General features: G+C 45.5%; 3 protein-coding genes, 1 long non-coding RNA gene and 1 pseudogene across 6 annotated transcripts in view; 4 read left to right on the top strand and 1 right to left on the bottom strand.

Annotated features, from left to right (window-relative positions):
* Positions 1–10,305, bottom strand: part of aldh3b1 (aldehyde dehydrogenase 3 family, member B1) — an 83,835-nt gene extending 73,530 nt beyond the window's left edge. For 2 of the 3 annotated variants that reach the window (XM_088317584.1, XM_088317586.1), the window contains exon 1: positions 8,683–10,305. In XM_088317584.1, the coding sequence (XP_088173710.1) occupies positions 8,683–9,037 (355 nt within the window). In that variant the 5' untranslated portion in view covers positions 9,038–10,305. The remainder of the gene's footprint in view (positions 1–8,682) is intronic. The other variant, XM_088317585.1, reaches the window with a different exon arrangement.
* Positions 10,306–28,162: 17,857 nt separating this feature from the next.
* Positions 28,163–61,404, top strand: LOC148323086 (uncharacterized). The gene is made up of 6 exons (XM_088316065.1): positions 28,163–30,249; positions 30,295–30,728; positions 59,921–60,037; positions 60,593–60,650; positions 61,237–61,297; positions 61,368–61,404. The coding sequence occupies exons 1-6, from the start codon at positions 28,968–28,970 to the stop codon at positions 61,402–61,404; spliced, it is 1,989 nt and encodes a 662-aa protein (XP_088172191.1). The 5' UTR covers positions 28,163–28,967.
* A 952-nt stretch (positions 61,405–62,356) lies between these two features.
* LOC148323085 (general transcription factor II-I repeat domain-containing protein 2-like) lies at positions 62,357–63,795 on the top strand. The gene is made up of 2 exons (XM_088316064.1): positions 62,357–62,767; positions 62,830–63,795. Exons 1-2 carry the CDS (start codon positions 62,357–62,359, stop codon positions 63,793–63,795), a joined length of 1,377 nt encoding a protein of 458 aa, XP_088172190.1.
* A 324-nt stretch (positions 63,796–64,119) lies between these two features.
* On the top strand, positions 64,120–64,986 carry LOC148323084 (uncharacterized; annotated as a pseudogene).
* Positions 64,987–65,643: 657 nt separating this feature from the next.
* LOC148323083 (uncharacterized) lies at positions 65,644–70,545 on the top strand. Its single transcript, XR_015846584.1, has 3 exons — positions 65,644–65,699; positions 67,295–67,366; positions 70,468–70,545. It is a non-coding gene; the product is annotated as an uncharacterized LOC148323083 (long non-coding RNA).
* Positions 70,546–72,089: the final 1,544 nt, after the last annotated feature.

Raw genomic sequence — 72,089 nt, 5'->3', positions numbered from 1 at the left:
CGTTTCAGGCAACCACCGGGAGTCCATCCAGCTATTCCTCATCCACTCACCCCAGGTTCCCTTGGTGCTGGGGTTCCCATGGCTCCAGACCCACAACCCGACCATTGACTGGAGGAGATGTTCCCTCACTGGATGGAGCGAATTCTGCCACTCACACTGTCTGCGCTCCGCAGATCCGGCTTCTTCATCTCCTTCTCCCGCTCCTCCTCCGCCCGATGTTTCCTCCGTGCCCTCCGAGTACCACGACCTCGCCCAAGTATTCAGCAAGGACCTCGCCCGCACTCTCCCTCCCCATCGGCCCTACGACTGCGCCATCGACCTTCTCCCTGGGGCTCCTCTTCCCAACAGCCGCCTGTATAACATCTCCAGGCCGGAAAAGGAGGCGATGGAGACTTACATCCGCGACTCCCTGGCCGCCGGGCTCATTCGGCCCTCCTCATCTCCCCTGGGAGCGGGTTTTTTCTTTGTGAAGAAGGACTCCTCGCTCCGTCCTTGCATCGACTTCAAGCCCCTAAACCAAATCACCATTAAGAACAAATCCTCGCTTCCCCTCATTGACCCCTCCTTCGAGCCCTTATGCGAAGCCCAGATTTTCTCCAAACTGGACCTCCGTAATGCCTACCACCTGGTACGTTTCCGTGAGGGCGGTGAGTGGAAGACGTCGTTCAACACTCCCCTGGGTCACTTTGAGTACCTCGTGATGCCTTTCGGTCTCACCAACGCACCAGCAGTCTTCCAAGCCCTGATGACAGACATTTTTCGCGACATGCTGAATCGCTTTGTATTTATTTACCTGGATGACATCCTCATCTTCTCCCGCTCTCTCCCAGATCACCGCCGACACGTCCGTTTGGTACTCCAGCGCCTCCTGGAGAACCGCCTGTTCGTCAAACCCGAGAAGTGCGAGTTCCATGTCCCTTCGGTGCCCTTCCTGGGCTACATCATCGCCCGGGGGCAACTCCAGCCAGACCCCGCCAAAATCCAGGCCGTGGTGGAGTGGCCCACGCCCGCGATCCGCAAGGAGCTACAGCGCTTCTTGGGGTTCGCCAATTTCTACCGCCACTTTATCCGGAACTACAGCAAGGTGGCCAGTCCTCTCACCGCGCTCACCTCCACGTCCACCCCTTTCCAGTGGACTCCGGCGGCATCCCACGCCTTTTCCCATCTCAAGGAGGCCTTTACCAGTGCCCCGGTGCTCAAACACCCCGACCCCTCGCAACAATTCATCATCGAGGTGGACGCTTCCGACACCGGAGCAGGAGCCGTTCTCTCCCAACGGGATCCCGTAACCCAGAAGGTTCACCCCTGTGCTTTTTTTTTCCAGACGCCTGTCTGCGGCTGAGAGGAACTATGATGTCGGAAATCGTGAACTGCTGGCGGTGGTGTGGGCCCTCCAAGAGTGGCAACATTGGCTCGAGGGTACCACGATCCCTTTCCTGGTGGGGACTGATCATAAGAACCTGGCCTACCTGCAGTCCGCCAAGAGGTTAAATCCTCGCCAGGCTCGCTGGAACCTCTTCCTGAGCCGCTTCAATTTCACCCTCTCCTTCCGACCAGGCTCCAACAACGGTAAGGCTGATGCCCTCTCCCGCTTGTTTTCGCCTCCCGCCAGTCCAGACACACCTGAACCCATCCTACCCTCCTCCTGCCTCCTGGGAGCGGCCACCTGGGAGATCGAGCAGATCGTCAGAGAGGCCCAGCAGAAACAACCGGACCCCCGGCCAGAGCCCTCCGACCGCCTGTACGTACCCGATGCCGCGCGGTCTCAGGTTCTCCAATGGGGGCACTCGTCCTCGCTCACCTGCCATCCGGCCGTTACGCGCACCCTCCGTTTCCTCCAACAGCACTTCTGGTGGCCCCGCATGGCCAAGGACACCCGCGAATTTGTGTTGGCTTGCTCAGTCTGTGCGCGAGGTAAGGCCTCTCACTCGGTCCCGGACGGTCTCCTCCGTCCCCTGCCCATCCCGAGTCGCCCATGGTCCCACATCGCCCTGGATTTCATCACCGGTCTTCCTCCCTCCAACGGGCACACCGTTATCTTAACCATCATCGACCGTTTCTCCAAGTGCGTGCACTACATCCCCCTTCCCAAGTTGCCCACCGCCTTGGAGACGGCAAAACTCCTCTCACAGCACGTCTTCCGACTCCATGGAATTCCGGTGGACATCGTTTCCGACCGAGGCCCCCAGTTCTCATCACAGGTCTGGAGGGAGTTCTGCAAGGCGGTGGGAGCCACGGCCAGTCTCTCCTCCGGCTACCACCCGCAGACCAACGGGCAGACCGAGCGGGCCAACCAAGACCTGGAAGCGGCGCTGCGGTGCGTGGTGGCCCGTAACCCGGTCTCATGGAGCGAGGCCCTGCCCTGGATCGAGTACGCCCACAACTCCCTCTCCTGCGCCGCTACAGGTATGTCACCCTTCATGGCCTGTTTCGGTTATCAACCCCCTCTGTTCAGTGACCAGGAGCACGCCGTGGCTGTCCCCTCCGTCGAGGAGCATCTCCGTCGGGTCAGAGGAGTCTGGGCCGAGGTGAAAGCCTCTCTCACTCGCACGGCGCAGAGGAACAAGCGCTTGGCCGACCGCCATCGGTCCCCGGCTCCGGACTACAGGCCCGGCCAAATGGTTTGGCTCTCGTCCCGCGACCTTTCACTACAGACGGATTCACGTAAGCTGTCTCCCCGGTTCATCGGCCCCTTCCCAATCACGAAAATAATTAAGCCGTGCTCCGTCAGGCTCAAGCTCCCCGACTCCCTTAAGATTCATCCCACTTTTCACGTCTCCCTTGTCAAGCCTGTTTCCTCCAGCCCTCTGAGCCCTCCGACCGTCTCCCCTCCACCCCCCCTGATCATCGACGACCACCCGGCATTCACGGTGTCCAAAGTGTTGGACGTGCGGCGCCGGGGTAGAGGGTTCCAGTATCTGGTGGACTGGGAAGGTTATGGCCCAGAGGAGCGCTCGTGGATTCCTCGCAAGCTCTTCTTAAACGATTCCCCGATCAGGGAGTTCTACGCCCTACACCCGGACAAGCCGGGTAGGACGCCAGGAGGCGTCCGTTGAGGGGGGGGTACTGTGGCGGTTCGGGTTTGGGGGGGCCTGGCGAGTGTGATTGCTTTCAGGTTCTCGGCAGTTTCCAGCCAGGCACACCTCCAGATTGAGTGGGCGTCGGCTCCTGCGCACCTGCTGCTCATCAGCGGCAATCACCACCGGCATAAAACCCAGCCTCGCCAGGAGCCAGACGCCGGATTATCCCGTCACCTTACGTGGTACTGGCTCATGTCCCGACACGCTGCCTGCTCGCCTGATCTTGTTGCTTCCCGCGCCTGTCTGACTTCCGTGTCCTCTTGTTCCCCCTCCAGCTGTCCTGTGCCCGTCCGAACCCGAGCTTCCCGCGCCCATCTCCGAGTTCCTGACCGGCGTTCATCTCGCCTGCGCTTCCCTCGCCACGCCGCTCACCTGCCTCTTCCGCGCCGCTCCCGCTGCTTCTCCACCAGCCCGCCACCCACTTCCAGCGCTCGCCGCCTCGACGCCCGCCAGCCAATCCTCGCTCCCGCAGCCGCGCCCGACCCGCCGCGTCGCTCCACCTCTCGCTCCCCAGCCCCGGTTTCGGATCGGGCTGCTTTCCTGCCTCCTCTTTCAATAAACCCAGTTCACACCACCCCAGTCGCTCTTGGGTCCTCTTTTCCCCACTCTCGGTTCTCCGAACCGCGACAGTCTGCTGCTAATGTTATACATCAATGGCTACATTACGCCGCCACCTCTGTGTGATCTATATCTTTGCTGCTGTAACACTGCAAATTTCCCCATTGTGGGACTATTAAAGGACATTTTTATCTTTTTATCTTTATCTTTTCTGTCATGCTGTTTTGTTATTTTATAGAAGAAAAACATTTTTTACATGTTTGAGCAGTCACAAAAGAAAAAGTAGCAGTGTATGTCAAGGTTGTGCTTAAAATGATTGTTTTCACAAAAAGCTCCTTTTCTCTGTTTTTTGTCTGAAATGGGAATTTTGACGAAATTTAGCTATTTTCTAACGCTGTCAGCGAAAAATGGATGAAAGACGAGAGTCTAATCTTTCTTTTGGTACGTGGCATGTTTTTATAGCATTAGAGCACAATATTCTGTGGGCCTGGAAAAATCAATCAAAATCCAGAAAATTGAGGATTGAGGGGAGTTGCTCTCGTGAAAAAGGCTGGGATTTAATGAGTTAAGAAGTTCTCCCAAGTATTGGCAAATCGGTTTTGGCCATTTTCAACAGCAGTCTTTCTTGTGGTGCAGTCCCCCAACATTTTAAACATGCTGTGGTGCAACCCATGCTTAAGAAATTTGGCCTTGATCACGGTGTGCTATCTGATTTTATACCCAATTACAGATTGCCTTTTATTTCTAAAATTCTGGAAAATGTGGTGCACATGCAGTAAAGATCTTTCTCGGATGAACAAAATGTCATGGAGGTTTTCCAGTCAGGTTTCAAGAAAATGCATAGCACAGAGTCAGCCCTGCTCGTGTTGGATATAACTGTTTGACGCGGTGGACCAGTTTACTTCTAGCTCGTTTACAGCACAAGGTGGGCATTACTGGTTGCACTCTTGAGTCGTTCAAGTCCTACTTGACTGGCAGGACCGTTTGTGTTTGCCTAGGTTGCTCTGAGTCCCGCACTGCCTTTCTGTCGTATGGTGTGCCACAAGGTTCAGTTTTAGGGCCCTTGCGGTTTTCGTTACACTTACTACCCTTAGGTTCCGTCTTACGAAAAAAAAAAAATATCCGGATGTCAATTAATTTCTTGAATTTCAACAAAAAGAAGACAGAAGTTATGGCGTTTGTACCAGTGGCCGTTCTAATTTAAACCCTGTTGATCTTGTCCCCCTGGCATCTTATCAAAAGCCAACAGTCTCAAACTTGTGTTTTAAACTGGACGGTGATTTTAAATTAGATTGGCAAATCAGTGCTTTTGCTCAATCAAGCTTTTTCACCATAGGCAGCTTGCTAAAGTGAAGCTCTTTCTTTCCCAGCAGCACTAAGAAACAGTAATCCATGCCTTGGTTACATCTAGGCTAGATTTCTGAAATGCACTTTACTCTGGAGTCAGCCAGTCTTTCCTCAAGCCCCTCCAATTGGTGCAAAATGCTGCTGTTCGTCTTTTAACTGGAGCTCGGTAGACAGATCACATAACCCCAATCTTGGCATATTTTCGCTGGCTCCCAGTGCACTTGAGAGTTTGCTTTAAGATATTTCTGTTCGTCTTCAAGTCACACATTATGCAAAGGACTTTGTTACAGCTCCAGCTGTTGTGAAATACGCGATATAAATAACGTTGTATTGTATTGAATTGTATCCGTCCCAGTACCTTGCCTGACACTATGGGCTTGCGACCTTGACGATGGAGACGCACCAAACTTTGCATCACCACCGTCACAGGAACAAGAGCCAAAATGAGGGGCACAAAGACTCTTAAGGTGACTGTAGAAAGTGGACCACAAATTTTGGTTGGCTCAAATCCAGGATGCCTGCATCATAGGACTAGATTTGATATCGAAATGAAGAGCAGTGGTGGATGTCGCTGGAGCTGCGCTGCAACTGGGCTCAGTGGTGGATCCCCTGCACCCAGCTGTTGAAAAAGGATTGCAATCTACAACTGTGTTGCTGTCACCAGAAGGGTGTGCCGTCTCAAAGATCACGATGCAAGATACACACCCACCATCCAATGGGACCAGACAAGCCATCGAGGAACTGTACCAACAAAGCTGTGAAGGGTTAGACACGGATTAGAGCTGCCGGTAGCAAGAAGTTCACTGACATCTTTGCAGTAAAAGACAAGGATTGTACACATACCAGCGTGGTCCAGCATGAAATGTACATGGGAGATCCAACCCCCATTCGCCTCCGCCATCAGCGTTTTCCCTCTGCTAAACATGCCACTTCAGAGAAACAAATCTAAGAGATGCTGGAAGCAGGAGTGATAGAACCTCCGTCCAGTCCCTGGGCAGCTCCAGGGGTTCGAGTCAAGAAAAAGGATGGCACCTGGTGGTTCCGCGTGGACTATCGAAGGCTGAACGAAGTCACATGCAAGGACTCTTACCCTACGGCACGGATCGACGACGCCCTTGACAGCATTGCCGGGTCTAGCTGGTTCAGTTCCCTCGACTTTCTGAGTGGGTTTTGGCAAGTGGAGCTGGCCCCAGAGGCGCGAACAAAGACTGCATTCTCCCTGGGTCAAGGATTTTGGCAGTTCAGAGTATTGTCATTCAGACTATGCAATGCTCCAGCCACCTTTAAACACCTGATGGAGAGAATCCTTGCTAAAATCCCACGCAGCCCTTGTGTCGTCTACCTGGATGAGCTGTTGGTCCATGCGACAACCTTCTCGGTTGAGGTGGACCACCTGCAGGAGATGTTCAGCACCATCCGTCAAGCTGGGATTTGTTTCCACCCCAAGAAGTGCCGCCTGTTCAGGCAAGAGACGGCATTCTTGGGGCATGTCATCAGCGCACCAGGAGTGGCCACTGAACCAGCAAAGACAGCAGCTGTGAAAGACTGGCCGGTGCCGGAAAACATCAGCGAGCTGCGCAGCTTCTTGGGTCTGGCGTCATACTACCGCTGATCTATCTGAAACTGGTCAAATATTCCAGTGGAATGAGGACTATGAACGTTCCTTTGCCGAACTCAAGACAGCATTAATCGGGGCACCGGTGTTGGTCTACTCTGACCTCCAACAACCATTAATCATGGACACAGATGCCAGCAATGTGGGCTTGAGGGCTGTGTTGTTACAAGAAGGAGAGCATGGTGAGCAAGTTGTGGCCAACAACAGCTGGGCTCTTTGCCGCCCTGAATGCAACTACTGTGTTACACGAAGAGAATTGCTGGCAGTTGTTTTGGCACTTCGTCAGTTCCGACTAGGGATGTAAAGATTCATTGAAAATCAATTTAATATCGATATAATCGGCTCAAAATATGCATTGATATAAAAAATAATTTAAAAAAAATCGATTCGCTGTTGTCTCATGTCTGCTGTAAAAAAACTGCACACCAACACTACTTGATAAAGATAAAGATAAAGATGTCCTTTAATAGTCCCTCAATGGGGAAATTTGCAGTATTACAGCAGCAAAGATATAGATCACACAGAGGCGACAGCATAATGTAGCCGTTAATGTATAACATTAGCAGCAGACATTCATAAAAAACATGAAAATATACACAGTATATACATATATACACAGATCCCCATGTATATACACACTTGCATCCCACATCATATACAAGTGTAAGGAAACACTCCTAATGTCTGTCCATGGTACAGAGGGGAAATAAATAAAAACGCTGCAATGATAAAAAAATACTGAATGATAGTAAATCCAGCAATTATAAAAATACTGCAGTGATAAAAGTACTGCAATGATAGAAAGTACTGCAATGATAAAAGTATTGTAATGGTAAAAGTACTGCAATGTTAAAAAAAATACTGCAATGATAGAAAATACTGCAATGATAGAAGTACTGAAATAGTAGAAGTACTGCAATTATAGAAAATACTGCAATGATAAAAGTACTGTAATAGTAAAAGTACTGCAACGATAGAAAAATACTGCAATGATAAAAGTACTGTAATAGTAGAAGTACTGCAATGATAGAAAATACTGCAATGATAAAAGTACTGTAGTGGTAAAAGTACTGCAATGATAGAAAATACTGCAGTGATAAAAGTACTGTAATGATAAGAATACTGTAATGGTTAACGAAATACAACATTGGTCAATATTTAAGTACAGCTTTGGAAAAAGCACAGCAGTCGTGTGTAAGGCATTCTAGGACTGCACAATTGCACTAATGGCCGCCCGTTTGTAGGCCTGACCAAATGTTCTTGTTAAAAAGTCTGACAGCAGCCGGCAGGAAGAGCGGCAAAATCTCTCTTTCGTACAGCGAGGGTGTAACAGTCTATCACTGAAGGAGCTGTGGAGTGTTCTAAGAGTGTCATTTAGTGGGTGGGCTGGGTTGTCCAGGATTGATTACAGTTTTGTCGTCATCCTCCTGCCCCCCACTGAGTCCACAGAGTCCAGGGAGCAGCCCAGGACAGAGCTGGCCCTCCTCACTAGTTTGTCCAATCTCTTTTTGTCCCGGCCCGAGATGCCTCCTGCCCAGGAGACCACTCCATAGAAAATGACCGGTGAAACCACCGAGTCATAGAAGTTCCTGAGGAGTGTCCCCCGAACGCCAGAGGACCTCAGCCTCCTGAGTAGGAAGAGTCTGCTCTGACCCTTCCTATAGAGAGCGTCTGTGTTGTCGCTCCTGTCCAGTTTATTGTTCAGATGAACACCCAGGTACTTGTAATTTGAGACCCTCTCAACGTCTGTTCCCTGGATATTCACTGGTGCAGATGGAGAGTTCCGACGCTTGCAGAAATCCACCACCAGCTCTTTGGATTTCCCAGCGTTGATTTGGAGGCGGTTCTGCTGACACCAGTCCACAAAACCCTGAGTAACCCCTCTGTACTCGCGATCGTCTCCGTCAGTGATGAGGCCGACAACCGCAGGGTCATCAGAGAACTTCTGCAGGTGACAGGTGGAGGAATTGTATTTGTAGTCCGAGGTGTAGAGGGTGAACAGGAAGGGAGCCAGAACAGTTCCCTGCGGCGCTCCCGCTGCAGAGGAGGACGTCAGGCACACAGTCCTGTGTTCTCACGTACTGTGGCTGGTTTGTGAGGTAGTCGTGGATCCATGTGATGAGGTGGTGGGCCACTCCCGCCTGCGCCAGCTTGTCTCCCAATTGGGTGGCCTGAATGGTGTTGAAAGTGGGTCCATCGAAGAGCTCACCAGGGTGCGCAGATGGACGAGGACCAGTCTCTCCAGGGTCTTCATCAGATGAGACGTCAGCGCCACTGGTCTGAAGTTGTCCATCCATCTTCTGTACCGCTTCTCCTCACTAGGGTCGCCGGGGGTGCTGGAGCCTATCCCAGCTATCTTCGGGCAGTTGGCGGGGGACACCCTGAACTGGTTGCCAGCCAATTGCAGGGCACACAGAGACGAACAACGGCCTGCCATGCATGTTTTTGGAATGTGGGAGGAAACCGGAGCCAGGATCGAACTCACGCCCGATGCTGTCTCTCACTGTGAGGCCATGGTGCTAACCAGTCGGCCACCGTGCCACACTCTATATTCCCTTTTTATTTATTTCCGCAAAATTCTACTGGGTACACATGAGCCTACAGGAGTGGCCTAACTCGAGCAACGCAGAGTATAAAGCTGAAGCTACTTCCTGTCGCTCGCGCTCTTTTTGTGCTCTTTTTCGTGCTCTCTTTTGTGCTTTTTTGGCCTCCTCTTTGTGGCCTCCTTTGTACCATGTGGTCTGTTTCTCTCCTGACCACGTGCATGGAATGCCAGGGACTTTTGTTCCGGTATGTGCTGTTTTTCAAGTATCTTTCCACTATGATCAGAGTTAAGTGCTCATGGGTCTCGGCACGTCGTTGTGGATGAAGAGACATCCGTTGCACCTTAAGGCATCCTTACCGAGCCCAACAAAATTGTTAGCCACAGCAAGCATTCAAAACGCTGTCCAGTGCTCCTCCGCAGGAGGGCCTGAGATGTCAAGCAGCTTAGTGTACCGCGCCCACACGTCTGATGCCAGATCATTTTTTCATTATTCCATTTTTTTCCTTTTTACCTACATATTGGGAAAAAACGGGTTAATAATTGCTAAGCATTGTTTTTCCCGAGTTTTATGATATGCATCACGCTCGTGATTTCTCTCACTCTCGCTCTCTCTCTCTCTCTCTTATTTTACCCTTATTTTTTAGGCACATACCACATTTTGAATGTACAGATGATATTATGCATACTAGTAAAGCAAAACAAAACGTTTTGTATTCAGGTGAGATAAAAACAAAATAAAAATCAATTCAAGTGATGATTTTAGTTTATTTTAGCACGGTGTATTTCCTCAATTTTATTCATATGATTTCAGTCCCTTCTATATTAAAAAAATGTATTGTATCGGTGCTCAAGAAACGTGACGACAAGTATTTCTTTGAGTATTTATAGGTAGTTCCATAATGATAATTTTTGGTTCCATTCGAAATGCACGTAATATTTAGACGCTTGCGGTAAACATCAATACGTTTTTCGTTAGTGGATCGCAAATCCGCAATGAGATGAGCGTGCTAACAATTTTAAAAAATACATAAATAAAATATCGAATCGAAATCGGGAACTGAAAATCAAAAATCGAATCGGGGCTTGAGTTAATCGTTACATCCCGAGTTCCAACACTAGTTTTATGGGCAAAGATTCCTCCTGCGCACCGGCCATGTCTCGCTCACCTGGATTCTCAAATTCCGAGAAACTGAAGGGAAGCTGGCTTGATGGATGGAGACTCGCAGCTGCCCTTTGAGAACCCACGCGCAGCCACAAAGTGTCAGCAGCAGGTCCAGATATGGCGGAAGTCAACCTGGAGGAATTAAAACAGGCTCAAGAGGGGGACTTCCGGTTTGACGGCATGCGGGAGTAGTCGCTCGCTCTGGCGCTCCTGACCTTTATAATTACTACCTTAGAAAATTACTCACTAACTGCAACCATAGTGACGTTTAGTTTCAGTTGTTCATTTCTCCTCAAATATTGATACACTTACCGAAATGGCTAGTAGATCCACGAGGAACCAGGAACAAAGGAAAGTGGAGATCGACGCCGCCAACGAGCCGATCATGGCTATGCTAAAGACTATCCTTGAAGAGCACAGAACATCGCTCTCCGATGAATTAAGAGTGTCAACTGAACGTTTGGAAAACTAAAGACTATCCTTGAAGAGCACAGAACATCGCTCTCCGATGAATTAAGAGTGTCAACTGAACGTTTGGAAAACAAGTTGGACAACATTCAAACCTCTATTTCCAACCATGAGCAGTGGATCGAGTCCCTGGAAACTTCGGCCATAGCAGCAGGTGAAGAAATGCTAAGTTTGGCTGCTACGCTAGCAACAGTGATGGAGGACAATGTCAAATTGAGAGCTAAGCCAATCGAACTGGAAAGTCGGAGTCGACGCAATAATGTTCGTCAGTTAGGCGTACCGGAAAACGTCGAAGGGCCTAGGTCGACTTCATTCTTCTCTCAACTACTTGTAGACGTTTTTGGAATGGACACTCTGAGAACGGCCCCAGAGCTCGACCGGGCGCATCGTACGCTAACGGCCAAACCTGGCCCCAACTCGAGACCCCGGGCGGTTGTTGTTTGCTTCCATAACTACCAAACCCGTGAACTTGTGATACGCAAAGCTCGAGAGATGCGAGGAAAACTTAAATATAAGGGTACCCTCATCCACATCGTTGAAGATTATTCCCCGGAAGTATTGGAGCAATGTTCTGCCTATCGTGGAGTCATGAAGGAATTATATGATCTGGGACTCAAACCACAGCTTTGCTATCCAGCCAAGCTGCACATCATGTCTGACGACGGCATCCGGAGATGTTTGGCATCTCCAACTGACGCTAAGAACTACATCACTTCACATCGTGTCCAGATTTAAAGCTCCAACTAGAACTAAAGCACTCAGGCACATATTCTATGGTCAACTACGGAGAATCTTGGTAGATTGGCATTGCCAATTTTGTATTATTATTATTATTATTAATATTATTATTATTATTATTTTGCATCCTCTCTTTCTCTTTGAATTTTTTTTCTTCCTTTTCTTCATATTTTTTTTCTATTAACCAGTCTTCTTTTTATTTATTTTTTTTTTCATTTATTGCTTTTTAAAAAATATATATTTATATTAACATGTATTATTATTATTCATATTATTTACTCATTATTATTATTATTATTTTTGTTTGTTGTTTTTTTAATATATATTAATTTTTTTTATTTATTTATTTTTTTGTTTTGTTTTGTTTTGTTTCTCTCATACAATTAGTATCTGATCGGATCAAAATGCTGCATTTGTGACCTAGCCGTCTAACATCCGCATATTATTCCGTATCGGTTGTAGTTAGTGAACTCTTCTTGCCGTAACAGGAAAGCCATTCATTTTTTTATCAAGATATCTTTGCAGGGAAAAGTTTGTACCCTGCTGTGCAATGGACACTCAAATTGTGTTGACTTTTTTGGGTTCTGCCCTGGCCAGTTATTTGTTCAGTATACGTGTGTGTATGTGTGTATACCCTGTTTTCCCATGCCCACCCATTTTTATTTATTTACTTATTTACTTACGATTTGTTCCCTTTCTATTCCCCGCCTTTTTATTTATTTATTTTTTTATATATACAGCTGCCTGTCCCAATGACCAATTTGCTTACACCCAACATCAACCTTGTACAATATCCATCTTATTTATGAATTATGAACAATACGGACAGTGGTCTTAGATTTGTTTCATGGAACGTTAGGGGTGTGGGGAATGCAATCAAAGCCAATAAAATCATGACCCACCTCCAGCGTCTTAAAGGAGATATATTTTTCCTTCAGGAGATACAACTTAGAAGCAGGGAGATAATGCGACTTAAGAGGAAGTGGGTTGGCAACATATATCATTCTAAATTTAATGCCAAAGCTAGAGGAATGGCCATACTTATGCACAATAATATTTGTTTGAACATCATAGAACTGTTACTGACACGGATGGCCATTTTGTACTTGTTTCAGGTAATTTACAGGGCTCCTTAGTGATATTGGCTTGTGTTTATGCGCCAAATTGGGATGATGATTCATTTTTTGCGAAACTATTTGCTTCTTTACCAAATGTCGATAACTACTATCTTATTATTGGAGGTGATTTTAATTTGATTCAGGACGTTTTGTTAGATAGATCTTCATCTACGGCCTCCTCTTTAAGCAAATCGGCTAAATCGTTGGATTTCTTTAAGGCTCAATTGGGCATCGTGGACCCATGGCGCCATGCTAATAACCCTGTAACCAAAATATTCTCATTCTTCTCGCATCCACATCATACATTTACGCGTATAGATTTTTTTCTCATTGAAAACAGATTACTCCCTAAAATAGTGTCATGTGACTACCACACCATAGCCATATCAGATCATTCGCCAGTTTCCCTTGATCTGAAACTAGGCACAAGTTCTCGACCTCTGAAATGTTGGTAATTTAATTCTAGCCTTTGTATAAATGACCAGTATACGACCTTCTTGAGATCGTTCGAAAGTGGAATGACTCCCCTGATATATCTAGAGGTATATTATGGGAAACCTCAAAGGCATATATGAGGGGCCATCTTATAAATTTTGCTTCTAAATTAAAGAAAGAAGAGCTGTCTCACACGACGAGTTTACTAATCAAGATTAACGACCTGGACAACCGATTTGCATTAAACCCCGATCCAAACCATTTCTCAGAGCGTTTGAAACTTCAATCTAGTCTAGATCTTACGACCACTACAGCAGCTATGGCCCAGATAATTAAAACAAAGCAAAGATCTTTTGAATCTGGTGATGAAGCTGGGAAATTTTTATCTCATCAAGCCCGTGTGAGGGAAACCTCGAGATTAATTCCGATGGTGAGATCTGCCAGTGGAGAAACTGTACTAGACTCGGATGGAATAAATGACGTATTTACTAATTTTTTTTCTGATCTATATGCTTTGAGGTCACCACCTGCTGCGCATGATATGCTTCAAAGTTTACGATTCCCGCAGGTGGAGGGGTCGTTGGTAAAGGGTCTGGGGGATCCTGTCACTGTGGTTGAGGTATGTGAAGCTATTAAATCTGTTCAGACTGGTAAATCGCCAGGCCCAGATGGTTTCTCAGCTGAGTACTATAAGGCCAACACAGATCTTTTAGCCCCGAAGGAAATGTATAATGAAGCTTTTTCAATCAACCAACTACCCAAGACTCTGTCAGGAGCCACAATCTCTCTGATCCTGAAAGCAGACAAGGACCCTTTGTCCTGTAGTAGCTATAGACCTATCTCGCTTCTAAACGTGGATTTTAAAATTCTTTCTAAGATTCTTGCACTTCAACTGCATTGTGTATTGCCCCAAATCATTTCTTTGGATCAAACTGGCTTCATGGCCAGACGAAACTCGTACCATAACTCCAGACGTCTCTTAAATGTTATTCACACTTCAGGCAGCTCAGTACCAGAGATCGTTGTGTCTCTAGATGCAGAGAAAGCATTTGACCGTGTCGAATGGTGTTTCCTATATGAAGTTATGAATAAATTTGGCTTGGGCGAAGGCTTTATTCGTTGGGTGAGGCTACTATATTCCTCCCCATCTCCTTCAGTTCGTACAAACCATACTTTATCTTCGCCCTTCCTACTGGGAAGAGGTACCAGGCAAGGTTGCCCTCTCTCTCCTCTTCTGTTTGCCATTGCTATTGAGCCTCTGGCCATATGGCTGCGCTCAGAAGAAAGAATTCAAGGTATCACGAGGATGGGTATGATGCATAAGGTCTCCCTATATGCAGATGATTTGCTTTTGTATATCTCAAATCCTCATGCTTCACTACCAGTGCTTTTTGAGATACTAGACCGTTATGGCGCTCTTTCTGGTTATAAACTTAACTATCAAAAAAGTGAGCTACTCCCTCTCAATTCTTTGGCTAAGGAACTCTCTCGTTCAGTAGTCCCCTTCAGATGGGTAGAAACCGGATTTCGATATCTTGGAGTTTTTGTTTCCCTTTCTATCCCTGAAATGATGAAACAGAACTTCCTATCTTTATTGGAATGTACTGGGAAAGATTTTGACCGATGGTCTCTACTACCATTGTCGTTAGTAGGACGTGTCAATTTAATCAAGACATCCGTTCTTCCTAAATTCTTGTACCTTTTTCAGCATATTCCCATTCTTTTTAGCAAATCCTTTTCTGATAGGTTGGATAAATCAATTTCACAATTTCTATGAAATGGGAAACCTGCCAGAATCCGTAAATCTATACTTCAATCTCCAAGGAACAACGGTGGTCTTTCCCTTCCCAATTTTAGACAGTATTATTGGGCGGCCAATATACAGAAAGTTTTGTATTGGGCACATGATGAAGATGATTCTACACCTGTCTGGGTAAGAATTGAGAAGTTGTCAAGCCGCTATTCTCTACTGTCAATACGTGACTCATCACTCCCTGTCATGACCCGTGTCGGGCAGGTCAGTGTTTTGTTATTGTTTTCGTCACCTTCCTGCCATGTTTATGTTTGTCAGCTGAGTAGGGGCGTTTTCCCTCAGCACTCCGTCTCCACCAGCCACGCACCTGTTCCCCATTAGCCGCGCACACCTGACTCCCATCTGCTCCCCTAATGATGGACTATTTAAGCACCCCTTGCCGACAGCTCAGCGTCGGAACATTTCTCCTGCTACTCCCTTTACGGACTGTCACGGCCACTTTCATTCTCGCTCTCGCTCTCGCTCTCGCCCTCGCCCTCGCTCTCGCTCATGCCCATGCCCATGCCCATGCCCATGCCCACGCCCATGCCCATGCTCATGCCCACGCTCATGCCCACGATCCCTAGTGTTTGTCACGGTCCTCGTTATTTGTCATTTTTGTTCTGTTTAGTCACGTCTAATTTGTCTCTGTTGTTTTGCACCCTGCCACGTTTGTTTGTCCACGCCACGTTGTTTGTCCTCGTCTGATTAATTTAATAAATTCCCTTTAGTTTACCCTTTGCCCTGCTTCCTCGCATTCTGGGTCCATCTCCTCCTCGCCCACCGGCGAGCAAACCTGACACTCCCTTTGTCTTTATCCCACATTGGGGACAATCCAATAGTCAAGGAATCTATAGCTATTTGGAGACAGTTGAGAAAACCCTTTGGACTGCTTAGTCCATCTGTATTCATGCCTCTGTTGAGGAATTGTAATTTCTTACCTTCAAACACCGATGGGGCTCTCAGAAGTTGGCATGATAAAGGGCTTCAGAAGATTAAGGATTTATATGAGAGTAATGTCTTTTCGTCCTTCGCCAATCTCTCATCTAAATTTAACCTGCCAAATTCAAACTTTTTTCGTTACCTACAGGCTGAAAATTTTGCTAAAAAACAGTTTCCTCTCTTTCCCAACAGACCTCCTGAAACTCATTTGGATACTCTACTTGGAATGATACCTCAACAGAGGAGATGCATTTCGACTTTATATAAAATACTTGATAGCATACTTTTGAAGTCGCTTCATGCGATTAAAAGGAGTTGGGAGGATGAGCTCCAAATGACACTATCTGAGCAACAATGGGACATAGCTTTGAAATTGACTCACTCTTCCTCAATCTGTGCCCATCATTCCTTGATCCAGTGTAAAATATTTTATAAAATACATTATACCAATGCGAAATTATCTAAAATGTATCCAACGGTTAAAGACGCCTGCAATCGATGTGGACAATCACAGGGGAAATCATGTCCATATGTTTTGGGGTTGCCCTGAATTAAATTTGTTTTGGAGGGGGACTTTTTGATACACTCATCCAAGCATATGGTCAAACCATCCCCCCTAACCCACTCTCAGCTATCTTTGGTGTGCCTCCTGATATAAATTTAACCGGCCCGCTCAAACAGGCCTTGACTTTCACTACTGTGTTGGCTCGTAGGCTCATTTTACTACAGTGGCAGCTTCCTCGCCCCCCATCTCATAACTTGGGGTTAAAAGAAGTTCTTTTCAACTTGAGACTAGAAAAACTAAGATTCTCTCTAAAAGGCTCAATCAATAAAACCTTTTCTGTTAATGGTTGATACTATCACATTGTTTCCTGAGGTGGAACAGGAATAGGCTGTGACAAATGTTTATTTTGATTCGATAATTATTATTATTTATTATTTTTTTTTAATCTTTTCCTTTTTTTTTTTACTTATGTATTTTTTCCCCCAATTTTTTTTTTTTTAATCCCTTCCCAAATGTGTGTATGTGTGTTCTTAAATGTTTTGATGTTTTTGTGTGCGGTGACTACTTCACTGCAATGTCTGATGTCTGGGCTCGGAGGAAGGTGGGTTGAGGAGGGAAAAAGGATACTAGGGTATATGATACATGATTGTATAGTAATCCAGTTGACTTGCCTACTTGGTTATGTCCTTGTCAAAAACCAATAAAAATATTTAAAATAAAACAGGCTCAAGAGGCGAATCCTCAGCAATGTTCGAGGATGGCTGACAGCTGGCCAACAACCAGCGTGGGCAACCATCTCCATGCTTGACCAAGAGACTAAGGCACTCCACTCACAGTGGACCAGCCTTGTCATCCAAACCAACTCATTGATTGCGGAAACCGCTATGTCCTAGTGGCAATGGACTATTTTACCAAGTGGCCTGAAGCCTGAACAAAGCACGACCACCACCTGTTCAACCAAATGTTCTGCAGGCGTAACTTTGACGCTAAGGTCTTTGGCGAGGTCTGCAAGAGATTTGGGATCAGGAAGCATCACACCGCTGCACCCTCAGAGTGATGTCTAGGTAGAACGGTTCAACCGCATCCTGGCCACGCAGCTCGCCATCTTAACCAGTCGTCAACAACGTGAGTGGGACCTGCATTTGACCCTTGTCCTGGGGGCATACAGTACGGTGGTCCAAGAATCCACAAAATGCACCCCGGCAGCTTTCTTGTTTGGATGAGAGCTTCGTACCCCCGTTTGTATTCCCAGCAGTACTCCCTTTGCGGCACTTGGAGTGGGACTTGTGTGTGTGTGTGTGTGTGTGTGTGTATATATGTGTTTTCTTTTGGTTTTATTTATTTGATCCTTGTTTTGATTGTTTGTACCGTGACCAGGCATGATGTGGCGGCAGTTGACTTGCTAGAATCGGTCTTGTATGGAATGAATTGTAAGCTTGTACGTTTCCTTGCGTCGTGAATAAAGCTTTAGTGTTTCCTGACTGACTCGTGAGCGCCATAATTCAAATAAAGGTCATAGTGCTGTGGCGCAAGATAGCATGGTGCCTAGTATTCAAGCAGCGGTGAAATAAATTACCGTATTTTCGCAACCATAGGGCACACAGAGTAAGTGCCCAGTCCCATTTACTATTTCTGTATTTAACACATTCACTAGCTGAGAAAGGCCAAACTATGTTAGTCACATGATATTAGCAGACTCACAGGTGCCAAAGCAGCTTTCTTGACAACACAGCCAATCATTGGTTAGAAACATTGATTAACAGGGTGAGATTATCAATGTCAGGGAAGGATGTCACTACTTACCACACACCTTACAGTCCCAGTTTTAAATCAAAACCAAAACTATCACCAAATATCAACGGAAAAGCATACAAGCAAACAAAGAAATACAATTAACACAAAACATGCATCTCTCATGCCATTCATAACGCAAAAAGAAATAAAAATAACACAATAAGAGTACTGCAAAGCATTCTGGGAGTCTTTCAGCCTTAGCCAATCAGATGGCTGGATAGAGAGATTTTGTGAGTGGTGTGCTTTGGGTCTTGTGGGTTTTTTTAGTTTTTTTTTTAGAGACTGTTGTCTAAACTTGTGATGGTTTCTTGCTTGCAATAACATTAATGATAAGACAGACTACAACATTGTGAACAGCTGCCCATTTGTCGCAGGTACATACTGGTCTGTTCTAACTGACTGTCTCAAACCATCACCAACAGCAGTGTTCGCAGAATTTATTTGTCACAGTCAATTCTGTTTCGCATTGTAGTCTTAGACTTTACTAGTGGCCAGGTGCAAACATGCACTCTGAGAGGCTCCAAGGTCGTCTGGTGTGTTGCTCAAGAAAATCGCACGTGTACAGATCGATGGATCTCTGTCTACACACAAGGCGCTCCGCAGTACAGGGCGCTCTGTCTTTTTTGGAGAACATATGGGATTTTAAAGTGCGCCTTATGCTCGTGAAAATATGGTACTACCGGAACTAGGCACAACAGCGCAACATTGTTTTATTTTATTATTTTGTTTTTTTTTAAATCAGTACACCGCTGGTTTGTGTGACCTCCTTCGTGAACATGGGGCACAAACCGCAGCAGTGACTTGAAATTGCGTTGTCTGAGATCGCGATTTCGGACACATAACGATATATCGTTAAACGCCTAATATACAGCGGTTACAGGGCATGGTAGTCTGGATGTTAATTAAAAAAGGAAAAAAAAGAAAAAGAAAATCAAAATTTAGGGTTCTTACCAGTTTCACTATCCACAGCATGCTGTTCTGTCTGTAAATTGTTAACTTGGAGGTACATCCGGTCATACTTTGAGATGACACCTTTTAAGATTAGTTCAGAATTGTGTTCATGATGATGTTAAAATAAGTGATTGCTTTGCTATGAGTTCACAAACACTCCCATGTAATTTATTTGGCTAATTCCTGATTTTCTGCCTGTTGCACGTCACTGATTTACGTTTTTTTCAGAACCAGGCTTTGAACACCTCTCAGAACCCATCTTTGATTCCTAACTATGGCAACTATACTAAAACAAAACCGGTGGAAATGCCTTTGCATCTGTGCTACGCATTCGTAAATCCCTCATGAAGTATATCTGAATGCCATATGAAATCCTTTCATATCATCTTGTCCCAGTAGAAAAATGTTTTAAACGTTTAGTTTCTATGTAACTAACCACAGTAGGCTACTATCTACCCACCCAACAACCATATATATTTTTTTAATAAATATCCAGCAAAATTAAGCAAAACACTTCTCAATAAAGCATGAAAAATACAAAACCGAGCAAACAACATTCTGGTGCATGTACAATCAAAAAATACACCTTCTAAGTGTCATGTAATGGTGCTAAATTTGTGTTTGTGACTGTTTCGCAACTTTACGATAACCCAGTGTCACAATTCGGCCAGTTCGATGACTAGTTTGTGCCGTAAAGGAATGTGATACATGACCGCACATGCTTTCACCAGCGCGCTTACAATGAGAAGGCGTACACTTTCATTAGGGGGCCTTGTACAAACTCTCCCAACATTGTGATTCCAGTGCGACCCGAGAGGAGAACATGACAGGATCGTTGTGGGAATATTGGACAAAGAAGTTTCACGTGAACTGCAGCTGACGAACGACGTAACGCTGGCGCTGACTATTGAGACGGTCAGGCAGTGTGAAGAGGGGACGTCCCAAATTAGCATGCAAGGAGAAACAGCTGGGATGGTACATGAAGTGACCAACACGTTCAACAAGCGCACCAAGCAACACGTTAAGCGAAGAGAGAGAGCAAAGAGAAAGGGCTGTAATGGACAATGTGGAAAAGCTAAGCATAAAAAGAATGAAATTTGTCCTGCTAAGAAATTCATATGCAATAAAGTGGGACATTGGAGCAGAGTGTTTAGGAATAAAAAAGTGTTGAGAGAGGTCACAGAGCAAGCAGAGCAACAGCAACCATATTTCCGTGGGTCAGTGAGAAAAGCAAATGGGTCGTTCACAGCAATGGGCCGTGAAGTTGTTGCTGGGTTCTACACCAGTAGAATTTCAAATTTACACAGGGGCAGATGTGAACGTCATCTGAGAACAGACCTATCACTCGCTCATCCCCAAAACCCAACTGCAGCCTGCTGACATACCACTTGATAGCCCAGGTGGTGAACTGCAGTGTTTAGGTCGAATTCAAAGCACAGTTACCTATTAAGGCAAAACCTACCCTCTCGCAGTTTGTTACCCGTGGTCGCTCGGTGAATAACCTCCTAAGCCGGCCAATGTCTGTGAAAATAAACCTGGTGAGTAGAGTAGATGAGAGGGTGACCAACAGAGGCCACATACAAGCATACGGTGAACATGGGACTTTGACTCATTCACTACCAGCCCAGGTAAAATGAATGTACTTTTTGACGTCAAAATCCGTCATTGGCAATGAATGAATTAAAGACTGAACCAATGAGAATACAATTAAAAGGCAATGCTCGGCCATATGCTGTACACAGAGTGCGACATGTTCCTCTCCCAATGCTGCAAAAGTTGAAAGAAGAGTTACAGATGATGGAGCATAATAGAGAGGGTTACACTGCCTACTGACTGGTGTGCACCAATGGTGCCAGTCCTAAAGAAAAGCACAGGAAAGGCCCACATCTGTGTCGACCTCAAAAGTCTCAATGAGGCTGTTAGAAGAGAACAATACATTTTGCCCACAGCTGATGACATCATAGCGAAAGTAAGCGGAGCTACAGTCTTTTCTTCCTTGGATGCAGCCAGCGGGTTCTTCCAGATATCTCTCCATCCAGACTGCTGTAGGCTCACAACATTCATTACTCCCTTTGGCCATTTTAACTTTAAACGGCTCCTGTTTGGAATCACAAGTGCACCAGAGATCTTCCAGAGGAAGATGATGGAGAGTCTAGGGTTAGGGTTAGGTCAACCTTGAAGGGGTTGAGGTCTTTATGGATGAAATCCTGGTGTACGGGGCTAGTGAGAAGGAGCATGACAACAACTTAAAGAAGGTAATGCAACGCATAGAGACTGCTGGCCTGAAGCGCAACAAAGATAAATGTTCAATTAAACAGGGCCAGCTTTGACACCTCATCCACAGGTCTGGCATCCGCCCAGACCCAGAGAATGTGGAGGCTATACGGCAGTTGTCACCACCAGTTTATTTGAAAGAGCTGAAGAGGATACTGGGAATGGTCAATTACCTAGGAAGATACATTCCAAACCTCTCAACAGTGGGTCAGCCAATGCATGAGCTCCTGAGGAATGATCCTGTATGGACATGAAGTCACGCTCAACAAGCAGCTTTTGAGAACATTAAGGACTTGCTACCCGGTGCTTGCCTACTACGATGTGGGGCAGCCAACTGCTGTGACGGCTGATGCAAGCAGTTATGGACTGGGGTGTGTGTTACTGCAACTCTATTTATTATTTAGTTATAGTTATTAGAGATAACACAAAAGAGGGGAGATATCATGTAATGTTGCTAAATTTGTGCTTGCGACTGTTTTGCAACTTTACGGTAACCCAGTGTCAAAATTGTCTCGCGGGGGTCTCGCAAGGTTGTTCATGCGAGAGAGGGGGAGTTGTTCGGCTGATATCGCCATTAAAAGAGGTGTTATAAGACAAGAGCCTCTTTGTCATCATTTACACTACGGTCCCTTAATCTTTATTAGAAAAAAAACACAATTAATTTGCTCTAAATATCTCAGAAATCGTTAAAAGGGTAGACATTTTTTAATCTTTAATTACCAAAATCAGCATCCAATTATACTTCCCATTAAACATGAGAATTAAAGAATAAGCACACATGCAAAATACACCAAACTGCCATTCTAACTACAACAACAACAAAAAGGGAGGTACAGTGAAACCCCGGTTATCGCGGTTAATGGGGACCGAGACCACCCGCGAAAACTGAAAATCCGCGAAGTAGCGGCGCCCCTTCAAAAATGCTTAAAAAAACCTATACAGGTATACAGTATACCCCCCTGTATACAGTACACCATATAGAATACGGGTGAAGAGATAGAGAGAGTGAAATTCATGTTGTAACAAAAAAAAACAAATTATTATTAAAACTTATTATTTTTTTTATTCCCCAGCCATTATTTTTGTATTTATTCAATTACTTTTTTTTGTATTTATTTAATTACTTCGACTTTTACCTGCTGGTACGCCATCCGGTGTGCCGTGTGAAATGAAAGGTGGCATTCTTCATTTATTTATTTATTCATTTATTCATTCATAACTGACAGCCTCGCGCTCCGCCCGTGCTCGGGCGGAAGAGGTGCTCCTCTTCGGCTTAATTGTCACGCACGCCGGACCTGCTCCCCCGAAGCGTGTCTCCGTTCGGTTGAACTCGGTTTAATTTCGCCCCGCTCGTGCCCGGGCGGAAGGCGCTCCTCTTCGGCTTAACTGCCACGCACGCCGGCCGGCCTCCTCCGGAGCTCTCGCACGGTCCCGAACGGAGCGAAATGTCGGCCCGCTCGTGCCCTGGGCGGAAGGTGCTCCTCTTCGGCTTAACTGCCACGCACGCCGGCCGGCCTCCTCCGGAGCTCTCGTACGGTCCCGAACGGAGCAAAATGTCGCCCCGCTCGTGCCCGGGCGGAAGGTGCTCCTCTTCGGCTTAACTGCCACGCACGCCGGCCGGAGCTCTCGTACGGTCTCGAACGGAGCGAAATGTCGCCCCGCTCGTGCCCGGGGGGAAGGTGCTCCTATTCGGCTTAATTGTGACGCATGCCCGCCCTCCTCCCCCGTAGCTTCCATTCGGTTAAACATAGGGGCCGCTTGGAACCGCCCGTGCCCGGGGAAGGTGCTCCTATTCTGCTAAACTGTGACGCGAGCATGCCCTCCTCCTCCGGAGCTTCCATTCGGTTAAACTTAGGGGCCGCTTGGCACCGCCCGTGCCCGGGGAAGGTGCTCCTCTCTGGGCTTAACTGCCACGCATGCCGGCCGGAGCTCTGGTACGGTCCGAACCGCGCGAAACGTCGCCCCCGATCGTGCCCGGGGGAACGTGCTCTTCTTCGTCCACTCTCCTCTTCGCCCACGCTCTTCTTCGGCGCACGCCGGCCGTCTAACCGCTCCAGCGCCCCGTCGTGCCGCTCGGCGAAACTACAATGCCCCCGCGGAGCGGAGCGAATGGAGAGCCCCGATCGTGCCCGGGCAAAAAAGTTTTCAATTTTTGAATATTTTTTAGACCCGCGAAGCACTGAACCCGCGAAAGGTGAACCGCGAAGTAGCGGGGTTTCACTGTATATTCGAAAAATAAAACCATCATACTATTATTTTAGGACCTGTTTTGTTTAAGTCTCTTCAATGTCCTTCTAATGTAAACCCAAAATAATGTATGACACTTTATCTGCATCTATGAATTCCTTGTTTTGCAATATTCAAATATCAAAGTGTTGTTTATTTTGTTTCACTGTTCCATATATGATGTCTCTGTACTCCAAACTTGACTTGTACTCCAGATGTGACTTTGGGTTCCTTCTCAGATAACCAATTCTGAAACTGCTCCCAAAACTCATAGTTTTTATAAGATAAAAAATTAATTAACATAGTCTCAATGACAGTTACAGAAAAGCTCCACATTAAACATCTGAATGAGGATCGATATTATTAAATTATTATAAAATATTAATTGTGTTTCTCTAGGTCTTTCGTCCTTATTCAAACTACTTTTTTTTTATTGTGCTCATTTAATAGAACGTAAAAAAATTCTAATGAATTAGATGGGAGGGCACCTCACATCGACATTCACTTCCCCTGGGATTGACACCATCTCTTTCTGGTACAGCAAGTAATCATGGTCAAGTAAGATGATTACATGTGGAAAGCGCTTCGTTACAGCGCCAGCTGTTGTGAAATGCGCTATATAATTTGTACTATATTGTATTGCATAAGACAATAAGAATGTATTGTGCAGGCATTTTTATGATATTTAGTTTTAGTTGCCGTAGTTAGCGATTACGATTAGGTGGCCTTTTGCGCATGCGCGACTCACATCACGCAGGTGTCACAGATCGCGTATTAAAAGTGCTTCCGTCTTAGATGCTCGTTTGTCATTGTTGTTTTGCTAGTGTAGGCTTAAGAAAGGTTCGTGTGCTCTGATTTTTTTTTTTTTTTTTTTTTTCTTTATTGCAAACTGCAGAAAATACAACAATTAGACAAATGTAAAAGTCATTATAGTAAATCGAACAATTGAACAAGAAAACGATCATGAATATAGTGGAAAAGAATAATATAACTATTAAGTAAAAATACAGATAGATTAATGGAGAAATAGAAACAAATAAAATAAATAAAGATATTTGGGAACAACTTGCTTGGGGCAGAAAAAATAGGACTATATAAACACCTTCAAGTTTTTGCAGATCTCTATTGTTTTATGAGCCTTTTGTTTAAAAGAATATTTGATGGAATGGATGTACTGTTGAAAATCGTTGTAAAAAACAATAAAGCATGGTTTCTTTCCACGAAATTTACAGGAGTGAATATGGTATTTTACCATTATAATCAAAAGATTTATCAAATAAAATACATTTCTTTTGTCCATGTTATCCTCAAAGAAACCAAACAACACATTTTTCCAAGCAATTCTTATATCACTTTCAATATTATTATGTATAAAATCACATAATTTCTGCCATAACAAATGAACATAAGGGCAATACCAAAATAAGTGAGTAACAGATTCAGGGCACTTGTTACAAAAACTACAGTCCGTGTTAATACCGATCTTAAATAGTTTGTTTATATACATTTTGGATGGGTAGAATTTATGTATCAATTTAAAAGGTATTTCTTTAATTTTGTTTGTGATTAGATATTTGCTTGATTGGAGCCAGACTTTTTTCCACGGTATATCATTAACAAACATATTCCAGTGTGGAATAACATAGGGTAATGTTGTAATGTCTTTCTGGAGCATGTTCCTTATGAGACTATTGTTATTAATGGAGCCGCTAAGTAAACACACCTTCCCCGCGGTTATGGTAGTTGGGGAGAGATAATCGGTTTTGTAAAAATCCAAACGCTGCTGACCTTTGAAAAGCAGTTCGTGTGCTCTGATCTGTTTGTTCGATAGGTTTGTGGTGACGTCAGAGGTATGTCACGAGAAAGTAGTGTACCGTGTTAGACTGTTGTCGACTGAATAAACGGGCGGCGCTCCCAAATCGGTTCAAAGTTATTATAATTTTTGGTGTGATCTTAGAAAGCCCCTAAACTCGGACGTTACACTTTGACGGCATGACACTTAGCAGTGACGCATAGCAACTTCACTGTCTGGCAGATGAATATAGAGAGATATGGATGGTGTATAAACAGATGTTTATAATCTTGTCAATTATGTTTTGCCTCTTTTTCCATGGGGGTCGCCAATGTCTAGTGACATAGAAGTCAGTTCTGTGAATTCGGGGTCCTTTTTTTCAGGAATCGCAACTCGGACCTCTCAGTCAAAGGGGCGTTCTCCTGCGCTTTTACTACTCGGAAGTCGGACTTAGAATGTAGCAACAGTGAAGTTAGTTTGTGTCATATTTGGATCAGGTTCCAATGAACAGACAGCCTTGTAAATATGGGATATATCACCAACCTGTTTTGGGGACTTGTACGCTTGTATAGTTCTTGGCATTCGCCGTTTGTGAAACACAAAACTGTATTGATTGTAATTTCCGGGTGTTGTAGTTACACACATGACCATAATGTAGGTGGGGCTATTTTTTTCGGCTCCTTGAAAAACTACGGAGCCCCAGACATGACATAAAAAAATGTTCGTGTGCACAAACTATTAATTTGTGCGCACAAACTACTTATTTATGCACACCAATGACTACTTTGTGCGCTCAAACTACTTATTCGTGCACACTAATTACTACTTGGTGTGCACAAACTACTTATTCGTGTGCACAAACTACTTATCCGTGCACACTAAATAGTACTTCGTATACATGAACAATTACTTTGTGCACACGAAGTGGTTACAGCAGAGGTGTCAAAGTAATTTTTGTGAACGGGCCACATCGTGGTTCTGGTTTCCCTCAGAAAGCCGTTATGACTGCGAACTCATATAAATCACCATACATTATCACTTACACACAACACATTGATACAAAGCTAGTTTTGAAATCAGAAGCCAGTAATAAATGGCAATATCTCATATCTCAATGTTGTTAAAAGTGAAGAAAATGTGCTAGAAGCAGCAAGTTGAAGCACATGATAAAATGAGGTCGCGGGCCACATCTGGCCCCCGGGCCTTGAGTTTGACACACGTGGGTTACAGCGTGCACATAAAGTAGCACTGATTTCTTACTGGACAAGAGGGTAAACAAATCGAACGCACGACACAGACTCGCCTAAAGAAGCCCAACGAAGACACCTGCGATAACTTCATGGTACATGGTACACAGAATAAGTCACCTGATGGTTGGGGTTGACTTTTTTGTGATTAGGGGGGGGGGGGTACTTATTCTGGCAAGTGCTGCCAGAATCTGTATTCCCTGGTAATTTTGCTTAGGAAAAAGGGATAATGCTCAGATTTGCGACACTTACTCAAAGTGATCTCAGTAATACACAGTCCTTTTATTGTTGGGGTTCATCTGTTTGATCACCTGTGAGGTTACTGCCTGCCATAATATCCATATTATTTTGCGTTGAGTAGGTGTTTGATGCTTTGAATGAGTATGATGTTTTCAGATGTCCTACTGTGTAAGTGGTCATTGAATGCACCTCGAGTCCAACGCAGAACGCGAGTGACTTTAAAATGAAATTCGATCTAGTCTCTGTCCATTGTGTAGCGTTCCTTGACCTTTCAACTTTGAAAGAAGGTGCGTTCGATTTTGTTATTCAACTGACCCGGAAGAAGCCACGGCTACTTCGTGCGCACGCTGTAACTATACTTCATGCGCACGAACAATTACTTCGTGTGCACGTTCTTACTATTTTGTGCACACAATGTATTAGTCCATGCGCACGAAGTAGTAGTTAGTGCCCACAATATAGTTACAGGGTGTGCACAAATTAGTTTTTTGTTTTTGCTAAGTCATGTCTGGGGCTCCTTGAAAAACAAGTCCTGCAGCTAAACCTAGGTCGGCAGATGTGAGCATCAGGAGTCATTTGCAGGAAGGGTATGGAATTTGATTTCGCCAGAAAGAATCAAACGTGTGCATGTTCTTACTATTTTGTGCACACGATGTAGTAGTCCATGCGCACCAAGTAGTAGTTCGTGCCCACAATATAGTTACCGTGCACAAACTAGTTTTTTTTTTTTGCTATGTCATGTCTGGGGCTCCTTGAAAAACAAGTCTTGCAGCTAAACCTAGGTTGGCAGATGTGGGCATCAGGAGTCATTTTCAGGAAGGGTATGGAATTTGATTTCGCCAGAAAGAATCAAACAAAACTTTTTGAAGCGGAAACAAACACAAAGAGCCTGTGGGAAAGTCGAATCCAATAACCTTAAAGGAGGACAAGGTCCAAGATGGCCCCTTTTTCACTAACAAGCTCAGTTTATACATTTTTTAAATTGGGAAACTGAAATTAGTGATCATTTTCTTTTTTATATATTCATTTTGGAGAAATTGGAAAATAAGTGACAACAACTGTTGTGAAATGCACTATATAAATAAAGTTGTATTGTACTGCTGGGTGTGGTCTTCTGGGGGCCCTAAGCAAAGTTTCCTTTGTGGGCCCTCTAACTGATCAGCAGCACCAACCTTCGCCATTCATCCATCCATCCATCCATCCATCCATCTTCTGTACCGCTTCTCCTCACTAGGGTCGCGGGGGTGCTGGAGCCTATCCCAGCTATCTTTGGGCAGTAGGCGGGGGACACCCTGAACTGGTTGCCAGCCAATGCCATTCATACAATACAATGCAATACAACACAACTTTATTTATATAGCGCATTTCACAACAGCCGGAGATGTAACAAAGCGCTTTCCAGTTAAAGATGTCCAATATTAGTCCCACAATGGGGAAATTTGCATGGTTACAGCAGCAAAGATATAGATCACAAAGAGACGGCGGCGTAATGTAGCCGTTAATGTATAACATAGGCCGCAAACATTAAGAAAAAGCAAACCTATGCGAATTTACAGTATATACAAATACACACACATGAGTCTAAAGCCCATCATGTCAATGTTGCTGTCATGATCCGCGTCAGGCATGACAGGGGTTTTTGTATTGTTTTCGTGTCATGCGGTTTTGTTATTGTTTTCGTCACCTCCCTGCCATGTGCACTTTGTTTTTGTTTTGGTCAGCTGTGATAGCGCCTCCCCTCAGCACTCGTCCTCACCAGCCACGCACCTGTTCCCCGTTACCCTCATCACACACCTGTTTCCCCATCTGCTCCCCTGATCACTCGGACTATTTAAGCTTCCCATACCGACAACGCAGTGTCGGGTCATTGCCGCACTTTCCGGACTTCCACGACCACGTATGTTACTGTCAAGTTCATGCTCTCGTTCCCGTTACGTCCCTCAGCGTTTTGCCCCGGCTTCTGTTCCTCGTCCTCCTTTTCTGTTAGTCACGTTCTGGTTGCCCTTGTTCCCTAGCCCCATGCCACGTTGTTTGTCCTTGTTTGTTTCAGTTAATAAATTCCCTTCACGTTACTCACCTCTCTGCCTCCTCGCCTTTTGGGTCCACCCCCTCCTCGCCGTAAGGCGAACCGCGACAGAATGACCCGACCGAGAAAGAAGGACCCAGCGAGGGGCTCGCGGCGGCGTCATGGACACCACCGCACGGACAACCTCCCTCAACCTGCCGATCACCTCAGCGCCACGTCTGCTACACTCCCCTCGTCTCCAGGTTACGTCATCGATGGTTTACCCGTCATTCCACCCCATCTGATCATCGACTCGGATCACGAGGACGATCTCGAGTATTTCTACCGTCTTCCAGACGCCCAGCGCAACCCGGACTCAATCAGTGACCAGATTTCTGAACTTCAGGCCCACCTTGCTAAACTGGAAGCTCGCATGGCCCAGAAAGAGGAGGAGCTGCTGACTGTACTGGCAAGGAGGGAGGAGGAGAACCTCGCCCAGAAGAGGACCCGGGAACTGGAAGCTCAGATCTCGGAGCTGCAGGAGGATCTGGAAGCGGAAAGACAGGCTCGCAACAAGGCAGATGAGGGGCGCAGAGACCTTGGAGAGGAGCTGGAAGCTCTCAAGATTGAGTTGGAGGACGTTTTAGACTCAACTGCAGCACAGCAAGAGCTACAGGTCAAATTTGGAGAGAGCGAACAGCAGAGGCGGGAGATGGCTGACAAGTTGGCCAAGATGCAGTCGGAGCTGGACAATACCAAAAGTCTGCTGACTGAAGCCGAGGGCAGAAACATCAAAGTCAGCCAAGACCTGTGTTCAATGGAGTCACAGCTGCAGGATGCACAGGAATTGCTTCAAGAGGAGACCCGCCAAAAGCTGAGCCTCTCCACTCGCTTGCGGCAGCAGGAGGATGAGCGGAACGCTCTGCGGAAGATGCTGGCTGAGGCAGAGGAGGGCAAGAGGAACGCGGAGAAGCAGGTCTCCTCACTTCAAGCCCAGCTGATCGACATGAAGAGGGCTGACGCTGATCAGGTCCCCCGTCGTGGCTGCGCCCGGCCTGAATGCTGCGCCCGGCCCGCAATCACCTCCACGTCAGCTGCAGCAACCCATGTCGCCGCCACGTCAGCTGCGCAGACCATGCCGCCTCCACGTCAGCTGCAGCAATCTACGCCGCTTCCTCACCAGCTGCAACCTCCAGAGTCCTGTACCGGCTCCTCACCAGCGGCCGAGCCCCCTTCCGGCGCCTCGGCCGAGTCCCAAGTACCCGATCCAGCGGAGCACGCTGTGTGTCCGTTTCAAGTCCAGGTTCAGGCGGAGCACTCCCTGCGTCCGTCCCAAGTTCACGTCCCGGCGGAGCACGTCCTGCGTCCGCCTCAAGCTCATGTCCCGGCGGAGCACGTCCTGCGTCCGTCTCAAGGTCAAGTCCACGTTCAGGCGTAGCACGTCCTGCGTCCGTCTCAAGATCAAGTTCACGTTCAGACGGAGCACATCCCGCATCCGTCCCAAGTTCACGTCCCGGCGGAGCACGTCCTGCGTCCGCCTCAAGCTTATGTCCCGACGGAGCACGTCCTGCGCCCGCCTCAAGTCCATGTTCAGGCGGAGCACTCCCTGCGTCCGTCCCAAGTTCACGTCCCGGCGGAGCACGTCCTGCGTCCGCCTCAAGCTCATGTCCCGGCGGAGCACGTCCTGCGTCCGTCTCAAGGTCAAGTCCACGTTCAGGCGGAGCACGTCCTGCGTCCGTCTCAAGATCAAGTCCACGTTCAGGCGGAGCACGTCCTGCGTCCGTCTCAAGATCAAGTCCACGTTCAGGCGGAGCACTCCCTGCATCCGTCCCAAGTTCACGTCCCAGCGGAGCACGTCCTGCGTCCGCCTCAAGCTCTTGTCCCGGCGGAGCACGTCCTGCGCCCGCCTCAAGTCCACGTTCAGGCGGAGCACTCCCTGCGTCCGTCCCAAGTTCACGTCCCGGCAGAGCACGTCCTGCGTCCGCCTCAAGCTCATGTCCCGGCGGAGCACGTCCTGCACCCGTCGCAAGTTCCTGTCTCGTCGACGCTCGACGACCAGCCGCCGATCCACGTTCCTGTCTCGGCGGGGCTCGACGGCCAGCCGCCGCTCCACGTTCCTGTCTCGGCAACGCTCGACGACCTGCCGCCGATCCACGTTCCGGTCTCATCGACGCTCGATGACCAGCCGCCGCTCCACGTCCCTGACTCGGCGGGGCTGGACGACCAGCCGTCGCTCCAAGTTCCTGTCTCGGCTGCGCCCGGTCCGCCGCCGCTCCAAGCCTCTGCCTCGGCTGAGCCCCTCGACCCGCCGCCGCTTCTCGTCCTAGCCTCGGCGGCGCACTCGATGAGGCGATCTGGGCCTCCCGGACGTCCGCCTGAATGGCCACAGTCGGACTCCCTGGTTTGGCCTCCCGGACGCCCGCCCGAATGGCCACGACTGGACTTGCGGGTTCGGCCACCCGGACGGCCGCCTGAATGGCCACGAAAGGACGCGCTGGTCTGGCCTCCCGGACATCCGCCAGACCGGCTTCGATCACGGGTCGTTGACCCACCGCCCGACCCCTTCCGCCCACCCTCGTTTTTGGACATGGTTTTTCTTTTTGTTCTTTTTGTGGGACGTCTGGAATCCGTCCCTTAAGGGGGGGGTACTGTCATGATCCGCGTCAGGCATGACAGGGGTTTTTGTATTGTTTTCGTGTCATGCGGTTTTGTTATTGTTTTCGTCACCTCCCTGCCATGTGCACTTTGTTTTTGTTTTGGTCAGCTGTGATAGCGCCTCCCCTCAGCACTCGTCCTCACCAGCCACGCACCTGTTCCCCGTTACCCTCATCACACACCTGTTTCCCCATCTGCTCCCCTGATCACTCGGACTATTTAAGCTTCCCATACCGACAACGCAGTGTCGGGTCATTGCCGCACTTTCCGGACTTCCACGACCACGTATGTTACTGTCAAGTTCATGCTCTCGTTCCCGTTACGTCCCTCAGCGTTTTGCCCCGGCTTCTGTTCCTCGTCCTCCTTTTCTGTTAGTCACGTTCTGGTTGCCCTTGTTCCCTAGCCCCATGCCACGTTGTTTGTCCTTGTTTGTTTCAGTTAATAAATTCCCTTCACGTTACTCACCTCTCTGCCTCCTCGCCTTTTGGGTCCACCTCCTCCTCGCCGTAAGGCGAACCGTGACAGATGCAATACAATTGTATTTATATGGCACATTTCACACCAGCTGGAGCTGTAACAGCACTTTCCATATGCCGTCATATAAATTAGTAGGTAATTAGAACACAAATTAAAACACATAAACACATTTACAATAGATACCAGAAGAACAGCGACAGTCTCAGATTAATTTTTATGCACTAACGAAGTAGTTCCAACCTAATGTTAGATAAGAGTGACAATTAATGCATTTATGAATTATATGATAAACTAGAGAATGCAATTTCTGAGGAGCTGAAGCCATCTAGGTGGAAGGATGTGGAATGATATTAAATGATTTTGAATCATAGAGAATGAAATTGAATGAGTTTGAATCGTAGAAAATAGAATTGAATGAGAATGTGGAATGATAGTGAATGATGGAAGGTGGAGGGATGTTGAATGATAGTAAATGATGTTGAATGACACTAAATGGAATTAAATTGAAGCCTGAATGGCGTGAATTTTACGAATTGATTGAAGTTGGAACGGTGAAAATCGGATGAAAAATGGGGAAGCTGTAGCGTGTCGAAGAAGTGGGCGGGGGTGGCGGCGCTGTTAAAGTAAATCCAAGATAAACCCCACCAAGGGTAAGTTGAATGAGCTAATGTTTAGAATGGAGGTAAAGGGCGGCGGGGGGTTAATTTGTGGGGGGTGGAATGGGGGGGTTAAATTGAAGCCGGAATGTCGTGAATTTTACGAATTGATTGAAGTTGGAACGGTGAGAATCGGATGAAAAATGGGGAAGCTCTAGCGTGTAGAAAGAGTGCAATTGGGAATGGATAAATGGATGAATTTTTGAAGGGTGAATGAGGTGAAAGTGTGAAGGGAGATACTGGAATGTGAAATGAATGACCTCAATGGGTTAATTTTTAATTTTGAAGCATTTAATAGTGAAATGTTGAAGCTCCCTTTGGAAATGAATGGGATTTTGGGGGGTTAATAAAGTGTAATGATGAATTATGGGAAATAGGTGAAGACATGAAAAATACAAGCACGCTTCGCGTGAATTTTTGGAATAGAAAGAAGTTAGAACGGTGAAAATCGGATGAAAACTGTGGAAGTAGTTACGCGCCCAAAAAAGGCGAGGAAAAAATGGTTTTGAATTATAGTCACTGAAATTGAATGATTTTGAATCATAGTGAATGGTATTGAATGATTTAGAATCATAGTGAATAAAATTTAATGATATTTAATTATAATGCATCAAATTGAATAATTGTGAATAATATTGAATGATTTTGAATACTAGTGAATAACACTGAATGATTTTGAATCATAAACAATGAAATGAAATGATTTTGAATGATAGTGAATTATATTGAATGATTTTCAATCATACTGAATGAAATTGAATATTAAATCAAAGTGAATAATATTGAATGATGTTGAATCATAGTGGATGAAAATGATTTTGAATCAAAGTGAATAAAATTGAATGATATTGAATATAGTGCATGAACTTGAATGATCGCGAATAATATTGAATGATTTTGAATCGTAGTGAATAAAATTTAATGATATTTAATTATAATGCATCAAATTGAATAATTGTGAATAATATTGAATGATTTTGAATACTAGTGAATAACAATGAATGATTATGAATCATAAAGAATGCAATTGAATGATGGTGAATAATATTGAATGATTTTGAATTATAGTGAATGAAATTGAATATTAAATCAAAGTGAATAAAATTGAATGATGTTGAATCATAGTGAATGAAAATTAACGATTTTGAATAGAAGTGAATAATCTTGAGTGATTTTGAATCATATGGTATGAAATTTAATGATTTTGAATCATAGTGAATAAAATTGAATGATATAGAATTATAATGCATCAATTTAAATCATTGTGAATAATGATTGATTTTGAATCATAGTGAATAACATTGAATGATTTTTAATCATAGGTCATGAAATTGAATGATTTTAAATGGTAGTGAATAATGTTGAAAAGTTTTGAATCAGCGAATGAAATTGAATTATATTAAAACAGTGAATAAAATTGAAAGATGTTGAATCATAGTGAATGAAATTGAATGATTTTAAATGAAAGTGATTAATCATGAAAGATTTTGAATCATATTGAATGATTTTGAATTATAGTGAATAATATTAAATTATATTGAATGATAGTGAATGAAATTGAATGATTAAAATGATAGTGAATAATATTGAATAATTTTAAATCATAGTGAATAAAGTTGAACGATATTAAAAGTGAATAATGTGAATGATTTTGAATCATAGTGAATATAACCGCCCCCCCCCCTGCATCGAAGGCGTGTGTGTGGAGAGGGTCCACACGTTCAAGTTCCTGGGAGTACAGATGTCCGATGACCTTTCTTGGACACACAACACCACAGCAGTGGTAAAGAAGGTCCACCAGCGTCTGCACTTCCTGAGAGTCCTCAGGAAATTCAACCTGGACAGGAAGCTGCTGCTGGCCTTCTACCACTCGTCCATCGAGAGCCTGCTGACGTATTGTGTCTCCACCTGGTACAGCGGCTGCACTGAGGCGGACAGAGTGAGGCTCCTGAGGACGGTTAAAACAGCGCAAAGGATTATTGGCTGCCCTCTCCCCTCACTGTTGGACATCTACACCGCCCGGTGCCTCAGCAGGGCTCTCAATATCGTCAAAGACAATACCCACCCAAACTCACACCTGTTCGACCTGATGCCCTCTGGCAGGCGCTACAGGTGCATCAAATCAAGGACCAATGGACTGAGAAACAGTTTTTTTTCCAAGAGCCATCTCCATTCTAAACTCTCACACACACACACGACCACCCTTACCCTGCAGAACAGCAACGTGATGTGTTTTTATATATCCTATTCAGTATTATTTTCCATTGCACTAACTATTCTCTTATCTAATTTATATATTTATCTGAATTATTGTTGTATTGCACTGGAGAGGGGATCTCTCTAATCTTGTTGCACACTTGAGTACAATGACAATAAAGGGATTTCTGATTCTGATTCTGATAATTGAATACTGAATGACATCAAATTATTTTTAAATGGAAGTGAATAACATTGAACAACTTTGAATGATACTGAATGACATTAAATAATTTTGAATTATCATCACATTTTTGCCATTGGAAATGAATGGGGAATTTTGGTGGAAAATTTGGAAAGAGATCTGTACTGTTGGGTACCTTTTATATCAGTGTGGGGGTGAAACGATGGTCTCAGCGTTGCTGGTCGAAAATTGGAGAAGTAAATACATTCCCAAATTTTTGCCATTAGAAATGAATGGGGAATATTAGTGGAAAATTTGGTTGCAAATTTCAAAAGAGACCCATACAGTTGGGTACCTTTTTATCAGTGTGGGGGTGAAATGATGGTCACGGCAATGCTGGATGAAAATTGGAGAAGTAAACGCATTCCCAAATTTTTGCCATTAGAAATTGTTGGAGTTGGGTCACCGTGGAAATGAGAAGTAGTTAGTAAATCCACCTTTAAAAGCCAAACTTACTCCAATGCGTGTTCGTTTTTTTGTACTCAAGAAGAAAAGGGTCAAATAAAGACTCAACAACTGATTAGAGTTCCGATATTTAGTTTCTTCAATTTCTGGAGTTCAGGAAATAGTACAAAGACAGATATCTGGGCAGCTTTTTCTTATCTCACGAGAAAACTGCACTCGGGCGAGCACAGTCGAAAAATGCGCGCCATCTTTCAGCCCAGCTTCAGTTTTTATAGGAGTTTTTTATGTCAAGGGTAATGTGTTGAATCGGTCGTTCTCGCTCCCTCCCACGGCACGGGTCCACGTCCAAGGGAAGGTCTTCACCAGGTTAGTCATCGTCTGGATAGTTGATGATGGTCGATTCCCGTCTGGTCCCGTAGACTGGCACGCCAAGGCTGGCCTTCTCCGGCGGGCCGTCCCTCCATCTCTCTCTCCGCTGGCATTCTTCTGTAATCTTGTCGGTGTGCATGTGTGCGTGTGTATGTGCAAGTGTATGTGTGTATGTGCATGTATAGGTGCAGGTGTATGTATATGTGCCTGTGTATGTCCCTGGGTATGTGGGTGTGTGTGCAGGTGTATGTATCCGTGTCTGTGTGCACGCGCGTGTATGTGCAGGTGCAGATGTCTGTGTGTGTGTATGTGCATGTGCTCCGATCTCCAATTGTTATGTCTTTCAGAATGTGTTTTTCTTTTGATAGCGTCTGTGTGAGTCCTGCAGTGCCCAATTTTGTATACAGTGAACCCCCGCTACTTCGCGGTTCACCTTTCGCGGGTTCAGTGCTTCGCGGGTCTAAAAAATATTCGGGAGCATTGTAGTTTCGGCGAGCGACACAAGGGGGCGCTGAAGCGGTTAGACGGCGGGCGTGCGCCGAAGAGGAGAGTGGACGAAGAAGAGAGTGGACGAAGAAGAACAGGTTCCCCCGGACACGATTGGTGGCGACGGACACGATCGGGGGCGACATTTTGCTTCGTTCGGGACCGTGCGTGAGCTCCGAAGGAGACCGGCCGGCGTGTGTGGCTGTCAAGCCGAAGAGAAACAACTTCCGCCCGGGCACTCGCGCGGCGACATTTTGCTTCGTTCGGGACCGTGCGTGAGCTTCGAAGGAGACCGGCCGGCGTGTGTGGCTGTCAAGCCGAAGAGAAACAACTTCCGCCCGGGCACTCGCGTGGCGACATTTTGCTTCGTTTGGGACCGTGCGTGAGCTCCGAAGGAGACCGGCCGGCGTGTGTGGCTCTCAAGCCGAAGAGAAACAACTTCCGCCCGGGCACCGGCGGAGCGCGAGGCTGTCAGTTATGAATGAATAAATGAATAAATAAATAAATGAAGAATGCCACCTTTCATTTCACTGTCATGATCCGTGCCTGTCATGCCGCGTGTGTTTTTGTTTTTTCAGCTGTGTGGGCGTTCCTCCAGCAATCGTCTCGCGCCATGCGGTCAGCTGCTGCGAGACGCGCCCACCAGCCCCGCACCGGATTCCCATTCACTCACTGATTACACTCACTATATAATCCACCTACACTGACTACCTGGCGTCGGATTGTTATCCTACTTGTGTCTGCGTTTGGAGAGTCCTGCTCAATCCTCCAGCTCTGCTGGAGGATCATAACATTCACAGGGCACACCGGACGGCGTACCAGCAGGTAAAAGTCGAAGTAATTAAATAAATACAAAAAGAAGTAATTGAATAAATACAAAAATAATGGCTGGGGAATAAAAAAATAATAAGTTTTAATAATAATTAGTTTTTTTGTTATAACATGAATTTCACTCTCCCTCTCTCTACCAGTATATATATATATATCTATATCTTTGCTGCTGTAACACTTCAAATTTCCCCATTGTGGGACTAATAAAGGACATCTTTATCTTTATCTTTATATATATATATATTTTTTTAAGCATTTTTGTGCCGCTACTTTGCACCTATATATATTTATATATATATATATATATATATATATATATATATATATATATATATATATATATATATATATAGGTGCGAAGTATATATATACACGGTAGGGCTGGGCGATATGACCTAAAATCAATATCGCGATAAATTGGGCAATTTTACCTCGATAACGATAAATGCACGATAAATTCCCCCTGAGGACCAAAATCAAAATAAATGCAGAAAATGCATATTAACTGCTTTTTTTTATTGACCAACTGGTACACATTACTTTCAATGAAAAATAGAAGTACAAAAATCATTTGAATAAACATTCAAAATAGCTTGCTTTGCATGACTTGAACAATGTCACAAAGAACAGGAAAAAAAGGGTACCTCTCACAAAATCTTTTCCTGCAAATAGATTGTGCCGAGATGGTGTAATGCCATTTGCAAATGCTTAGATTTGTGTAAAGGTATCTTGTAAACAATATAAATAATGCCATGTGCAAAGGCACTAGTCGCCTGTAAACAAAATGCTAAATAAAATGAAAAAAAAAAAAATCAATGGAATGCCAGTGCCAAACAAACGCGTGTGCTTCATCAGTAAAATGTGCCGTCTCGAGTACTCCGGTGCGCAGTCGCCACTTGTCGTCTATGTACTGCACATTTCAGGCTCAAACAGGGATGCATGTTGCGACTCGACCACAAGTCGGATGTGGATGCAAAATGCTCGACATGTCTCCGCTCCCGTCCCGATGTTGTCCATATCGGGAAGTGCTGTTTGCGGCAAATATTTTCGTACCTCTTGTCGGCTACGTTCCTGAGGCGTTTAAATCCTGTGCGCTCCACTGTAACTTCAGGAGCTCTATCTTTAGCTATGTGCTAGGCTATCCCGTCCACCACTGAGACGTTCTCTCGTATGGTTTCGCCTCCGTTAGTGGGCTGTTGTCACTTGTCCAACCTTGCTTCTCACTTTGAACTTTTAGCACAAGCTTCAAGTCAACAGCATGGTTGTGTTGTGGGTGGTGAAAAAGAAAAGGTTGGACGCGCTGTTTCAGGTGCTTACGACGCAGTTTGTAGTTTGTGTTCTTTTGCTCAAACATCGTCTTTATGGAACCCAAAACATTTCCAAACGACAGATGTCGAATTTCTTTTTGGGACAAGCGCGACAAGACCAATTTCAACTAACGTTACTTCGTCTTTAGCCGTGTCAGCCGCTTCTGAATTTGAATCGCCAGCTACGAACGCGTCTTGTGTTTACATTCTTCTACAGCGCCTGAGTCACGTGACTACATGCGCTGGAGCAGACCTAAAGAGGCATGAACATTGCCGCAGACAGAAAAGACTTTCCTTTTTCATTTTTTTTTTTAGACACCGAATTTACCGACATGGGCAAAATGATGTCGGTCATTCTAATAAATTTCGGTAACGGTAAATTTTCGGTTAATCGCCCAGCCCTAATACACGGTGTTTTTTTTTTTTTGAAGGTGCGACGCTACTTCGCGGATTTTCAGTTTTCGCGGGTGGTCTAAATTTAGCATGTGAGAATAATATAATAAATCAGTAAACATCAGGGCTACAATCCCAGTCATTCTTGTGACCCGTGCTTCTAGTTTCATTTGATAAATGCTTCTTGTTTCATCAATGTTTAAAATATTCAGTAAATATGCACCTGCTAACTTTCATTATCGACATTCTGTCCCGCATGTGTTTAAAATAATGCCAGTAATCGTAATAGAATCCTTCAATCCCCCTATCTTACCATGAAAATGAAAATGCAACCCCCCCTGTTGACCCCACCCTTAGTGGGGTCGATCCCAATCAAAGTTATATTAGACATCAAAAAGTAACAAATTAACTAGTGCCGTCCCGCGATTAAATTTCTTAACTAAATAATCGCAACACTACCATAATTAATTGCCCTCAATCACCTTTTTCAACTTGTTTGTGAAGCTTGTATCAGTCACTCGAATAATATATTGTAATTAACGTAGACCCACCAAATTTTACATCTATATCTATTTCAATTCTCAGACTGTTGTAAGAGCTTTCTTTGAAGATAATCTAGACAGTGGCATCCTCACACGCATTGCCCCCAGAAACAATTTTCCAACGTATACATTTAGTTTTGCTGATAATCACCACAATCCAGCAGTGTTGGTTCACAATAATGTCCGAATGATATCCAGCTAATATGGTACAATGTTAGAATTTGGCTTTGCAAGATGGGCAAATTATTCCTGAATTAAATAAAATTTAGTTCACTGAGTTCAAATATATAACTGTTTAGAGATTACAAATTAAGCCCAGAGCTAACGCTCCAATTTTGACCGTTTTTTTTTTTGACAAATCTTTAAAGCAACCCAAATGAAATAGTTACCATTTATGAAAAATAAAAAATAAAAAGTAAATAAGAATCCCAAAACCATAACAACGCAGAAACAAATGAACAAATTAAACCATTTTTTTACGGGAAGAATAGGTGCTCTCCAAGACATACATAGCTCCAAGACCGCTGCAGTCTTCACCTCCTATTGTCTCCCGAATGCCTCCGTCCACCTCCAGGCTGTGCCAACTCTGATTCTGTCAACTGGGGGAGGGTATACAGACAGTAAAACAACTGGGGGAGCTGTGGAGCAGAGCCCGAAATCAGTCGGGCCCCGTGTCCACATCCCCTCCGGCCGGCAGAGACGCACACAGAGCTACCTCTCCCGAGTGACCCGTCCTGTGAAATTTTGAAATTTAGTGATGTTCCCAAAACCGAAGAATTTGTAGTGGGTGTTGAAACATGATATCCTGATAGTGACGCGGAGTATTCAACAACTATGGGGCCTAGCTCTTTAGTATGAAGACGCGCATCGATCACTGTGATTTGTGGCTCGGCAAAAGTAAACAATTCATACCATTTCCGCTGCTCAGGGACCAGGCACGCATGCGAGGCATCGCTGGTAGACATAACAAAGATAAAGATAAAGATGTCCTTTATTAGTCCCACAATGGGGAAATTTGAGGTGTTACAGCAGCAAAGATATAGATCACACAGAGTCGGCGGCGTAATGTAGCCGTTAATGTATAACATTAGCAGCAGACATTCATAATAAGCATGCAAATATACACAGTATAAACGTATCTAAGTGTAAGGAAACACTCCTAATGCCTGTCCATTATACAGAGGGGGAAACACTGTAATGATAAAAACTACTGAATGATTGAAAATATTGCAATGATAAAAATATTGCAATGATAAAAGTACTGTAATGGTAAGAGGACTGAAATGATAGAAAAGTACTGCAATGGTAAAAGTACTGTAATAGTAAAAGTACTGCAACAATAGAAAAATACTGCAATGATAAAAGTACTGTAATAGTAAAAGTACCGCAATGATGGGAAATACTGCAATGATAAAAGTACTGCAATGATAAACGTACTGTAATAGTGAACGTCCTGCAATGGTAGAAATACTGCAGTGATAGAAGTACTGTAATAGGAATACTGTAATGGTAAACAAAATACATCATTGGTGTAGAAAAGGCTGCTCAGAGACTGAGACACCGGCTCCTTTAAGAGGGCGGAGTTTAGTGCTCCAACTCACGTAGCGTGGGCGTGCGTGTGCATATATAGGAAGGAGGGAGTGGCGAGAATCGTGTCAGTCTGTCTATCGAGCTAAGTTTGAGTTGTAGTCCAGATTTTTCCTGCTTTGAGTTGTGCGTGAGACAAGTAAGTTACAGCATTAATAACACTGTTTGTTTGTCTGTACAATCCACGTTTCACTGCTAATTGGTAACATGCAATGTTCAATGTTTATTATTTTCCTTTTAGAACCACACGAATAGAGCGTTTGAAGCATCAAGAAATGTGTACTTTGACTGCAACTTTATTAAAAGACGAGAAAGACCATATCCTCATTATTGGAGTTCTAACCGGACTCGCAACAGCGATTTGCATACTCCTCCCAGCACTAGTCAGTTACATATTTTTCAATCGGTCAATATTTAAGTACACCATTGGCTGAAAGTACAGTAGTAGTGTATATTGCATCCTAAAATTGCACAATTGCACTAATGCCCTCCCGTTTGTAGGCCTGACCCAATGTTCTTGTTAAAAAGTCTGACAGCAGTCGGCAGGAAGGAGCGGCGAAATCTCTCTTTGGTACAGCGAGGGTGTAACAGTCTATCACTGAAGGAGCTGTGGAGTGTTCTAAGAGTGTCATTGAGTGGGTGGGCTGGGTTGTCCAGCATTGATGACAGTTTTGGCGTCATCCTCCTGCCCCCCACTGAGTCCACAGAGTCCAGGGAGCAGTCCAGGACAGAGCTGGCCCTCCTCACTAGTTTGTCCAGTCTCTTTTTGTCCCGGCCCGAGATGCCTCCTGCCCAGGAGACCACTCCATAGAAGATTACTGATGAAACCACCGAGTCATAGAAGTTCCTGAGGAGTGTTCCCCGAACGTCAAAGGACCTCAGCCTCCTGACTAGGAAGAGTCTGCTCTGACCCTTCCTATAGAGAGCGTCTGTGTTGTCGCTCCAGTCCAGTTTATTGTTCAGATGAACACCCAGGTACTTGTAAATTGAGACCCTCTCAACGTCTGTTACCTGGATATTCACTGGTGCAAGTGGAGAGTGCCGACGCTTGCAGAAATCCACCACCAGCTCTTTGGATTTCCCAGCGTTGATTTGGAGGCGGTTCTGCTGACACCAGTCCACGAACCCCTGCCTAACCCCTCTGTACTCCCGATCGTCACCGTCAGTGATGAGGCCGACAATCGCAGAGTCATCAGAGAACTTCTGCAGGTGACAGGTTGTGGAATTGTATTTGTAGTCCGAGGTGTAGAGGGTGAACAGGAAGGGAGCCAGAACAGTTATACAAATATATAATCCTAATGCAAGATGTACTCCTGACTAAATTTGGATGAATGCATTTTGATAAACCAAATCATATGTGCGATCATATGTACAGTGTACAATGTACTGGGTCAATTGGTGAATTGAATGGGTGGAGGTTGCTACACCACTCAGACCAGAGCAGGAACAGGGCATACCCACCGCAGGAGGATGGAGAACCAGGTTTCAGAGCTGCCCTCAGATGTTTCAGTTCAGCCACTGGAATGGAGGAGAGCACCACATATGCTCCCCCCAACGGATGTGCACAGTCAAGTTCAGTCCCATCTGGAAATGCCACTCGAATTCCAATGTTCGTTCAGTCAATGGCAGTGACTCAGGCAACCTTGAGAGTCCAACAAGGAGGATAGTGTTGTTGCTCACTGGGAGATGCGGAAGGAGCTCACAGCTCGCCCCAGTATCCAGCACCATCGAAAACTTGTCCATCCACCGTCCCCGGAATGCAGGGACCTGCCAGTCCTCGAACGCTGAAGCTCCGTGTGTCATGGTCCGTTTCCGTCATGTCTTGTTTTTGTTTATGTTTGTTTAGCGGGCGTGTGGGCGTTCCCTTCCAGCGCGTGTCGTGTTGGCTGGAGAGACGCGCCCACCAGCCACGCACCTTTTACTCCTTGACTCCTTGATCACCTCGCTGCGGGAGAGACGCGCTCACCAGCCACGCACCTGATACTCGTTGAATCATTTAATTACCTTCACTACTTAAACGCCCGGCGCTGACTACTCGGCGTCGGTGCATTGCCCTTTTCTTCGATGTCACTATTGCTCTTTGTTCATCGTCCATGTTCATCGTTCATGTTTCCTTGTCACGGTCGCTTATCCCTGGTTCCGGTCCCTGTGTCATAGTCCTGTTTAGTGCTGCCCAGCCGCGTTTTGTTAGTCGTCGTTGTTTTGCACTTTGTCACGTTTGTATGTTCCAAGTACCTAGTTTGCCTTTCGGTTTGGTTTTGTTAATTAAATTCCCTTTAAGTTACCCTTGCCTTGGCTTCCCTGCATTTTGTGTCCTCCTCTACCTCCACCCGCCGATCCTAACACCGTGGCCCCCTGTCATGGAATGGGGTACCAGCGGGTTGGTGTCAAGAGTGCGTTGGGAGTGGGTAACGGTGGCGCCCCCTGCGCTGGTGGAGCTCTTTGCGACAGGAATGGCACCGGACCAGAGGATGGCAGATTCCAGGAAGTGGCTCGGTACGGACAGCTCATCACCCAGTGACCCCACACCCCGCAGCAAGCGCACACCCCATTCACAACCCCTGTCTATAACCACCCCTACCTCTGTTACCGCAATCCCGACCTCATTGCCCGGCCTGGTACGGACAGCCAGTCTGCTGTGGCGCCGCGTCACCCGAACCTTGCCTAGGAGCAGCGGAAGTGGAAGGAGCAGGTCCAATGGGAGCCGCATGCGTCGGCTGCTGCCTTAGCTGCCCCCCCCCCTTTTTTTTTTTTTTTTAATATTTTTATCTCTCTTGGCATCCTAAACCTGCAAGTACAACAATTTGTAGTAACGCTCCTTAATCCAATTCCATGTTTTTCTTTTCTGAAAATGTGTTCTACTCAGACTGATTAGCATTTTTTTATTGATGGACTGTTTCACATGATGTCCGTAACCGGAAGGACACGCCCTGAGGACGGCCAACTGGAACAGCTGTGTAATGACGATATTATTGGATGGGTCACTGCCGGAAGTCTCACTCCATTCACGTCTCGCCCTGGCCACATAGACCAAGCCTGTCTCCCCCTTCCCCACCTGAAAGACACAGCAACATCGGCCCCAACGGGGCCAGAAATATCTGATGCACGGCACGGCCAACCTCACCTGAGGTGTCCCCATTCATCTGGTGACTGTCATGCTGATCTGTAGGTTTGGCCTCGGCCTCAAGTAAGGACAGTTCCTGACAAGTAAATTTTGTCCCGAATGTAACTCTGGCATCCCCCTACGGAGAACCTACCCTTGCGTTAAGTGAGTAATTTTTCATAAGAAACAGCGCCACCGCCCCCTTAATTGAAATTAACTTCAAGTATTATGGAGTCTAAACAATACAACAAACTTTTGCCCTATCCTGGACTGTGTGTATGTTATCTAGTCGCGCACCCAATGTGAATAATAATAAAACCTGCGGGGCACATGAGCAGGCTAAAGAAACAACTATATCTTAATCTGTTTTTGTGGACCCTAAATCACAATATCTCATATCTCCCTCCTTGTTGAGGAGAACCTCCGGGATGGGCGTGATGAGGCGCTATTTGAAGCGTTCTCCGGCCTTCTGGTCACATGTCACCTCAAACCTGTGGAGAGAACTGGAGGAATGGCACTTGCAAGCGAGAAGGGGTAAATTACCTCTAAAGGAATATAAGAGTTTGAGCTTAACATAGTTCATGGTATGTTGCTGCATCCTGTGTGTGGGGGTGTGAGACTGTGGAATGCTGGGCGTGTGACTGGTGGAGCGGAACAGAGTAGGGGGTGCGAGAATGTGCAAGAATGGAATGTTTCAGGACAGACGGTGATAGCCGCAAGGAGGGGGCGAAGACGAGATAACTCAAGCCACAACCAGGAAGAGCCACCACGTGATTCAGCAGGGGAAGAAAGACCAATAAGAGCAAGCTAAAGTTAACTGCAGGATACACATAGCCAATAGAATCATGCCAGGATGCCTTTGTTGCTGTGCCATTTGCATATTGTATAGTATGAATCATTACTGGGCAACTCGGATGTAGAGAATGTCTGCTGGTGGCAAGAGAGGTGTAGAGTTGTATTGAGAGGGACCCGAGACCCAGGTGCACATGTAATCAATCTGTGTATTAGGAATAAATCCACTCGTGCGTGAAAATGCCGGCTTCCTGATACCTTTCTATTGCAGAACGAGCGCGCATATTGTTGGATGAGTGAGAGTTGGGTAAGGTCACAAATGGGAGTCAGATTGCTAATTTGAGTTTACATTGATTTAAAATTAAATTCCAACATTGATTTAAAATTAAATTCCAACATTGATTTAAAACTAAATTCCAACACCTCCCTTCTGAAACTTTCAGTTTTGCATAAATTTTGTTTATAACGTCAATCAATCATTCACTTGATGCTTGAATTTAATTAGTCCAATCTGTCTCCAAAAACAATTTGAAAATCAGTACTTGGGAGTGCAATAGGGATTCAGGTTGATCAGGCCTGTCCGCCCATTACATTCGACGTGCTGTTAGGGCTTGCCGGTGCCCTCAATCAGGTTTCTTTCCTGAGGTCCGTCCCTTAAACATTCACTCAAACCACATATACATACAAACACTTTTTCTTTCACACTTTCATTCACCAAAAAGATACTTCCCAATTCCACACAGAGACCCATTTCTCGGCCCGTCCGCCTTGATTTCCCTGAGATTTATGATGGCAAATCCTTAATTTTGCCTCAATTCAGCCAGTGTATGCCAAAGTTTACAACTGTGGGTCTCTTGATTTTCCCATTCAGTCCCCGTGATGTCGTTTGTTCTGTTCCTCCTGGACGTAGCTGACGATCCTGCACCTGTGACGTCAAAACACCTCATAGATGGATGTTAGCAGTCTGGTATTTATGGAATGCTGTCATGTCAGGGTTCGCGTCATACAGTCATAAAACGTCTGTCGTCTACCTTTGTCACATTTAATACACATCAGTTAATAAATCATCTACAGAACTATTTAATCCGTTATATTTGGTAAACCAATCTCCAATTGCTAGATATTTCCCATTCTAAGGATTTTTTTTCAACATGAACCTAGAATATTTCAATTAAAACCTATCCCAAAACCATAATCTTTTTGCTTAAAAATCTAAATTTTAGTAAGACTGGTGCTGTTCTGCTGTTCTTCAAGTGTCTCTTGTATGTTTTAATTACTTTATTACCTTATATGGAAAGTGAAATGCGCTCTATCAATTAAGTTGTATATTCTTTATGTCCAAAAAATGTTTAAATCCCAACTCGCCCGCACACACAAAGAGTGAGAGAAAAAGAGAGAGAGAGAGAGAGAGAACATGAGAGAGTTAGGGGCAGGGAAATCGAAAAGGGGCTTAATGCTTTGAGTTGATGTTTAGATGCACGCTTCCGAGCAAAGACGTTCGTTTTCTATAGGACTAATGAATTCTACAAATTTAAATTTATGTCACTAAAAAGTCCTTAACAGCGGGTGACACATCAATCTTGCAAGGAACCTGCAGTATGACGTCACTTTGACCCAATCAAGGCTCATATTTTCATATGGGGAACACAAATTCCTTTATTGCCCTTTATTTATGCCAATGGATCCCTAAAAAATGTACTTCATGCAACATTATAAGAAGAATCAAATTAACAATAACCTACAGAGAGTAGGCAGCCAGGAAAGTAAACAAAACTATAGTAGACCAAACTACCAGCTATGTTTATCAGCCAAAGGGAACACAGACACACACACACAGTGAAACGAGGAGATTAGTGTCAGGAAAAGAGACAAACTGGGCTGTGAAAGGATGAGTTGTATGGAAACAAACATAGGGGCCGTGGGCCACTCAGGGCCTCAGTGTTTTCCCCTCCTATTTGTCTGGAATTATCAAGGGAAAAAATATTAACTCAGAAAAATCATAAGTAAAACAAATAATATTATCTGCCAATAGAACAGGAACATTTTACGTGACCAGATTTAGAAAACTACTAAAATAATAGTAGGCCCATATCAATGACAATAGTCTCAAAATAAGTAGTCTTAAACTTGTCAGTTTTCAAACTGTAATATTCAAAACAGTATTCTTAAAACGACTCCACTCTGGATGGCTGCAGCCACATGCTAACCAGCCGAGCCGAGCACCAAGCCACAAGCAAAGTGAGCTCAATCAATAATATAACAAAACTGGAACAACACAAGAGGGACACAAGAACGGTTAAACTCATGAGAGAAATTCCTCTATAATAACATTAAAAAATAGACATATTTTCCAACATGTTAGTCTTCTGCAACATGTCAGGCATGCAAGGATCAAATTCCGACTGAGGGTGTCAGGAGTCGCCTTGCGGCGATGAGGAGGTGGACCCAAGAAGCGAGGAAGCAGGGGTAGGTGAAGCTTTAAGAAGATTTATTGTGGAGCTTGGTGGGGACGAACAACGGGGCGTGGGCAAAGAAACAACACAGGCAACTGAACGAGACTAACTGGACGATGACAAGGACCAAACACGAGACGGGAACGAGCCAGGCGGACAGGGAACGAAGACAAGTGCAACAACGGGAGCGAAGCGCAAGTCGTGAGAGTCCGAGGTGACGTGGCAACAGGAGGCAAACAGGGTAATGACCCGACACTGCGTTGTCGGTCTGGAAGGTTTAAATAGTCCGGGTACTTAGGGGAGCAGATGGGAAGCAGGTGCGTGATGATGACTAGGAACAGGTGCGTGATGATGACTAGGAACAGGTGCGTAGCTGGTGAGAACGAAAACAATAACAAAGGCACATGGCAGGGAGGTGATGAAAACAATAACAAAAGGCACATGGCAGGAAGGAGGGAAGAAAATAACAACAAAAACACTGACGTGGCAGACACGGGTCATGACAGTACCCCCCCCTCAAGGGACGGCTTCCAGACGTCCCAAACGAAAACAGTCAAAAATGAAACCAAGTCCAAGAACGAGGGGGGGCGGAAGGGGGCCGGTAGGTGGGACCAAGGCCCGCGAACTAGGCCGGTCTGGCGGATGTCCAGGGGGCCAGACCAGCGAGCCCCGACGGGGCCATTCGGGCGGACGTCCGGGAGGCGGGACCAAGGCCCGCGAACTAGGCTGGTCTGGCGGATGTCCAGGGGGCCAGACCAGCGAGTCCCGACGGGGCCATTCGGGCGGACGTCCGGGAGGCGGGACCAAGGCCCGCGAACTAGGCCAGTCTGGCGGATGTCCAGGGGGCCAGACCAGCGAGTCCCGACGGGGCCATTCAGGCGGGCGTCCGGGAGGCCCGATCAACAAGTCCACCCGTGAACACTCAGGCGGACGTCCGGGCGCACCCGAGACCGGAACGTGGAGCGGCGGCTGGTCGTCCAGCCCCGCCGAGTCAGGAACGTGGAGCGGCGGCTGGTCGTCGAACCCCGCCGAGACAGGAACGTGGAGCGGCGGCAGGTCGTCGAGCCCCGCCGAAGCAGGAACGTGGAGCTGTGGCTGGTCGTCGAACGCCGGCGGGACGGGAACTTGGAGCGGCGGATGATCGTCGAGTGCCCGCGGGACAGGAACGTGGAGCGGCGGCTGGTCCTCGAACCCCGCCGAGACAGGAACGTGGAGCGGCGGCTGGTCCTCGAACCCCGCCGAGACAGGAACGTGGAGCGGCGGCTGGTCCTCGAACCCCGCCGAGACCGGAACGTGGCACGGCGGCTGGTCCTCCAACCCCGCTGAGACAGGAACGTGGAGTGGCGGCAGGTCATCGAACCCCGCCGGGACAGGAACGTGGAGCGGCGGCTGGTCCTCGAACCCCGCCGAGACAGGAACGTGGAGCGGCGGCTGGTCCTCGAACCCCGCCGAGACCGGAACGTGGCACGGCGGCTGGTCCTCCAACCCCGCTGAGACAGGAACGTGGAGCGGCGGCAGGTCATCGCACCCCGCCGGGACAGGAACGTGGAGCGGCGGCTGGTCCTCGAACCCCGCCGAGACAGGAACGTGGAGCGGCGGCTGGTCCTCGAACCCCGCCGAGACCGGAACGTGGCACGGCGGCTGGTCCTCCAACCCCGCTGAGACAGGAACGTGGAGCGGCGGCGCTTCGTCGGGAGCCGCTGTGACAGAGACGAGAAGCGACGGCGGGTCGTCGTCCACCGCCCAGGCAGGAAACTGGAGCGCCGGCGAATCGTCGAGTTCCGCCGAAAAAGGAGCTTGGGGCGACGGCGGATCGTCGAGCACCGCCGAGGCAGTGACGGGAAGCAATGGCGTGTCCTCGGGCGCCGCCGGGACAGGGAATTGGGTTGGCGGCGGGCCGTCTGGCACCGCCGAAGCAGGGATTTGGAGCTGCGGCGGGCCGGGCGCAGCGGGGACCGGGACTGGTAGCGGACGCAGGGCGTGCCCCGCTGCAACAGGGACTTGTGACGGACGCAGGGCGTGCTCCGCCAGAACTGGGACTTGTGGCGGACGCGGGGCCTGCTCCGCCGGAACAGGGACTGGGGGCGGACGCAGAACGTGCTCCGCCGGGATAGAGACTTGTGGCGGACGCATGGCGTGCTCCGCCGGAACAGGGACTGGTGGCGGACGCAGGACGTGCTCCGCCAGAACAGGGACTGGTGGCGGAGGCATGGCGTGCTCCGCCGGAACAGGGACTTGGAGCGGACGCGTGGAGTGCTCCGCCGGAACAGGGACTTGTGGCGGACGCATGGAGTGCTCCGTCGGAACAGGGACTGGTGGCGGACGCAGGGCGTGCTCCGCCAGAACAGGGACTTGTGGCGGACACAGAACGTGCTCCGCCAGAACAGGGACTGGTGGCGGACGCAGGGCATGCTCCGCCGGAACAGGGACTGGTGGCGGACGCAGGGCGTGCTCCGCCGGAACAGGGACTGGTGGCGGACGCAGGGCGTGCTCCGCCGGAACAGGGACTTGTGGCGGACGCAGGGCGTGCTCCGCCGGAACAGGGACTTGTGGCGGACGCAGGGCGTGCTCCGCCGGAACAGGGACTTGTGGCGGACGCAGGGCGTGCTCCGCCGGAACAGGGACTTGTGGCGGACGCAGGTCGTGCTCCGCCGGAACAGGGACTTGTGGCGGACGCAGGACGTGCTCCGCCAGAACAGGGATTTGTGGCGGACGCAGGACGTGCTCCGCCGGAACAGGGACTGGTGGCGGACGCAGGGCGTGCTCCGCCGGAACAGGGACTTGTGGCGGACGCAGGACGTGCTCCGCCGGAACAGGGACTGGTGGCGGAAGCAGGACGTGCTCCGCCGGAACAGGGACTTGAAGCGCTGGCGAGGCGCCGGAATGGGGGTCAGCAGCTCTCGGGAGGCCAGAACGGGCCCCAGCAGCTCGGGGGGAACCGGGACGGGGCTTATCAGCTGGCGAGGAGCCGGAACGGGACTCATCCGCTGGCGGGGAGCCGGGACGGGACTCAACAGCTGGGGAGGAGCCGGAACAGGGCTCAGCAGCTGGCGGGGAGCCGGGACGGGGCTCAGCAGCTGGCAGGGAGCCGGGACGGGACTCAGCAGCTGGCGGGGAGTCGGGACGGGACTCAACAGCTGGCGGGGAGCCGGGACAGGACTCAGCAGCTGGTGGGGAGCCGGAACGGGGCTCAGCAGCTGGTGGGGAGCCGGAACGGGGCTCATCAGCTGTCGAGGAGCCGGGACGGGGCTCGGCAGCTGGGGAGGAGCCGGAACAGGGCTCAGCAGCTGGCGGGGAGCCGGGACGGGGCTCAGCAGCTGGCAGGGAGCCGGAACGGGGCTCAGCAGCTGGCGGGGAGCCGGAAAAGGGCTCAGCAGCTGGCGAGGGGGCGACAGAGGGCCGGATGCAGCAGTCGGTCCGGGCACAGCCGAACCGGGGGCCCTGATCCCTATCAGCCTGCCGCCATAGGGAATCAGGGGAATGGGGAACACGAGGGACCACGGATACAGGGGCTGGTGAACGCGAGCTAGGGGGTGCCAGGGGAACGTGAGCAGGTGCTGAAACCGATGGTGAACGAGGTGTGCGACGTGACCGTGACTTCCGAGATTTTGGACGTGAAGCGCGCGAGGTGGAGTGGGAGGTGGTCTTGAAAGACTCGAACGAAAAGGGTGTCAGGAATGGTTCGGGGGGAAGAAGGTGACTGGTACTAACTGTGTCCGGGGTGCGCTGAGCGTCTAACAAGGCGTAAATGTAGTCGGCATCGTACTCGTGATCCGAGTCGACAAAAACGTGCGGGGCGTAGTGCTCAAAAACTTCTGCTAAATCATTATCAACTAAAGCGTGAGTGGGTGAATTGGCCTGGTGATCAAAATTGTCGTCGGAATCGGAATCAATGGTACAGTGGGGAGGAAGGTTGGGAGGGAAGTCGAGGGCGTTACCGTGAAACGAAGACGAGGTACGGGGCTGGTCGGCAGGATGGTGAGGGGCAGGCACCGGAGGCTGCACGGTCGGTGCAGCTGACATGGGGGCTGCATGGGTTGCTGCAGCTGACGTGGAGGCGACGTGGGTTGCTGCTTCTGACGTGGAGGCGACGTGGGTTGCTGCAGCTGGCGTGGAGGCGACGTGGGTTGCTGCAGCTGGCGTGGAGGTGACGTGGGTTGCGGCAGATGACGTAGAGGCGGGACCCCTTTCAGCCAGCTGTGCCAGCCTCATGCTCTCCACCATCTTGACCTCCAGCTCCGCCATCTGAGCTGTCAGCTCCATGATAGCCTCCCGGGGTGGTACCGCGGCGGCGCTCTTCTCCGCGATCGAGGCCACCTGCTCCGCTATCTGGGCCAGTCGTGCCCCCAGCTCAGCGCGGCGGGAGTCCAAAAGGTAGGCGGTCTTTTCGAACAAGTCCTCGTAATCTGGGGAAGCGGGGAGCGTGGCAGACGTGGCGCTGAGCTGATCGGCGGGTTGGTGGGGGGGGTCCGTGCGGCGGTGTCCATGACGCCGCCGCGAGCCCCTCGCTGGGTCCTTCTTTCGTGGTCGGGTCATTCTGTCAGGAGTCGCCTTGCGGCGATGAGGAGGTGGACCCAAGAAGCGAGGAAGCAGGGGTAGGTGAAGCTTTAAGGAGATTTATTGTGGAGCTTGGTGGGGACGAACAACGGGGCGTGGGCAAAGAAACAACACAGGCAACTGAACGAGACTAACTGGACGATGACAAGGACCAAACACGAGACGGGAACGAGCCAGGCGGACAGGGAACGAAGACAAGTGCAACAACGGGAGCGAAGCGCAAGTCGTGAGAGTCCGAGGTGACGTGGCAACAGGAGGCAAACAGGGTAATGACCCGACACTGCGTTGTCGGTCTGGAAGGTTTAAATAGTCCGGGTACTTAGGGGAGCAGATGGGAAGCAGGTGCGTGATGATGACTAGGAACAGGTGCGTGTTGATGACTAGGAACAGGTGCGTAGCTGGTGAGAACGAAAACAATAACAAAGGCACATGGCAGGGAGGTGATGAAAACAATAACAAAAGGCACATGGCAGGAAGGAGGGAAGAAAATAACAACAAAAACACTGACGTGGCAGACACGGGTCATGACAGAGGGTATCAGCGTTTCAAAATGGCTTAACTAATGATTTGCATCGTTTGGTGTGTATTTGAGCATACATTGAAGAACACTATTATCTGTTAATTCATGAAATCATATTCATTTTAATTGCAAAAATAGTGGATTTGTTGGTTCTCGATATTGCTTTCTACTAATTATTTTATGGCCCCTTTTTGTAAAGTAAAAATTGACTGACTGTATGTTTTGCAGGCCTTCCCCATGTGTCAATCCAATGGGTCATACATGGAACACTCATAACGTTATATTAAATATCGATATATATAGTGCAGAGGTATTCAATTAAAAGTCACAGAGGTCCACAACTAAAATTTCTTCAGATTAAAAGGTCCGAACCAAAGTCCAACTTCCCTTAATGTCTAGCCTTTGTTCGTTCATATTTTTACATAGTTTCAATATTTAGTCATTTTCAACAGAGCACACTTATATACTAAATATTTAGCAATGTTCCCATTAAACACATTTGCCAGTCAAACAAATATAAGGCATTTTCACATTCAAGAAAATGTGGCTCCAGGAATTTAAGGGCGCCACTTCCAGGAAAAAAACTGTAAAATATCTCCTGCAGAAATATATCAAGTGCTAAGCATTGAGTTATCAGCCTAAAGAAAAAACGTAAGGCCTAATTATCCAAACAGGTCGACATGTTCAGTACATAATCAATAAAAATGGCTGTCCTCATGAAAAAACGAATTCAAAATGAGCTTTGACACCACCTTTCCTTTTGAATATTTTTTTAACTTCTCTTAATGAGAAAAATGAGTTTGTGACTGCCCTGCCAGTGACTTAAATCTGGGTTGAAACGGAGTCAGGGCCATTGGGATTTGGTAGATTATTTCACACATCTGGGCTTTGTTATTTCCATTAAATAATGTTTGTGCAAGCGCATTTAAGCACTCCTTGACAACTTCCCCATCACTGAATGTTTTTTTATGTTTTTTTGTTTCCCCAAAATCCATGATACTTTGAGTGAACATTCGTTTGCATGCCGCTGGGCTGCAAACGAAAATGTAAAAATCTGTTATACTGCACTCGAAGTTCGATGTTTTTGCCTGCACTCACCTCAAACTTCAGCGGATAACTTTGCACAAAAGGGCGTGCTTTGTTTCGCAGTGGCGCTTCGCAATGTTGCGACGGTTTCGGAGCATATGATGCACAATGGTTTTGAATTGGTTGCAGCCAGAACGAAACTAAATTTCTCCGTCCATTCGTTTAAAACAAGACGCATCGACCTCGCTAACTTTTTAGCAAGGCATACTGTCAGCAGCACTCTCTTCCGGTCGGCTGCGCAATTGGCAGTGAATTGTAAACAAAAGATCTGATTGGCTCAAATCAGTGACGACCAGAATTGCAGCGTCAACGTTTGCGAATGCGCCCTGGAAAAAATTCATCATAGATTGGTCATGGGGCCGTCCGAACCATCTGTCGGTCCGGATCCGGACCGCGGTCCACCATTTGGTGATGCCTGATGTAGTGCTTTCTTATCCAGTGTATCTTTTACTCTGCATAACAGAGCTATTGTTTTTGATAATTTTTACTTTGTGCTCGATAGATGTGGTTTCCAACACGAACTCTAATTAAGAATGACACCCAGAAGCAGTTTCTCTTACCCAAGTAATATCAATACCATAAATGTTCATTTGAGCACCCATGTCTCTTCTACTGTCACTGAATAACAGGAAATTTGTTTTGAATTAATAATTATAATTATACTAATTAATTAGATAATTTATTTTAATCCAACCTGATTTTTATTCTTTTAAATTCTTGTTTCAACCCCTTCAGCACCTGTAATATATTCCCCCAAAATTAAAATAAACATAAAAATATTATTTATCCCCACAACTGCTCATTATTTTCTAAATAACTTGAAAATCCCTTTGAATGCAACTCCTCCGCAACCATATTTGCTCAGTTTTTAAGGAGTACACTATAATCCAAGGTGTCAAAAGCCTTTTAAGGTAAACAAAAACACTTACAAAATATTCTTAATACAGTTCCGTTAATTCCATACGTACCCTTGATGTGGAGTGCGTACTTCTAAATATTGTATCGCTCTATAGATTTGTCTGACCTAATTTGAAACAATTTCTCGAATATCTTACATCACAGCCATTGGCCTGTAGTTTGGGAAAAAAAATCATCCATTTTTATAAACTGGAATAACTTTTGCCATTTTCTTTTTGCCTGGAAACCCCCCTGAAATACATGATTAGACCCCACATGTACGCTAATGTCTCAACAACCAGTTGACTTTTTTCCTTTTGATTTCCTAATCAACTCAGTGTTCCCCATAGTCAAATTTCTTATGTCAGCGAGACGTATTGCTCAATAAAGCCTTTGTGTTTCGGTTTCATATACTTTTCACCTCAAGTAATTTCATCGCCAATCCTCTCCCGTAATTTCATTGCTAATCATCCTCCAAAATTTTATACCAATCGGATTTTTACACTCCCACCATTTCCCCATTTTTAATCAACTACAACTCAAGTAGTGTGGAACTCTTACCAGAGCAAGGTCCATCTTATCGCAAATTTTCCCTGTTTTGGATTTTCCTCTCTGGACTAACAAAATAACCACAACTTCATTATTCATTCACTCCAAGCAATCAGGCAGTTTTGTCTTATCACCGTTAGGTTTCCTCCTTCAGGGTCTAACGACTCGTTGCATTCACTCACACAATCGCTCAAACTTTCACGCGCTATATTGTTTGCACCAAACACGTTAATTTCAGCATATTTTGTTGTGAGTGTGGGACTCCTTTCTATCCTCACTCACCAGAAATTAACACTCTACTTTTTATTACACCCCCTACTAGTAAACATGCACATCAATTGAGCAAAATAAAAGACACAGACCCGGGAATTCTAAACATAATAAACAACAACACAGTAGACCGCCGCACAGCAACGGCCACAAATCGCCACGAGACAGACACAACTTATAGACCGTTCGACAATTGCACAACAAGTACACGTCACAATTTACACACACAGACAACAACACAAACACAGAACAGAGCAAGTGAATATCAAGATATATCCACAAACTGTCAACAATATCAGAACACCTTAAAATGTAACTATTGATTGCAACCGGAACGATTCACGTCCCACGCCTCGGTCAACCACCTATACCGTGACCAAGCGCTCTTTCGAAGTTGCAGTGCATCAGCTCGTCAGCCGCGCACTTCCCTACCTCTTGTATGCCTCTGCAGCGACAGATAATGGCGATCCGAAAGATCCAATCTTTCCCAGCCTCAGTCAACTTATATAGCGTTACAGAGCGTCACTTTATTGGGATCGCCGTTGTTGGAATTTAGCTTTATATCAATGTTAGAATTTAATTTTAACCCAATGTAAACTCAAATTAGTAATCTGACTCCAATTTGCGACCTTACCCAACTCTCACTCATCCAACAATATGCGCGCTCGTTCTGCAATAGAAAGGTATCAGGAAGCCGGCATTTTCACGCACAAGTGGATTTATTCCCAATACACAGATTTTCTACATGGCACCTGGGTCTCGGGTCCCTCTCAATACAACTCTACACCTCTCTTGCCACCAGCGAATGTACTACCCGAGTTGCCCAGTAATGATTCATACTATACAATATGCAAATGGAACAGAGACAAAGGCATCCTGGCATGATTCTATTGGCTATGTGTATCCTGCAGTTAACTTTAGCTTGCTCTTATTGGTCTTTCTTCTCCCGCCGAATCCTGTGGCGACTCCTCCTGGTTGTGGCTTGAGTTATCTCGGCTTTCCCCTCCTTCTGGTGATCCTGCAACATTCCATCCTTGCACAACCCCCGCAACCCCCATTCTGTTGCTTATGCTCCCACACACACAGTTTCACCCCCACACACACTCTCAGCATTTTACAGTATCACATTTTCATACACTGGATGCAGCAACATCTAATGAACTCCGTTAAGCTCAAACTCTTAAATTCCTTTAATAGTCAAATGTATGAAATCCTTTAAGTGTAACCGAAGTTTGGACCATGCTAATGACAAGACCCTCAGGAGAGGAATGCAGGAAGATTAGATCAAGGCTGCAACAAAGGTGTGAACGAGACCCCTCTGAAACAATGGACTTCCATGCCGAGATCACAAAAGTGGCTCCTAGCAGTCTACCCTCTGTTCTGTTTAGATTGACTGCCATGATTACATTATCCTTTACCGTGCACACGTTCTGCTAGTCTGCTGTGCATCCCCTTCTTCGACTGCCAGAGCAGGAGTCCCCCATATATTGACTCCGGGTGCTACTTTTCGTCGCCTGCCAGCAACAGTAGCCCCTACTTATTTCACCTGCGTACGCTTCCATTCTTACTAGTTCTACATATATACAAATCGTGCAACCATTCCTGAATTCCAGAAACAATATATCCATAAACACTGACAATCATTAACGGTCTAATAATCAGCCACGTCTTTCTACTCTACAATATAACAAATCAGGAGACTTTGAAGAAACAGGCTCACCCTTACCTTTGTTCCGATTGTCCAGGCCTGGAATATTGTAGAGTGTGAAGAACAAGCCGCAAGGACTCCCTCCTTGAGAATATCACGTCGGGGTCACCAAAATTGTTGGAGTTGAGTCACTGAGGAAATGAGAAGTAGTTAGTAAATGAACCTTAAAAGCCAAACTTACTCCAATGCGTGTTTGTTTTTTTGTACTCAAAAGGAAAAGGGTCCAATAAAGACTCAATAACTGATTAGAGTTCCGATATTTAGTTTATTCAATTTCTGGAGTTCAGGAAATAGTACAAAGACAGATATCTGGGCAGCTTTTTCTTAATCTCCCGAGAAACTGTACTCGGGCGAGCAAAGTCGAAAAATGCACGCCATCTTTCAGCCCAGCCTCAGTTTTTATAGGAGTTTTTTATGTCAAGGGTAATGTAGGTTGAATCGGTCGTCCTCGCTCTCTCCCACAGCACGGGTCCACGTCCAAGCGAAGGTCCAACCCGGTTAGTCATCGTCTGGATGGTTGATTCCCGTCTGGTCCCCAAGACTGGCACGCCAAGGCTGGCCTTCTCCGGCGGGCAGTCCCTCTGTCTCTCTCCCCGCTGGCATTCCCCTGTAATCGTGTCAGTGTGCATGTGTGCGTGTGTATGTAGATAATTGGCCTGCAGTCCCTGCTCGCTACAAAAGCTAGCCATTGATTAAGCGAGAATGATCATTGATTAAGCGAGAAAAACCTCTCACAGGCAAAGGGCCAGAGACAATCACTTGATGCTGACTCATCTTTTTGGTGAAATCACAAGTCCTGCTATGTTTTTCTTTATGATCTCTGATTGCCTCATCCTAGTACGTCGTTTTGGCTGATTCTGGTAGCTCTCTGCGAATCTTGTTAACGGTGCCAAGCAGTGTGGTCTTCCAGCTGAGTCATCAAGCAAGTCGTCAAGCAAGTGACAATATGTGAAAAAGTTGTCTGTGGTAATACTTCTTCCTTTGTCCAAGAAAGGTTCCATGAGCTTTATCACCACATTTTCAGATAGTCAAGTAAAGTCAATTTTATTTGTAAAGCCCTAAATCACAGACAGTCTCAAAGGGCTTTACATAACCACAATCAACATCCCCTGATCTACCCCAGGAGGGCAAGAAAAAACTCAAAACCCCATTAGGGGAAAAATGAGAAACCTTGAGAAGGGACCACAGATGGGGGAATCCCCCTTACAGGATGATCAGGCTGCAATGGATGCCAAGTGGGCAACATTTGACACATAAAATGATGGTATACTATGTTAGCTGAGATAATGTAAGAGTCAATCAAATGAAGTGCAACAAAGATGTCTTCAGTGGAGCGGGTCCTCGTACAGTTGATCAGGGCCGTAATCTCCATGGCAGCACCTCCAAGGATGTGGTCAGCCTTCGCTCTTGTACCAGTCAGTTGGTGTAGAATCAGAACAGCCATTTCCAAGTGAATCAGATAGTCTCTCTCCTTTGGGACGACCGGGGTCTTTGCCAAGATATGGCATGATATTACAAACATATTTGGATTTCAAGTCACATGCTTCCCAAAACTTGATGCCAAACTTGTCAGGTTTCGTTGCAATGTATTGCAGGAAACAGCAACAAGTCTTTGTTGGAAAAAGTTGCTAATCAATGGTGATATACCTGCCTTGGTTGTAAGATGTGGTGCATTTTACAACAAAACACTGCCAAACATCGGAGACTACAGCAAACTTTTCAGTCCCAGCTCCTTCACGACGCGTGTCCTTGTCATCGGATCGCAGGTGTCGCATGATGTCCTTGAAGCGGTCTCGGGCAATAATACTATTGATCAGTGGCTGTACCAGTTTGGATGACCATGCGTTGTGCAGCGATGCCATTTTCATTAACCCCCGCAAGTGTACATGGCAACGAATGCCATTAGTTCAGGGAGTGACATAAACCAACTGCCGTGCTGTGCCTGGCAACCATGCTGAACACATTGGCGGAGCCAGAGGGGAGGCCGGGGTAGCACTGGACCCCCCTGAAATCTGATTGGCCCCCCAGGTGCCACCCCAGATGATTGGCATATCGCGGCACCGAGTTCTAAGTCTCTTATGTACAGTAGTCGGCACCAAGTCTCTCCCTACAGTAGTTGGCGCTATGTACCACAAAGCGTTGCAATTCACTTTTATTATATCGTTGCCGGAGACAGAAGATACCGAGTAACGAAAAAGAAGAAGACGAAGGACACCCTCCACGGTCAACAAAATCATCGCCATAAAGTAAGTTTTACACTAGTGTGCCAAATCGAGTCACTGTTTATAATAACTTTTGTAGATAGATTTTTTTTTCCCCAACAAGCAGTGAACAAACGTTAACGTTTTATCTCACGGCGTCTACCTTCCAACAGCCGTTCAATATTAACGTCTACACTCATTCATCTGGGTCGCTAAATTTGTACACGTTTCTCCAATTATTCTAGAGGTATGAAACTGGCAAATTAGCCAGCGAGCTGTTTTATGCTCTATTATCTTAAATGAAATGTAACGTGAACACAGTAGTTAGCCTGCTGTCAACTATCTTAAAATTCTGAATATTAAACTTTAGTCTACGGTGGTTATTTGTCCTGACGTTTTTTAGGCTTAAAGTGGGGTTTTAATAACATCGTGCGATTATAAGTGATGCTAAGAGTAATGTTAACAAGACTGGCTTATTTTTTCATAGGGTCAGTTTTGAGAATGAAAAGACAGGGGGAGATTTATCACCTCTTTTTATAGAAAACAAAGTCAGAAAAGGACGAGGCAGGCAGTCAGCCAGACTACAGGTCTGCCAGCAGCTCCCATCCTGGCAGGAGTAAGGAGGAGGGAGAAGGTGATAAACACAGCCCATCATCACCAGGTCAGAGCATAGACAGAAACAGTCACATGCTCAGTTCAGTAATTAAGTTTATTTTGAAATTTATTTAGAAATGTTGGTTACTAGTTAGTGTTGTTGTTTAATGTGGTTGCATTTTTATTTTGATTACACTATGCAATGTAGTTCTATCGAAGGAGGACGCAGAGGCCTCTGAGAACAAGGATGTCAGTGAGCTACAACAGTCAGACCCAGAGCCACCTGTCCCCAGCACAAATTTTGCTCGGCCGAGAGGACCCGGTGGTAGGTCCACTTACCTGATACTTGCTAGTTAGCTGCACTTATTGTCTATCTTCTGGATCCCTCAACTTTGTTTTCATGAATATTTTATTTGTATTACAGATATTTCGAGATGCAAAGAGGAGGGACCAGTTCATCCTTGTCTGACACAATTCCCCAGAACCCAGCATGGCTCAAGGAAGAGAGCATTCTGCAATGCCTGGTACAGATCCAATTCTTGGCTTGAATACTCAATCCTTAAAGACTCTTCCTACTGCTTTGCCTGTAGATATTTCTCCTTGCCTAATGCACCAGACTCTGATTTGCCTCAGAGTCAGGCTTCTCCAATTGGAAAAAAGCATTGTCTAACGAGGCTGGGTTTAAACTACACTCAAAATCAGAAATGCATGTCAATGCAATGTATGCATGGAATCAGTGTAAAAGAGGTACTGACACAAACATAACCATGCTAAACTCTTTGAACATGATCCGAAAAAAAAAAAAGTGAAAGAAAATCAAAATTATGTGAAAACAATAGCAAATGTCCTTCTGTTAACGGCAACTCAAAACATTGCACAGAGAGGCCACCGAGAGTTTGAGAATTCTCACAATGAGGGGAACATTTTGGCCATACTGGGTGAAATAGCAAAACATGACAAATTCATTGAAAAGAGGCTTGATGCATGTGGCAATGCAAAATACACAAGCCACCAAATTCAAAACGAAATCCTACAAGTTTTAGGTGAGGTGGTCCACACTGAAATTATCAAAGAAGTAAAAGAAAATGAAGTTTTCAGTGTGATTGCCAATGAGACAAAAGACCTCCAAAAAAAGACCAAATGTCTTTAGTTATAAGGTATTATTACTAAAGTGCCATTCATGAAAGTTTTCTGTGCTTTCAGGCAGTGAAAGCCTTGATGCAGCATTCTCAGTAAATTGATTGTCAGTTGTCTAGAGAGGCATGGTCTTGGACTACAAAAATAAACTTGTAGAAGAGGGGTACAATGGTGCATCTGTAATGAGCGGTAAACATTCTGGAGTATCTGCAAGAATTCAAAACAATGCTAGATTTGCATTTTATGTTCACTGTAATGCACATTGCTTGAATTTAGTTCTTGTTGATGCTACAAAAGCAGTGCCTGAGGTTGGTGACTTTTCTGCACTTCTGCAGCAGCTGTATAGCTTTGTGTCTGGCTCATATGTGCATCTGAAGTGGCTTGCAGTTCAGAAAGCACTGTATCCATCTCAGCAGCCCAGGGAGCTACAAGCACTTACAGACACAAGGTGGGCCTGCAGATACACAGCGTATCGTAATTTGAGAGACAGGCTCCCAGCAGTTCTGAAACTGTTGCAGGATCTCGCACTTGAAAGACGCGGAGATAGGTCAGTAGAGGCAAGGGGTCTTCTTTCTCAGATAGATCTCCAGTTCATAGGGCTTTTGGTTACCTTTTGTTAGGTGCTTGGTGATGCCAAATGTCTTTCTGACACGCTCCAGTCCAGCACTCTTGATCTTGCAAGGGCTGTGGATCTAGTCCAGCAGTCGGCAACCCGCGGCTCCGGAGCCTCATGCGGCTCTTTCATCCTTATAATGCGGCTCTGATTGGCTTGGGAAAATAAATTACTACTAAAAATTTTTTTTTTGTATTTAATTGAAGTGTGTTTTATTTGTGTTAGTTTTTATATTCTTTTAGTTTTAAATTTGAAGATTATTGTGATCTTGAAATATTAAAATATTAATTAAATTATTTGATATTTTTTCGTCGCTCAAAATAGACGTCACACTGCGGAAGCTGGTATACCCGCTGAAACGCCGTCTATTTTGAGCGACTTTCAACCCCGGCAAAGCCAATGGAGAAATGTAAGAAAAGAAAAATATCTCAAGAAAATAGAACATTCAATGATGCCTGGGCAGATTCATTTGCATTTACCTCGGGCGAGAGTGGCCTAACAGTATGCCTAATTTGTGGAGAAAAACTGGCTAACAATAAACGGTCAAATGTCGCAAGACATTTTAACAATACACACAGAGCCTTTGCTGAAAAATATCCAGAGGGAGAAGAGAGGAAAAAAGCTGTTTCGGAACTGATGCAGAAGGCTGACCGGACGAAAAATCAATTCAAGAAGTGGGTGAAGTCTGCAAATTCAACTACATATGCAAGCTTTGTGGCCGCTCAGGAAATAGGCAGGCATGGGAAACCGTTCACAGATGGAGAATATATGAAAGAATCATTCCTTAAGATTTCAGAACACTTATTTGCGGACTTTAAAAACAAAGACGAAATTGTGCAGAAAATCAGAGAGATGCCTCTCTCTGCGAAGACTGTCAAAGACAGAACCATAAAAATGGCAGAAAATATCACAAAACAGCAAATCAAAGACATCAATTCAGCAGCAGCGTACTCAATCGCCTGTGATGAGTCCAAAGACAAAACGGACATTGAACAAATAGCGCTGTTCTTCCGATATGTGAATTCTGCTGGACCACAGGAAGAAATGGTTGAGCTGATACCACTAAAATGCCAGACACGGGGAGAGGACATCTCTGAGGCTGTGCTTGATTGTTTACGAGCCAAAGAAATAAAAACAACCCACCTCGTGTCGGTGGCTACCGATGGGGCACCGAGTATGACTGGAGCGCACAGGGGCTTTGTGGCTTTGCTGCAGAAATCACTGGATAGAAAGCTGCTGACTTTTCATTGCATCCTGCACCAAGAGGCATTGTGCGCGCAAAGTTTTCCTCCAGAATGTACAGAGGTCATGAATGTTGTTATTCAGATTGTCAATAAAATAATGGCAAAAGTTTAAATCACCGCCAGTTCCGTTCATTACTGGATGAGGTGGAGAGCGCATACTCTGATCTCCTGCTGCATAACAGAGTCCGGTGGCTGTCCAGAGGAGAGGTGCTGAAACCTTTTGCTGCATGTCTGGGAGAGGTGAAAACTTTCATGAGCAGCAAAGGGCTCACCTTTCCTGAGCTGGAACAGCCAGAGTGGCTGGAAAAACTCCACTTCATGGTGGACATGACAGCGAAACTAAACACGCTGAACACAACGCTTCAGGGGAGAGGAGGCACAGCGCTGCACATGCTGGAGGAGGTGTTGGCGTTTGAGCGCAAACTGACAGTTTTAGCCAGAGATTTACAGAGAGGCACACTGTCTCACTTCCCCTCTTTAAGGGAGTTCAAACAAGCTCACGGAGTGATCAATTCAAAGTATTTGCAGTCTGCAATCACCACAATGCAAGCGTCGTTTGGTAAACGATTCCGTGAGTTCAGAGAGGAAAAAAACACATTGTCCTTCCCCGTCACTCCCCTGACCATTGATCCATCCCTGCTAAACGTGACTGCATTTGCAGGTGTAAGTCAACCTGCTCTGGAGCTGGAGCTGGCTGACATAGCTGACAAAGACATTTGGGTGTCCAAATTCAAACGCTTGACAGAGGACCTTGAAGATGTTGCCCGTCAGAAGGCCACTCTTGCTCAGAATCACAAATGGAGTGATATTGAGAACCTCCCGAGACCGGACAAACTCATATTTGAAACATGGAATGCCATCCCCGACACCTACACGAACATGAAGAAATATGCCTTTGGAGTCCTGTCGATCTTCGGATCCACATATGTATGTGAGCAGCTATTCTCCACCATGAACTGCATTAAAAACAAACACCGCTTACGGCTCACAGATGACAGCTTACAGTCCTGCGTAAAGATGCAAGTGACTTCGTACAGCCCCGATTTGCAGAAGGTGTGCGCAGAGGTTCAGGAGCAGAAGTCCCATTAACCAGGTAAAATAAATATTTATGCAGATATTTTGCAAATATTTAATTTTCATTGTTTAGTGACACAGTGCTTTTCCCCCCAATTTATTTTATATATTCAGGTCAAGGCTCCGCTGCATACTTTGAAAGCCCAAGGCGATATAAGGATGACGGCTCACGGATTTTTCCCTTTTGTTTGCTGCATGCACAATTTAAATTCAGCTTTTTAATTTATTTGAAAGAGACATTCATTGTTATTATTTTTCAAGAATTCAAAATGTTCAAAATGTGTTCATTAAATGAATAAAATGTAATTTTCTCTGTAGCACGTGGATTTCATAAGAAACATGCTGCGGTAAAGTAGTAGAAGTTTTTTTTTTTCATTTTAGATGTGCGGCTCCCAGTGTTTTCTTTTCCGTGGAAATCGGGTTCAAATGGCTCTTTCGGTGTCAAAGGTTGCCGACCGCTGATCTAGTCGATGTCCTTACATTTTCCAAGACTACCGAACTGAGAACTACTTTGTTGAACTATGGAAAGAGGTTGAGGAGCTTGCTGAGCAGTGCAAAATCGGTGTTCAAACACAATCTAAAAGACATTCCAGAGTGAGCTCAAGATTTCTTGACTCATTGTTGATGAGCACTGTCGGACAGAGAAATTGCGATGATGCAGGCTTCACCAGATCACTTTTTATCAAGTGATTGACTGTCTCATAACTGAGCTGAAGAGGCGTTTTTCAAAGAAAAGTTGTGAGATCATGCAAGGTGTGTAGTCCCTGAACCCAAAGAGTGCAACTTTCTTAAGTGAGGAGCCTCTATTTGCCTTTGCACAGTCCTTTGAGTCAGACCTCACTGACCTCAAACATGAAGTTTACCAAACCAAGCGACCTCGACAGGAGAGTGAAAAGTGGATTAGACAAACCATCTACTCTGCTTGATTTCATTGTGTTTCTCGAGCCTTACAAAGAGGTTTTCCATGAGCTATTCAGACTTTGCAAGATTTCTGTTATTACTCCAGTCAGCACTGCTTCCTGTGAGAGAAGCTTCCCTGCTTTAAAATTGATTAAAACTCACCTCAGAACCACCATGGCTGATGGCAGGTTAAGTCACCTTGGAACTCTCAGTATCGAGTCAAGAAGGGCATGTGCCATCAACATGGATGACTTTGTAAAACATTTTGCAACTTGTCACAATAACCGAAGGATTATGCTTTTCTGAAACTGTATTAGAGTGGAAAGATGGTGACTCTGTTCATGACTGTGCTCTTCACTATGTTTTACTTTGACCAAAGATAGTTTGGGAGTCAAACAATACCCCTTTGCTTCGTTAAAATCAGTACACTGTGTGTGTGACTGTGTGTGTGGGGGTGCGTGTGCGTGTGTGTGCCTGTGTGCGTGCGTGTGCGTGTATGGGGGTGGGGGTGTGTGTGTGGGGGGGGGATGCACTGGTTTTCGTGTGGTCGTGGGGACAAAAATTTATTTACACAGTCACGTCATAGGGACCAGTTGCGGTATGGGGACAAAAAACCTGGTCCCCATGAGGAAAACTACTAAAAAACAGCTCAGGGGCAGCACATAATGTTCCTGTCAATTTTTTAGCTCAGGCCCATACCACACGATTTTTGCTCATCGCGTGTGTGTTAATTGTGCTCGCCAGCTCCCCCACATGATTTGTAGCTGCTACTGCACTCACTGGTTCACACACGTATTTGCATATATGCCCGCCCACACCAACCACACCGCCCACACCGCCCACTTGTTGGTCCCCAAATGGAAGCCCGCCCACACCGCCGACACCGCCCACTTGTTGGTCCCCAAATGTAAGCATTTTCTCAGCGAAGAAAATGTAACAGGTGAACCACATTTAGTAATCATCAGAAGACGCAAGAGCTCATGAAGATGGCGGCAGCAGAAGCTAAAGTAAAACACAAGGTAAGCAACGCTGGACGAATTAATGTTACTTAACATCTTATGTTACAAATTTAGACAATATTATTAAGATCAGTTACTCGATTGTAGCCTGGGTTTCCCTAAGTGCTTTATAACCCTATGTAGCAAGTGAATATAAGTATAGGTTGTACATGCACAACCAACCATAGTGTCCTCGACTAAACATGTTTATTATATCTACTGAAGCTCGGGATAAAGGTTTCCATGGGTGCACGCCGCTTAAGCCAGGTTTTTTTTTACTGCACTTTCAATATCATAGACGACATAGTGTGACCGTGGGACTTGTGTGGATTGTTTGCGGGGCTGCGAAGTGCCCTTGGTGTCGGTGGCAAAGTAATCAAAATTGGGGCTGCAGCAACGGGCTATGGCTAGGCTAAGGTAAATGCTAACCACTCAAACGCCACTCCGAGCTTCTACCCTCTCTATATTTAATTATAATGGAGTGTAGGAAAAAATAAAAGATGAAATCTATTGACTAACTGATTGCTTTGATACAAGTTACAGTCCATTTAAAATAAGAAGGGCTGTGATAATCTAATACATGCAGGGCATAGACACTGTTTGTGAAACTGTGATATTTTAAATAGTGTGAATTCTGATAGAATAAAATGCAAACTTTTTTCTCTCAAGTTTGAAATGCCACAAAGAGTCGCCCCCCTTAGGATGCCATTCCTCACATTACTATAAGGACTGACAAAAGAGACAAGTTGGGCGTGAAGTACATCAATGCAGTGAAAGATAAGGTGTTGTCTGATGTGATATGTTGGTTAATAATTACATCATATGGAATGCACTGTGGATTAAAAAAACATGTACAGTTATTATTAGGTGCGTATTAAATGCAAAACCTGTCCTGTGATGAGTTTGGCAGGTCCTGACTCAATTTGTAAACTAGCCATAGTACAAATAATTACATATCTCTATATCTTATCTATGTTTTGTCCTATTTAAGCCAATGAAAAAGTAAAACTGAATAAATTAGTACATTTGTGGCAGGATTAAAAATATTATGCAAACTAGAGAGGCAAAGCCAAATGTTTGTAATAAAGTTAAATACAATTAGATAAAAAATAAATAAACAATCTAAAATAAAAAAAAAAAATCAATGGATCAATTTCCTATAGCACAGTGTTTTTCCCTAATTGTATTCATATGCTTTCAGTCCGTTCTACAATAATGCTTGGTGCCAATTGACAAGTAAAATATTTACCAGTATTTCTTTTTATATTCATAGGTAGCTTCATAGTTTTAGTGTAACTCAGCAAAGTGTATAGTTCTGTTCCATTTAAAATACACTAAACATGTACACAGTTGCACAAAATGACAATGTGTATTGCATGGCTGTAGAACCACACAAGTGCACAAGAAACGATCATGGCCGTGATTAAAAAAATAAAAAATAAAAAAACTTGATATAAATCGAATACAATTTTTATATTTATATTTAATACAAATTAATTTTTACAATAGATTTGTTCTCTCTGTTAGTTTGTTCATCATATTGTGTATTGTTTACTTGAGGTTGACTATTGGTTTCTTATATCATATTCTAAATTGTTTTTCTAAATTGATTAGAGATGACTAACATTACAGCTTTTGACATGATTTTAGAAGACCCTGGTGCTGCTTGACCAAGCAACATTCAACAGGTATATTCAGATCCATTACTTTTTCTTATGATTTGGCCTCTCCATATCTGTGCATTTATGATGTCAGTATTCAATTTCATGATCAAGTATTGTGCTTGCACGCGACCGGCAATTTCATGTCATGCATAAAGAATGTTAGTGTTAGCAGTAGGGCTGCCAAGATTAGTCGACGAATCACAACGATGTTGACGAGTAAGATTGTTCACAATTTTTCATGTTTTTTTTTTTTAATTTCTTTCACTTTTTAAAGAAATCAACCCAAAAATGTTCTTTACAACAATATTTTCAATACAGGCCAAGTAGTCGAAAAATGTCGTTCTGATTAATATTGTGTCTGCGCATTATGTGTTAAGTAAAAAATTCCACCAGTTATTAGCCAATTCAGGGAATGGGTGTTTTGTTACTTGTCAAATTGCCTCTGCAGGCAGGGGCCACAAGCACAGCAGAGAGAGAGAAGTGTGCTGCAGCAAGCCAAAATAAAACGTTGTTTTCTTTATCGGCCTTTAAATTAAAAAAACAGCAGATGCTGATAATTTACAAAATGCCAAATATCGGCTCTGTCGATTTATTTTTTTTTCCCAAGATGGCGGCGCGCATAGACGCAGCGGCTAACAGCTCTCCCTCCCAGTGCTCCTTATTACTTTTTTTCTGACCAACAGACCCCAGACTGTGTTGCTCGGCCCCTACACGTCCTCCACCCGCATGCTGAGCACCGGTTCCCCTCAAGGATGCGTGCTGAGCCCCCTCGTGTACGCCCTCTACACCTACGACTGCAGCCCGGCCCACAGCAACAACACCATCGTCAAGTTTGCTGACGACACGACAGTGGTCGGTCTGATCTCGGAAGGTGACGAGACAGCCTACAGAGAGGAGGTAAAGAGACTGACAGCTTGGTGCAAGGACAACAGACTGCACCTTAACACTGCAAAAACAAAGGAGATTGTCGTCGACTTCAGGAGGAACAAGACGGTGCCGCGCCCCCTCTGCATTGAAGGCGTGTGTGTGGAGAGGGTCCACACGTTCAAGTTCCTGGGAGTACAGATCTCCGACGACCTGTCTTGGACTCACAACACCACAGCAGTGGTAAAGAAGGTCCACCAGCGTCTGCACTTCCTGAGAGTCCTCAGGAAATTCAACCTGGACAGGAAGCTGCTGCTAGCCTTCTACCACTCGTCCATCGAGAGCCTGTTGACGTACTGTGTCTCCACCTGGTACAGCGGCTGCACTGAGGCGGACAGAGTGAGGCTCCAGAGGACAGTCAAAACAGCGCAAAGGATTATTGGCTGCCCTCTCCCCTCACTGTCGGACATCTACACCGCCCGGTGCCTCAGAAGGGCTCTCAACATCGTCAAAGACAATACCCACCCAAACTCACACCTGTTCGACCTGATGCCCTCTGGCAGGTGCTACATATGCATCAAATCGAGGACCAATAGACTGAGAAACAGTTTCTTTCCGAGAGCCATCTCCATTCTAAACTCTCACACACACACGAGAACACCCTTACCTTGCAGAACAGCATCGTGATGTGTTTTTATATACCCTATTCAGTACTAAATTCCATTGCACTCTCTTATTTATTTATCTAATTTATATATTTGTCTGTATTATTGTTGTATTGCACTGGAGAGGGGAGCCCTCTAATCTCGTTGCACACTTGAGTACGATGACAATAAAGGGATTTCTAATTCTAATTCTAATCGGTCTATCACTAGAATAAACCACAAGTTCGCTTAGTGTTGTTGTGATTTATATATTTATGAAATGTTTTTATTTTTTTCATTTTAACATGGCCCATGATAAATGCATGAATAATATTTCTGTTGGCTATTGTTGGAATTTATCTTTAAATCAATGTTAGAATTTAATTTTAACCCAATGTAAACTCAAATTAGTAATCTGACTCCAATTCGCGACCTTACCCAACTCTCACTCATCCAACAATATGCGCGCTCGTTCTGCAATAGAAAGGTATCAGGAAGCCGGCATTTTCACGCACAAGTGGGTTCATTCCCAATACACAGATTTCTACATGGCACCTGGGTCTCGGGTCCCTCTCAATACAACTCTACAACTCTCTTGCCACCAGCGAATGTACTCTACTTCCGAGTTGCCCAGTAATGATTCATACTATACAATATGCAAATGGCACAGAGACAAAGGCATCCTGGCATGATTCTATTGGCTATGCGTATCCTGCAGTTAACTTTAGCTTGCTCTCATTGGTCTTCTCCCGCAGAATCCCGTGGCGACTCCTCCTGGTTGTGCTTTGTTCATCTCGGCTTTACCCTCCTTCTGGTGATCCTGCAACATTCCATCCTTGCACAACCCTCGCAACCCCCATTCTGTTGCTTATGCTCCCACACACACAGTTTCACCCCCACACACACTCTCAGCATTTTACAGTATCACATTTTCATACACTGGATGCAGCAACATCTAATGAACTATGTTAAGCTCAAACTCTTATATTCCTTTAATAGTCAAATGTATGAAATCCTTTAAGTGTAACCGAAGTTTAGACCATGCTAATGACAAGACCCTCAGGAGAGGACTGCAGGAAGATTGGATCAAGGCTGCAACAAAAGAGGTGTGAATGAGACACCTCTGAAACAATGGACTTTCATGCCGGGACAACAAAAGTCATGCTGGTGGCTCCTAGCAGTCTACCCTTTGCTCTGTTTAGATCATGACTGCCATGATTACATTATCCTTTACTATGTATTTCAGGTAAATGTCATGTATCAATGAGATTAGATTATTATTAATCATGATTTAGTTTGGGCGCTCACAATGTCCCCGCATCAAACTGTCACATTTCAGTGTAAAAGTGCCTGGGTCATAACTGTATTTGGAAAGTCAGACTGCAGGCCATCCGGTCCCCATGAGAAACTGAAACATTGTTGAAAGAAATGTCCAAATAAAGCCTGTTTGAGTGTAAGATGGATGGAAATACAGTTTGATAAGGAAGAAAGAATGTTTACCAAAAAATTGTTCTCTCTGGCAATTTCTTTATCCTTATTGAATACGGTTTACTTGTGGTTGACTATTGTTTTCTTGCATCATGTTCTAAAATATTGTTTTCTCTAAATGTATTACAGATGACTAACATCACAGCCAAAGATATGGCGTTACAATACCTTCGTCTTGATGCTGCTGATCCAAGGAACTTTCAACAGGTATCTTGAAATCCATTTTCCTGTAATTTGGTCTCTCTATATCTGTGAATTCATGCTGGTGGACAGCCATTTTTATGATTTGAGTATTATGCTTGCGTGGAGCAGGCAATTTCACATAATGCATTCAGAATATTAGTGCTAGCGGACACTTTCAGGTAGATTTAATCTTTCGCAGGAATTATTATCTTGTGTAGTTAATGATCTTTTCTAGACACTCACGTCGTCCCCACAACACACTTTCAATTTGTGTGAGGAACAACTGTGTAAAATTTTTTAATATGGTCCGCATGAGGTACAAGCATAATGTTTCCAGAAATGTCCCCACAAAGGATTTTTGATTTCAGATGTGTGAAAGTTGCCAGAACTTGTTTGGGGATTAAGGAATATGCATTATATTTGAGGTTTTCATTCATAAAAGTGTCTTGTAAAACGTGTCATGCAATTTGTTTATCTATATTGTATACGGAGTCGTTGATATTGACAATTGGTTTCCTATATCATATTCTAATGTTGTTTTTTCTGAATGTATTACAGATGACTAACATCACAGCCAAAGATATGGCGTTACAATACCTTCGTCTTGATGCTGCTGATCCAAGGAACTTTCAACAGGTATCCTGAAATCCATTTTCCTGTAATTTGGTCTTTCTATGTCTGTGCATTCATGCTGGTGGACAGCCATTTTTATGATTTGAGTATTATGCTTGCGTGGAGCAGGCAATTTCACATAATGCATTCAGAATATTAGTGCTAGCGGACACTTTCAGGTAGATTTAATCTTTCGCAGGAATTATTATCTTGTGTAGTTAATGATCTTTTCTAGACACTCACGTCGTCCCCACAACACACTTTCAATTTGTGTGAGGAACAATTGTGTAAAATCTTTTAATATGGTCCGCATGAGGTACAAGCATAATGTTTACAGAAATGTCCCCACAAAGGATTTTCGATACCAGATGTGTGAAAATAGCCAGAACTCGTTTGGGGATTAAGGAATATGCATTATATTTGAGGTTTTCATTCATAAATGTGTCTTGCAAAAAGTGTCATCCAATTTGTTTATCTATACTGTATAAGGAGTACTTGAGATTGACAATTGGTTTCGTATATCATATTCTAATGTAGTTTTTTCTAAATGTATTACAGATGACTAACATTACAGCCAAAGATATGGCGTTACAATACCATCGACTTGATGCTGCTGATCCAAGGAACTTTCAACAGGTATCCTGAAATCCATTTTCCTGTAATTTGGTCTCTCTATGTCTGTGCATTCATGATGGTGGACAGCCATTTTTATGATTTAAGTATTATGCTTGCGTGCAGCAGGCAATTTCACATAATGCATTCAGAATATTAGTGTTAGCGGACACTTTCAGGTAGATTTAACCATTCGTAGGAATTATTATCTTGTGTAGTTAATGCTCTTTTCTAGACACTCACGTCGTCCCCACAACACACTTTCAATTTGTGTGAGGAACAACTGTGTAAAATCTTTTAATATGGTCCGCATGAGGTACAAGCATAATGTTTACAGAAATGTC

This window comes from Idiotropiscis lumnitzeri, chromosome 15 (genome assembly GCF_059441095.1).
Source record: "Idiotropiscis lumnitzeri isolate Australia: NSW breed Sydney's pygmy pipehorse chromosome 15, RoL_Ilum_1.0, whole genome shotgun sequence".
Lineage (NCBI taxonomy): Eukaryota > Metazoa > Chordata > Actinopteri > Syngnathiformes > Syngnathidae > Idiotropiscis > Idiotropiscis lumnitzeri.
The sequence above is the reverse complement of the archived record's forward strand: the minus strand, read 5'-3'. Positions and strand labels throughout refer to the sequence as shown.

Coding starts and splice junctions, on each gene's coding strand:
- LOC148323086 (XM_088316065.1), top strand. CDS start 28,968: ATGACCCGACCGAGAAAGAAGGACCCAGCGAGGGGCTCGCGGCGGCGT. Junction 60,038..60,592: donor TCGGCCGAGAGGACCCGGTG/GTAGGTCCACTT, acceptor AACATTGCACAG/AGAGGCCACCGAGAGTTTGA. Junction 61,298..61,367: donor CAAGCACTTACAGACACAAG/GTGGGCCTGCAG, acceptor AAACTGTTGCAG/GATCTCGCACTTGAAAGACG.
- LOC148323085 (XM_088316064.1), top strand. CDS start 62,357: ATGGCAGAAAATATCACAAAACAGCAAATCAAAGACATCAATTCAGCA. Junction 62,768..62,829: donor TTCCTCCAGAATGTACAGAG/GTCATGAATGTT, acceptor AATCACCGCCAG/TTCCGTTCATTACTGGATGA.